This window comes from Ammospiza caudacuta, chromosome 16, assembly GCF_027887145.1.
Source record: "Ammospiza caudacuta isolate bAmmCau1 chromosome 16, bAmmCau1.pri, whole genome shotgun sequence".
NCBI lineage: Eukaryota > Metazoa > Chordata > Aves > Passeriformes > Passerellidae > Ammospiza > Ammospiza caudacuta.
The window spans coordinates 11,258,327-11,329,302 of record NC_080608.1 but is presented as its reverse complement, the minus strand read 5'-3'; the positions used below and the strand labels follow the sequence as shown (position 1 = coordinate 11,329,302).

General features: G+C 40.7%; 2 protein-coding genes across 6 annotated transcripts; both read left to right on the top strand.

Moving 5' to 3' along the window:
• Nucleotides 1-23,827: 23,827 nt before the first annotated feature.
• Nucleotides 23,828-40,664, top strand: GFPT2 (glutamine-fructose-6-phosphate transaminase 2). Its single transcript, XM_058815130.1, has 19 exons — nt 23,828-23,869; nt 28,353-28,460; nt 29,076-29,174; nt 29,864-29,989; nt 30,560-30,618; nt 31,127-31,261; nt 32,635-32,696; nt 33,913-33,992; nt 34,273-34,390; nt 35,093-35,256; nt 35,772-35,867; nt 35,966-36,063; nt 36,406-36,526; nt 36,696-36,853; nt 36,995-37,109; nt 37,697-37,824; nt 38,462-38,629; nt 39,063-39,224; nt 39,825-40,664. The coding sequence occupies exons 1-19, from the start codon at nt 23,863-23,865 to the stop codon at nt 39,867-39,869; spliced, it is 2,049 nt and encodes a 682-aa protein (XP_058671113.1). The 5' UTR covers nt 23,828-23,862; the 3' UTR covers nt 39,870-40,664.
• Nucleotides 40,665-42,281: 1,617 nt separating this feature from the next.
• Nucleotides 42,282-66,096, top strand: MAPK9 (mitogen-activated protein kinase 9). Of its 5 annotated transcripts, none has more exons than XM_058815464.1 (12): nt 42,282-42,362; nt 46,029-46,203; nt 50,058-50,187; nt 51,311-51,369; nt 52,273-52,411; nt 52,628-52,793; nt 54,039-54,110; nt 57,901-58,083; nt 58,597-58,721; nt 59,245-59,308; nt 60,596-60,667; nt 61,410-66,096. In XM_058815464.1, the coding sequence occupies exons 2-12, from the start codon at nt 46,082-46,084 to the stop codon at nt 61,550-61,552; spliced, it is 1,275 nt and encodes a 424-aa protein (XP_058671447.1). In that variant the 5' UTR covers nt 42,282-42,362; nt 46,029-46,081; the 3' UTR covers nt 61,553-66,096. The 5 variants fall into 5 exon arrangements, with proteins under 5 accessions (XP_058671447.1, XP_058671451.1, XP_058671448.1 ...); XM_058815468.1 differs by having other exon boundaries at nt 61,405-66,096; XM_058815465.1 differs by lacking the exon at nt 54,039-54,110 and adding an exon at nt 53,740-53,811.
• Nucleotides 66,097-70,976: the final 4,880 nt, after the last annotated feature.

The following is a 70,976-nucleotide window of genomic DNA, read 5'->3' as shown; positions in this document are numbered from 1 at the left end:
AAAAATCAATCTTTTCTCTTTAACTGAGGGAATTATTTTATCAACAGTTCTTTATTAATGCCCCTTTCTCCCAGTTTCTTTGATTTTCCTGGTAAGAACTAACCAAAGCCTTTACTGAAATCTTGGTGAGATCTACCACATTGCTATTCTTTAGGAAATGAGATATCAAGGAAAGATGCTGATAGTGTAACTGGTGTTACCTCTGATAACTTGCAATAGAGGTTTATCCTGTTTTTCTACATCTGAATGTGAAATGAGACTTCAGGCACATTCAGGTGCTATAATGGTTATTCCATGTACTGAATGATAAAAGGTAGAAATTTGAAGCAGATAGATGTGGGCATCTTTCAGAAGATGGATAAAGCATCAATGAAGTTTGAAGCAAAATGAAAATGCTTTTATTGTTGAATTTAAGAAAATCCTCCATTCTGTTGTGTTGTAAGCAAAAAGAAGATCTGTTTCTTCTTTTGGGTTTTCTTTTGATGTGTGGCACATGTCAAGACATGTGAGTCTTGACAGGGCGCATGAAACTGTAGATCAGATAAAGGAGACCCTCCCCTAAAATCCTTTATTTCTGCCTTTCTGATACTTTCTGGTCAGGTTTCCTTCCCCTCTCCAGTGAGCTGCCAAGCTGAGGGGTTTGGTGCCAGCTGCTGGAGAGCAGGGAGGACTGCTGCAATGGAAAACATGAATGCTCTCACTTCTGAGCTGCAAAATAAGCAGCAGGAGCCTCTGCCCATGTCTGAGGAGCCTCTGGGGGTGGAAGGGATGTGATCTGCCCATCGCTGCTCACAGCTGCCAAAGAGATGGGAGAGATTCAGACTCAAAACCCCAGGAACTGTGTCGGGTTCAATGTGGGACTCAGAGAGCTCAGCCCATTTTCCAGCCTGCTGTCAGTGCCATGGGGATGTCTTCTGTGTCTCTTGCACTCTGCTCTCTGTGCTGGCCACTGTGGACATCCTCTACAGCAAATCACTGCTGTGGAGCCTGACAGCCCCACACAGCCCAAACAGCCCCTTCTCTGCAGCTACAAACCAAGGCTGGCTCCTCTGTCCTCTTGTGAACGTTTTAAGTGTCATAAGAAACCAAACAGAATCCTTTTACAATGTTGTACTTTATTGCCTTAAAACCCCACAGCTGTAGGAATAAAAGTCCCCCCTCCACCCTCAATACCCCAAACTTAGTGGTTCAAATATTCCTGAGCTATCAGCTCCCTTGATCCTGGCACAGAATTTATGCCAAACTCCAGCCAGGCAAGTGATCACTGAGGGAGGCTTGAACTGAGAAAACAAATAAACCCTGGTGCATTCTGAGGCAGTACAGATTTTCACTGTGTATGAGCCTTGACAACATACATTATGTCTGCATTCAGCAACAAATCTGTTATCTCCTGGCCTCAGAAATATGCCACAGATGCAAGTTACAGAAAAACAGCTGCTACAGAAAGGGGATGTGTAAGTAGTTACCATCAAAAAAATCCACAAACCTAAACAAATGTGAACTACTATAATGTCTCACTGCTTACCACAACAGAGAAAGCAAGTCTGGTTTAGAGGGGAAATGATGCAAAACACTGCTCTCCAAATCAGAAACATCCCAGCAAGACCTCCCATAGCAACAAAGGATTAAAAATAACTGAGGAAAAACAGGACAGGGCAGCCAGCATTACCTGGGCTGCATATTCAATTCAGAACCCCTCACTGCCAAGCTGAAAAGCTTCACTGTTGTGCTGAAAATATTTATTGATGCAATGATCTCCACCCAGGCACTGTCAGGGGTGGCACTGCAGCTGTGGGGCTGCAGCATCACTGCTGTGCTCAGCACGGGCTGGTCACATCGCACACTGAGGTCTCCCAGGCTGAGTCTGCAGTGCACAACCCCAACTACTAAAACCCCCCAATTCTAATCAACCATGGAGCTATGGTTTAGGAGAAGGAGCTAGATCTGAAACAGAAAAGCTGTGGATTTTGATTTGGCCCCCAGGAACATTGCCTGTGGCAGGGTCAGGCAGGGGTTATTGGGTTATGGGAGCTGCCATGTGAATATGGGGATGGAAATGAAGTGAGCCCTCAAGCACGCAGAAATTGGCCATTTCTGAATTACAGGCTCACTCTTTGAGCAGCTTCAATGGACGTGGTCAACTCTTGATCATGAATTGTTGATGGAAAACAACTGCAGGTAATGAGCTTTTTTACTCTACCTGGTAAATGATAGATCTTCAAAGAGGGATGAGAACTGAACTGTAAAGAAATTCATTAAAAATCAACATACAACAGATGGTGTATTCTGAGTATTGGGTCTTAAAATGTAGCCAGCTACTTGTACTCTTGGCTTCTATATTTTCTTTAATTACTTCAAACCTTGTCTCTCAATAGTCATTTCTGTTACCAGCTAGTACAGGGATTTCCCAGCTCCATTCCTGGTGTGGCAGTAGGGTCTCAGACTATATTTGGATATTGGAATTTCAGGGTGGAAACTATTCACTAATTGTTTTTTTAGCCTCTGCAGTAGCATATCAGACTCCAGCATCTTGGTTTCTTCCACTTCAGAAATCAGAGAGTGTCTGCCTCCCAGCCATGTCATGGTTTTGTGCCAAGGAGCTTTCTGCCCAAGACTTTGTGGGCACATGAAGTTTAAAAAATGTAAAGAATAAAATTCCATTTAGCATTTTCTTCTGCCTGTCTACCACACTGTGACTCTGTAATTGGTGAGCTCTTTGCCATATGAAAAGATGAGCTTATGAAAATTCAGAGGAAAAGTTCCCCAATTCCCTAAAGAACCAAAAATGGGAACAACATATTCTGAAAGCTCATCCTCAGCAGCCAAACTCTGATCCAACACAGATGTAGCTGAATATTGTAGATGGAGAAGATTATAATTTTATATATTGTTTCTCTTGCTTTATCATTCTCTGCATTTTTATGGGCTGGCCACATCTTGCTTCATGTACAAACATAAATTCACATCATGTATGTGAATAAACACTGTTGAGCAAAGTCTTTTTCTGATACCAGTAATGGGAATTTTTCATCCTGGGCTTAGCTGTACAGCACACAAACCTGCACATTTCTGATTCCTGGGTATTATGCTATTTCCTGATAATAAAAGTGTGCAACCCCAATTTATTGCTCTCCATTTAACATAGGAAATCAATGTTTATTTTGTATGTCTGAAAAGTACAAACTCAATTAAAGGAATGACCGATGAAATACTGACTCAGGAGCTTGTGCACACATTTAATCACATGTGGGGGAGAATCCCCCATGGAAGACTGATTGTGCTGCCCATTGAGAATGGTGTCAGAATCCATTACCTTCAACGGGAACAAGACCTGGCCAAATCTCCAGTGCCTCTCTAGGATTGTAGTTGGCACAAAAATTCCAGCATCTGCTGCAGGATCCTGGCTTGTGCCGTGCACACAGAAATGTGTGACCAGAAGAGCCCACATCTACAAGGGCCCCCTGCTGCAAAGGGCAGCTGGCTGGATCTGGGTACCCAGCAGAGCATAGCTTGGATCCCACAAGGAATTCACCCATCCCTGTGGTGTTCATTTTACTGTCCTTGAGCAATGCACCAGCGTGGGCAAAGCTCACAGCTGGAAATGGCCAGCCCTGCCTGGTAACGCTCAAGGGGGATGGCAACTGGGTTGTGCATTTCCCATGCATAAATATGGCAAGTTACAAAACTCCCTGGTGTCAGTTATTTAAAATATTACTGACAAATTTTAACCAGGCCTCGTTCTAGCAGCTCTATGCCTGGTTTTTAACACATGGAAAACAGAAGTCTTTTTTGCTGGGACAGTCTGCATCTTCAGCATTATCATTGGTACAGCTGAAGTCACTGATGAAATGTTTCAGTTGTGTCATTTTCAGTGTGACTTAGGCACAGCCACTTTCAGCTGAAAAAGACATTAGGAAAGGGAAAAAAGCCACCCTGGGCGTTGTAAGCATGAGAGTGACCTGTTCACTTCCCTACTATGGAAGGATGACTTGCGTAATTTGATGGCCAAACCTATTGAAACTACACCACATATTCTGTTTTTCAATTTCATGGACAGTGATGTAACTCCAAAACAAGCAATGATTAATGAAATATCATTCGTCCCACCCAAAGTGAGAAATGTCACACTGCTCCAAGCTTTGCTGTTACACTGGAAATGTCTAATAAAATGTCTCTAGGAGAGTTTCAGCAGTGCTGTTTCTGTCCCAGGCCTGGCAGCTGGTCTTCTCTGCCACAGAAAATTCCATGCATATGATATGGTGGGGATGCTCTAGGTACATCTGGAGAATGGCTCAAGTATTGGGTAAATGGTTCCTTGCTCAATATCCTCAGTGAATATATCTGCTAGCCTTTGTGTTTTCTTTACAAACCAGCAGAATTGGGTTATGTCATGCAAGGCCACAGCTGAAAAGGAAGTATCAGAGGAGAAAATATATTAATTTGGAAATGTCTCGTTTTGTGGAGAGGTGACTGAGTCGTGTCTCATGCATCAAAGGCTTGTCATGCCTGATGCTGTGGGAGGGGTGCATGAACCCCACACCAGGAATTCACATGGAAACCTCAGAATTTCAGATAGACTTGTTCACTGCTCAGCTTCATCATCTCTCATCCTCATTAAAGTAAAAATATCATATAAGCCAGGAAATCACTCAGTAAAACATCCTCCACACTAACCCACACTGATGGAGTGAGAGATGAAAAAGAAAAAGAGAAGGCAAAAGAAATTTTGGTTTGCCTCTGCACACCAAATGCAGAGGCAGAGTTGCAGTGTGAAATGTGTGTCTGCCTCCAGAGTCAGGCAAATCAACAGCAGATGTTTGAGATAACCTCTTGTGGCTGGAACTTGACATGTCAAAGAGCAGTTCTGCCCTACAAACCTTCCCTTCTTCCCCCCTCAGGAGAGTAACAGGAGATCTTTCTGTCATCCAGTGGAATTTCTCTTCTACCAAGATGCTAACTCTGGTAATTCAATACATATCAGCCTCTGAAACTGATATATATGAGGGGCTGCAGAGGCAGGAATCCCTCCAAGCTCTGATACTATTTTGGGGATTTATTAGGACACTTCCATGGGACAAGAAACTGCTGAAATGTTCACAGCAACCCACACTCCCTGGGGTCTGCAGCTATTCCTGTTGTGCAGGAATTGGGAGCTGGGGTGAGTGGGGTTCACATGCCCAAGATTGATCTCCCTGCTGGTGTCCCAGCTCTTCTTGCAGGTAACATAACTACAAAAGTGGTTTTTTTGAGCAGGCAGTTGGGCTCTAATCCCTCACAGCACAGCAAATGTGATGTGAATGAAGCTGGCAAAAAAGCTTTGCAAAAGCTCAGTCACTCAGCAAGTTACTGGGATGAATACTTTTGTCACCAAAAAGTGGCAATTAATTCTTCACCCAGGGGATCTCTGTCCTCTCCTCCTCCAGGCAAAAAAGTTTCTGTTCTGGTATTCCTGCAGAGCTCATTGTGGGGACATGGAAGAAACGAGAGATATCTTGGATTTGATCAACACACAGATAATGAAGGCATGGGAAAAATAAAGCCCAAATAAAAGTGAAACTGAAGAGGAATTTCATCAACACTTTAATCTTTCTAGAAACAATCAGTTTCATTTATCAATTTCACTCAGCTACAAGGGGCTGGTGGGCTGGCAAGCAGAAATGTTCCCTTGGTAAAATCACCACTGGAAGAAACCAAATCAAATCAATTCACCTGAACTTCAGCAATAACCTGGGCACACCAAAGATCCAAACTGAGTCTTGAGGTCCGTTCTAAACCAATCCTTACTTTATCACATTGCTGCACTGTAGACACAGGATAAGGCTTCCAACACCTTCCATCATCACATCTTTAACACCACTGCACACATATGAGTCTAAAAGACCTTTATTGCCCTCTCCCAGTAATTTTAATCTTTTTTTTTCCTTCAGAGGTTGAGTTTCCTAGTTATTCTCCTCCCTGCATAATGAAAAATACTGTAGTAAGGAAGAAAATGCTCCTGCTTATAATGAAAACCACATTATGGCCGAGCCCTGGGGACTGCTGGGGGAGGTGGAGGCAAGGGGGCTCCCTGGCTCTGCTCAAAGTATGATCCAATAAGTCATTTCCAGGGTAAACACATAAATCTGCCTATGTTGAACAGAATCCAAACAATCAGAAGTATTCCCCTTGCCTTATTCAAAACATCTCTGCTGCTACTGAGGAAATAAAAGGAGTGGATAAAAACAAACAGCCTTTGGTGGGAGCTGAAAAGGAAAACAACCAGTGTAAATGTTCAGATGGCCACTGAGTAACTTTGCTCAGAGGTAAAGTTCTGGCTGCTGCTGGTGTTCCCTGCCTCTCTGGTGGTGTCATGCATGCCCTGGTGTTGTTCAGAGGATGAGATGTTAGGATGGATGCCCCAGAGAAAAGAAAAAATGGGATGGGAAAGAAAAAAAAATCAACAGTTCTTCCCCTGCAGCAAATATGGTTTAGCTAATGTGCAAGCCTGGATTTGTACAGAAAGCAGAATCTCCAACAGCAGCCTGTTTTCATCAGGCTGCCCTGCTGGAGAACTGTAAGACTGGCTGAGTTGAATGTAAAGATCAAGGAAAAAATTCTTTTTATGAGGGTCAAAACTGCTTGTAATCTGCAGTGTCAAATTAAAACCCCAAATCTGATAGACTTTGCAGTGCAAATGAAAGCTACTGAGCTGTCCTAATCCCAGCTCTCCCACCCCCAACATCCAGCTCTGTGTGTAATGTGACTGAAGGAGTCACGATCTGCTACAATTAGTGTCAGGTATGGCTCACCCTGCTCTAAACCAGAGTCTCTGAGGAGCTTTTCAAACCCAGTGCCATTTTCTGCTATCTTGTTTAAAGCATTGTCCTCGTTGATATCTTAAACACCTTTCTCTGCAAAGGCAGTGATGTTCTCAGAGAACTGGAGTCACAATGAAGTACCAGGTGTTACAGAGGCGTTTTCATCAGAGTGACTCCAAGTGAGCATCTAAAAATGGTGAAACTTGAAATCACCTCTCTAGCTGTCTTCTAGGATTCATTTCTGCTGCAGAATCCTAAAACTACCCAGTTTCCTGCTGAGGTGATACAAACAATTCTAAGTTTTCTACTTTAGATCTTCATTAGGAGCACTGGGAACAAAACACAATGTTCAGCTTTAGCTCTTTGCCAAATTGTGCTATTCAGTTTTTTTCCTTGGAGGCCCTGTCTTTAACCTCTGCTGTTATTTTAGCCCAGTTACACTTTGAGTTTGTTTGTTTAGACAGGTCTACAACCCAGTAAAAGGTGAGCCAGGTTCCCTGAATTATGGCTGTAGATAGCACAAAGGCAATCAAGTCATGGCCCGTACAAGTCAGGAAGATGCCACCAGTCAGTTCATCCTTTCTGTGTAACCAGCAGGATTCTGCCCTGAGATTCTACAGGCAGTTCAGCAACACAACTACAGGCAATTTTTCAGCAAACACACACAAGAGACTGAATATCTCCGTGGATCTTTTACAATTCTTTGGTAGCTACATGCTTGTATCTTGTCTTTCTACTCATTCTATAATTCTACTCATCAGCCCAAACCTGTCAATTTTAATTTGAATTGGTTAGCTAGAAGATTATTTGTACTTTCTCTAGGTTGTATTTTCCCTGCCTCTTGCTCAGCTGACGCCACTCTTGAGCTTCTCTTTCTTGCAGGAAATTCTGAAATGTGGTTCCCAGGAGTGCGGGTCTGACGCCGCAGCGCGGACGCGTCATTCGTGCCCTGGGCCAGCTCCTTCCTGCATCAGCTCAGGGGATGTGGCACATCAGCTCAGGCCATGTGTCACTGAGACACACATGATCCCCCCCTCGACTGTTTCTACACCCAGGGCAGACAGCAGAGTGAGTAGTAAGGAAGGAATTAAAATTTTTATGTCACTCCCTTCACTGGAGAGAGCGTTTGGAGACGTTATTGGCATGGTCATGTGGAGTGGTTTCCAGACTAGATTTCACCAAAAGACTTCAAAGCAGTTTAAGGAAATAACTTTAATATTTAGATGGTTTTGAAAGAAACAGATTAATTCAGCTTTGCATTGGAGCTGAAGAAACTCCTAGCAAGAGTAGAATAAAGCCCATTTTGTGCAGATGGATCCTCATCATCTGAACTCCTGCAGAGGGTGTCAGGGAAATGGTCACTGGTGGGGACCAAAAAAAAGAATCTGTTCTCCTACATCAAGAAGGAAAGAGACAGAGCACCCACAAAAGGAAGAGCTGGAGAGCAACTGGGCTCTTGAGGAGGGCATGGGGTGGGTTTGGCTGGTAGGGGATGGAAATGTCATGCACACACATCTGGGAGAGGGCCCACAGCTATTCTGGCAGAGGGAACTCTTCCTTGTCTCAGATACACAGGTCAGAGAGATATATTGGGCACCTGCTTTATCATCTGATCATCTCCCACATCAGGTCATTCATGGGTAGATTTGATGTTTCTTTCCCAAAGGATATCTTTTCCTCCTTAACTGTGCTCTTCCCCTGTGGCACTTGAAACATGGCTACCAAGGGCTGAAAGTGCTGCTGAGGTGTTTTTAGGTGCTCAGGACTTAAATTCTCAGGTTGCCTAAACACAAGGCATTCTAAAACCAAGGAAACTGGTACTCAAGTATTTTTAATTATCTGGACTTTAGTGACTTTCCTACATTTATTAAAAAAAATCAGTGATGGAGCATGAGATTTAAGTAGGATCTGCTAAAGCCCATTTAACCCTTGAGCCATCTTCCCCTGGTCTGACTGGTGTTCAGAGCTAAAGGAAAATACCACAAGCTCATTTCTAGGGTTCACCTTGGAGACACCCCTAAGCAGAAAGCAGACTCAATGGGTATTTGATGTCCCTCAAGGGGTACATTGTGCTTTCACAGCTCCTTGTGAAGGTCAGGAAATCAGCTGCAGAGCCTGTTCTGAACATTTGCAGACTGGCAACTCCAGCATCTGGGCTAGGGGGATTGTGCTTCAAAGGAAAGTGGTGAGGAGTAGGGGGTCTCTTGTAAAATTGGGCTCCTGCTCTGCATCCATTGATAGTCCTTGTCTCAGTGAAAATTGCTGCTGTATTTCTATGAGCTGACTGCTGAAACTCTGCATGCAGCTGCTACAGTGGGATGCTGGGGGACAGAATGCATGTGCTAAGCCATTTTCTTGGAAGCTTTTTAGACATCTACATTCAGTCTGGAGAAGGAAATTGTTTCCCCTGAAGATGCCTCCCTTTGATGCCTTCTCTCCCACCAGTGCTCTTCTGATGGCTCACTTTGTGGAGGGAAGCAGAAAGGCTGGTTGGAAACAGTGAGGACACTGCTTTACCACAAAAAACCTGGCAAAATGTCTGTTGGTTTAGGTTCATTTTGAGCAGGATTAAAACCCAGATTCTTTCTTTTCCCGAATCAAAACATGGAAAGCAGAGGAACCACAACTACTGGAAATAAACATTTTCATAAAATCAGAATCTGAACTTCACCTTATAGTGTTACTATTCTAATAATTATGCCCAAATAAAACACAATCTACTGGCAAACAATCCATCAATCTAAAAGAGAGAATGTAACTAATATTGGTTGATAATTTATTTTGTATCTGACTGTTCTACCAGAACCATTAAATCCTGGTTAGTTTAGAATGGTTAATTTGCTTTTGAAAGAAATCTCCATCTGTGTAATATGTTTTGTTAAATCTAAGCCAAATTTATAGAAAAAAAATTATTTTTGCATACCGGAAAAGAACACATTTCCTGCTAATTTTGCAGCCATGCCTTTTAATTTTCCACCCAGTAAACAGTGCTCAGATCCATTAAAAGATGGACTGTGCCAGCCATTACTGAAACCTCCTCTAAGCTGCCAGCAAAAGCTGTTTGAGAGGTGGTCCTTTAATAAAAAGGGAACAAGAACTGGATGTAGCTTACCAGGGGATACTTCTTAGGTCTTCCTGTTGCCAAGAGGCCAAAGCTTTTACTGCATTTTGGCACTGTTTCAGCAGCAATGCACATTACAGCTCAGTAGAAACAGGTAAAGAAGAAATGGGTACTGGAATTGCTCCTTTACTTTTGTTGGCTGCAAAAAAAGCATTCAGCCTCCTCTTGGAAGTGTTTTCTCAAGTGTAGAATAACACACCAGCAAGAATTGCAAGGTAAGAAGAGTCTTCAAAAGCAAAATTTGTAAAGGGCAAGTCCTACCTGACTAGATGATCTCACAGAATTCTTGTATGGAAAAATGAAATATTTCACTACCTTTGGTTTCAAATGTGATCTGTGAAGTGAGAGAAGTACTCTGGTGACTGGGACAGAGACATTACAGATGCTCCATCCTCAGCATCCCACACTGGCTTTCTTTGGGACCTTGGATGAGTGCTTTATCCCACAAGAAGGAATAGGAATATCTATTTATCTCCTCAGAATATGTTTTGCCCCTTTAAAACCAAATGCAAACGTTGACTTGTAGGTGCTGTGAATAATCTGTTTTACATGCAGCTCTGCTCATTAAAAGCCACAGGCACAGATCTGAGATTGCAGCTGTAAGAGACAGCCCTTGCCCCAACCCCAAAGTGCATTCACTGCCCCCAACATTATCCCTTCTTGGGAACTTATAGCAATACAGACTTGCTTTCTTAGGAATTCTCCGAGCAGCTGGTTGCTTATCTGAGGAAAAGTGACAGATATGAGCATAAGCAGACACACAGGTACTGGTTGCAAATTATCAGGGGGAAAAGATTCCCTGAGGCCAACAGTCAGGCTTGGCTATAGCCTGGCCCAGAGCTGATAAGGAGCAGTTAAACCCAAGAATGCACCAGTCTGAATAAGAAAGGAAGAAATAGGTTTCATCTATTTATCCTCACTTATTTTAACTGGAGGGATGATCCAGAGGGTGCCCCCGTGGCCAGACCCAGGCACAGCAGGCATAACCCATGTGCAATGAGAGCTGCTCCTTTCTGAGCCCGCTTGCAGAAAGACCTGATGGGCGCAACACTCACAAATGCACTTCACGCTCCCAAAAGCTCAGATCCCGTCCTAACTCCTCGAACCATCTCTGTGGAAAACAGAACAAAGGTTCCCAAAGCACCTGTGTATTTGGGATCTCTCAGTGAAAGGCTGGCAGCCTCCACTTGTGAATTAACTCAGCTGCTGTAGATCAGGTCAATCACTGTTGTGTGGCTGAACTCTTACTCATGGGTCACCCTTAGCTATCTTTTATTTATTTATGCAGTCATCACCAATTTTACCTGACTAATTATGCCTGTGAAGGACGAATATTTCTTTTGTTGCTTGGTTTTGTGTTTTTTGTTGTTTTGGGTTTTTTTTGGTTTTGTTTTTTTTTTTTTTTTAATATTTAAACTCCATCCACTTAAAGGATAAGAAAGAAGCTTAAGTTGGTCAAGTATTAGCAGACACCACATTCAGGGCAGTGAATAAGCAGTGAATAAGCATAGAATTAACAGTAGATTTAGTATTTAGTATCTAATCATAAAAATAACCAAAATAATATTTATTTCTGTTCTTGGAAATGCATAGGAGCTGTGTCTCTAAGAGGAAAGACGTGCTTTCAGAGTTGTGCTTTTTCCCAGCCTATCTGGAAAAAATATCTTCATGTAGGCTGCGACAATTGAAGCACAAGCTATTTATGCATTGATGGGTATTTCTGACTTGAAATATTTGACAGGCTCTATGTTAAATATCTGGTTTCAGTTTCTAAATGTCTATCTCAAAGGTTCTCTTTCCCCTGTGCCTTATTAAAAAAACTCTGTAAGAAAGGAAGTGAGGAAACTTCAAAGTTAAAAACATTCCAGCAGCATGTAGGAAGCCTTCCAGTGTATTGATCCTCCCTGACCTATAATTAATGTATTGATTTTGCTGTATTAATTCTATTGATTAATTAGTTTGTGTTTCTTTTAAAATGATTAATGCTTCTAGGACTTTTTAAGGAAGAAGTTGGCATTAAGACTGGAGCTCTCAAAGATATCAGAATCAGACTTGGCTAAAACTTTATTTGCTTCACAATATTTGCCTCTGCAGCTGATGAGGATGTGTTTAATGGGCTGTTTAATGTGTTTAAACTAACAAGCAGTTGCTTTAACTGTGTCTGTCTGGAGACAATTTTGTTAGAGAGCATTTCCCAAAGGCAAAAAATAAACCCCTGGCTTATCAGGAGGAGCAGCAGTGCCTGCTGTGAATTGTGGTGGGAAGTTCTCCTGCGGGAAGGGGCCGGCTCAGGTTGGTGCCTTTGCTGTCAGTGCCAGTGATGATGCCCAGTGTGTGAGCAGGAACCCTGTGCTCCTGGAGCTTCTGGTGTCTGCAGGAGGGCTCAGAAGGTGGGACTGAACCTCTCAGAGTCACTGAAGGTCCCACAGTGCCTTCCCAAAGAGGACAGGGCTTGGTGCTAAAGCTGAATCAGGTTCCTCCCACCAAATGCCATGATGGATCTGAGGCTGAGGGCTGCTTTTGCAGGGATGCTCCAGGTGCCAGCAGCACCTTCAGGGAGCTCTCCCAGCTGTTGTCCTTACTCTGCACACAGCCACGAGCAGGCTTGGGTGTCCCTGACGGCACCAGGGACAAAACAATTAGCCTTGTTTGCAGTGTTTAATGCAATTATTTGGTTTGAGAGACACCATCAGCTCAATGGACCTTCCAGCTCACATAGTTTCTGTCTCCTTGGAGCTGCTGGGCTGCCTGGACAGCAGCAGAAACTGAGCTATTGAACACCAGCAATGTGCAGCATCCCAACCCCTGCCTCCCAGGCTGGGGGGGTGAAAGCCCTCGTTGTGTGCTTTGCTCTTCACTGGCTCTTTACTGTAAGAATTTTCTAAAACAATGAAAATTGTTCACCTATGTAACCTGTCTGTTTAATGTGATCAGGGTAATGCTGCTGATTTTGCAAAGTTAAGGGTAAAGCCTTGCATTGGACCTGGTGGGTTTCTCTGCTGTTCTTCCATAACCCTGCAAATCTGGGGGTGTAGAAACACAAGTAACTGCAATATTTTCTTACCCTTCATACAGCTGTGCTTAGTTGTTGACAACACGACTTGGGAGAAAGCAGATGGTTTTGCAGTCCAGAAGTCTGGAATTCATTAGTGGAAATTTTCAGACGTGGGTTATTTTTCTGAGTTTTTTAAAATTATTTTTTGGCTGAGCTGCAAAAAGTCAAAACAAACAGAGCTGAAAATTCATCATGAGGGGTGCTAAAGAGTTTCTTTGCTCTCTTTCACCAAAGAAGTGACTGGACAGGAAAATCACTTGAAAATTACTTTCCCCTGGTTTGCTTTATTTGTGACAGCAAACCCTTTCCTGAGAAGAGGAAGCTCCTCTTCCAGTCCCAGTGCAGAGGAGCTGCTCTGGAATTCAGGTTTATTTGTAGAACACCAACTAATGCCTGCATTTTGTACTAACCTCAGAAAGGAAAAGGGGAGGAGACAGAGAAGTGATGTTAATTTACTCACTGAAGAACTCAAACTGTGCAGTTTTTCTCCTCCAAGGAGCTTTTTCTCCTGTTCAGGAGCAGAAATTGCACAGCAAATATTAACCTGTGACATCCTGACTCGAGTCAGGAGGGGACTGGTTTGAGTTTGTTTTCCAGGCACTCAGTGAGAGCAGACTGCAGCATTTCAATGCTGCAACTGCCTGGAAGAAGATGGAGGTGGAATTTGTTTGGCAGGAGTGAGAAATTCTTTGCCTGAGCAAAAGCACAGGAGCGCTGAGCCCTCCCGAGGCAGCACCAGCCTGGCTGCTGCTCTGGCACTGCTCTTAGTTCTGCCTTGAGCTCTCCCTTCTCAGAGTCTCAAACCTGTTTCTTCCACTTTGTAGGTTTTTCCTCCATTCCCACCATGTAAGTTTGTTGCTCTGGACTCCCCCTCTTCAGGGGGACTATGGCATTGACTCAGCTCCTGGCAGCTTCTTTCTGGAGTGTTTTCCAAGAGATCCTGTGCTCCAAGGCTGCTCCAGCATCCACCCTTCCCTGCTATTCTACTTCCCATTATCCTTCAGACAGCAAATATTTCCTATCTTGTTACACTCCTCTGATGCTGAGCCCTGGGAGAGCCTGGGCTCCGGTCCAGGGCCAGCAGCTTTCTGACAAGTACAAGCAACAGGGTAACAAATAATGGGGCTTTGGAGAGTCTTTCCATAAGGAAAGGGAGGTGGAGAGAGCAAACAGGCAGGGGAACCTCTCCTGCTCCAATCTTTCAGCACACTCTGGGGATCTGCTGCAAAGGATGTTTCAACAGCAGCTTCTGGAAGCTGTGCTGCTGGTGAATCACGAGGTGGTTTGCACACACCTTGGTCTGGGAAAGCCTTTAAGCCTTAGGTAAACACAGGTTAACAAACGTGTGTTGCCTGGGACTTCAGAAGTGTTAGGTAAACTTCTCTGTATCTGGGGGAATTGCTTGTTTAAAAAAAAATAAAATTAAAAATCCTGTTTCTGCTTCTCATTTTTGAGCCTCTTGGATTTCCAAGCTGGTTTAGGTGTTACCCTCCCATGCAGACAGGGAAGCAGATTTGGTGTGACACAGCAGCCTCGAAGCACAAGTGATGTCACAAGAAAGTTTTGCCCCAGCCCAGACAGGATGATGACTCTCTCTGCTTGGACTAAGGACCAGCTAAGCCCCTGGCAGCCCTCCTCTCACATCTAATCATAGAGAAGGTGCTGCAGCTGGTTATTGAACATCTGGGCTCCTCGCACTCAGCCAGTAAACAATGTGACTAAGACACAACGAAATTGAAATTTTTTTTCTGTAAACTGTAATGTGTAATTAGACAGATGATAATCCCCCATTTCTTGGAAAAGGAAAAGGTTCCTAATTGGGATTTTCCTAGCATGACACAGTTCAGGAAGTAAACGACCTTCCACAGAATTCCCTGCAAACCTAAAGTGGCAAATTTCCGGTCCTTGGTGCCAAGGATGCTGGTTCTTGTGAAGTGACATGCTTCCTGCTGCTTTCCAACTTGGAAAATCTTCTTGTAACTCCAGTGGCAGATGCAGGACAGACTGTGAAGCTGTTTCGTCCGCCTTTTTTTATTGCTGCTTTTGGTAAATGAACTCAGAAGATATGTGATATAAAACAAAATATTTCCTTATTTGAAATTTTTTCATGAACTTATTTTTAGCACATCCAAGTTAAAACTGCCTTCATTTAAGTTGCTTAGGAGTAATTTCAATTTTTCATGATAGGTGGATTCATAAATGTGCAGGCTAATGTTAAATGTTGGCCATTTCATTCAACACCTATCTGTGTTTGAGTTAATTTAAAATATAATCAAGCTGTATTGTAACAACACACCCAAGCTTTGAGCCAGAATTGACTGGACTGCATTCAGATCTCCCTTGGGCGGCAGCAGGGCTGTGCCTGTAGCTGTACCAGCACCAGTTTAAACATTGCTATGGTTAGAAAACTTTATCAATACTTCCCTCCAAAAAGGGACAGAACTGCTGTGGGCTGTGAGGACAGAGGGGGTCTGTGACCATTCCAGGTCCTGCTGCAGGACCCCGAGGCTGCAGAGTTGATGTCCTGCAACTCGATCATCTGAGGGGGGTGGAGGAGAGCCCAGGGCCTGCAGCTGTACAAATAAGGGATTTAGCTGCTTGGGTTTCAAATTTGCCAGCCAGTTTTGGTCAACTGAGTTGAAAACTGACTGTCTTTGCTGTCAAAATGTACAGCACAAAAAATGTTTCAGACTTGAATTGAAATGAGACATTTTGACGAAGGCAGAATATTTTTTAAGAGTAAAAATCCCTCCATTTTAAGATGTAACTCAAATACAGAAAACAGAAACATCTATTCCTCTTTGTTTATCCAGAAAATTTCTCTTACTTATTCCTCTAGCTCAAGTTACCATAAGTTAGTATTTTTTCTCTTTAAATTGCAGAAACAATAGGAAACATTTAAGAAGTACAGGCTCAGTTTCAGCACACAACTCACAGAAGCACAGTTAAAAGTGGAGAATCAAAACCATCATCTTGTCTCCCACTTGCCCAGATAAAATGGTGAGCAAACTGTAGGTTTACTAAAAGCAGAAAACTCAGTTTTGAAGCAAAACATCGTCCTCAACTTACCCCATCTGGTATGTTCAGACCAAAGTAGCCAGAGCCCAATGACAATACCACAGGAACTTCATTTGCCAAAGGCAACTTTGCAGTGCAAGAGCATAAACACCCCCACAGGGATGCCATCCTTTCATGTATCTCATGGGATACTCTAAACACAAAGTTCTAAATCCATTTAGTAACTGGAGCTGTTAGGACTAGATAGAGTGCATCTGAGGAAGAGAAACCCAAAGAGGATTTCTAATTTTACTGTAACACAAAAATCCTGTGCTTAATAGAAGAAAACTATATTTAAAACCTAAAAGGGAGAAAAACAAACAAACAAACAAAAAACAAAAACAAAAACAAAAACCAAAACCAAAAAAGGAGAAAATACATGGAATTTTTACTGGCAGTAAACCAGTGCAGTTCATAGCTTGGTTATGAGAGCTGTTTCACTGTGTGGCTGGCAGAAGCTGCCAGGGGCAGATTTGCTCTGCAGCCCGAGGGGCAGTGGCAGCAGAGGAGGTGCTGTGGGATGGGCACTCGAGGTGACACCGTGGGGCAGCTGCCATTTCACTGCACAGCTTCTCCTCCATTCCAGGCTCACTTAAGGACAACATGCTGCCCACTTTCACAGGTTGTAGAGCACTGTTTCTGTTAATTACCAACTTCTACTCAGTGGTCTCTGTCACCCTGTTCTGCAGCAATGCTGTGTGTGTAGTAAACAAACAGATGCTCTGCAGTTTTTTTAGGTGCTTCCTAATCTCTAGTACAGAGGAACTGCACAAAAACTGAACTGGTTTTGCATATGGTTGGGGATAGGAAAGTTATCTTGGAATCCCCTGTGTGCAATATCTATATTTCTACCAATGTTGATGAGCCCAAAGCTGATTTTGACAACAGGTAGATTATGGCAGATCTAATAACCCCAAACCCCTGGAAACTGAGATGTAGATGAGTCACTAATTGTCAGTGGAAGAAAATGACTGCTTCTATTTAAGCAGAGTTAATGCCATTTTTCTTTGAATAAGCTGCCAAAAGAACAAGATCACAAGCTGTTAGAAAAACAACTTGAAGAAGCTGTAGCTGTGATTTGTGTCAAGCTCAGAAGGAGAAATATAGAATCTGTAGGCAAGAGCAGACATCATCAGAATAGCTGTGACTCTGGTACAGAAAATAACCCACCTGTGAGAAGAGTTGTGTTCAATATTGTACCAGCTGCTAAACAACAGCATCACATATCTATCATAATTGGGTTTTATTTATTAAAGCTGGGGAATGTCTGGTTACCTGTGTTTGGACTTAAGGTACTTTACTTTCATCCTCCTCTAAAATAAATAGTATCACTGAAGCGGCATTGTTAATACACCAGTCCTAAAAAATATTACTGTTGTAGCTTAATCTGGCTCCCCCATTTATTCATTTTAATCACAAACGAGAGAAAAGGGAGAAGAGGTGGTGTTTTAGTTCCCAGTGTGTAGTCCTTTGATGCCTATCTCAACTAGAAGGAAGTGATAGGGACAGATTATGGTTTGGGGATAGGGACAGATTAGGATTTGGGGATAGGGATAGATAAAACAAATAGATTTGAATGTGTGAGGTAAAGCCAGATGCATCTTGTTTTATGGGCTGCTTTTAGAAACTTGGATTTGTTTTCTTTCAGCCTGGAGCTGCTGATAACTGGAGCTGTTTGGAGGTGCCTCCCATTGCCAGCACCTCGCCTCCCTCCAGCTCGTTCCAGCTGCTGCTGCTGCAGCTTTTGCTGGCCACTGGTGACAGAAACAATGTTAGGGGTGAGACAGGGGAGAAAATTGGACTGTTACTCAGCTTGGCTTGGGGGAGAGTGTAGATATGTGTGCTGCAAAACAACTGGGTTTTGTTCACAAAATCAGAAGCTTCTTGCCAGAGAACTCTTCAAAGGGCAACCCAGAAGGCAGCCAGCAGCAAAACCATTTTCTAGCTTCAGAGGTGTTGTTCTCAAGGGCCAGCATAAATCCTTGAAGCATTAAAGCTGTGAAAACAAATTGAGAGAAGAATGGAACGAAATTGTTCTTACCAAAATAGCAAGGCAGGTTCATATGCTTAGAAATAAAATTCCCCAGAGCAATGCAGGAGTTGCACCTCACCCTGCTCTGCTCCCTGGTGCTGGGTGAGCCAGAGCAGCTGGGGGAGAGCAGAATTATTGCACACAGGGGTGGCTGCTGCCAGGGGGATCTGCAGGAACTGGGGAAGGAGAGTGAGGCAGTGGAGGACAGAGGAGATGCTGTGGCCTGTGTAGGGTATGATGGAGGAGCTGCATCAGCTTTTTGTTTCTCTGACCAGTTCCTTGCTCAAACACTTTCAGCCAAGCCATGTTTTGGGGCATCGCTGGAGAGAATTCTCTTCTTGCAATGCTTTTTTCCTCTTTGGATTTTGAGCTTCCTGACTTCTCACATGGGCATGCTTTCTGCAACTATTGTAAGCAGCTGGCTTTGCTCCCTCCAACCCCATGTAAGCTGAGAGAATCCCAAATTTATGAAAAATAATGAGTAGATGGACCTGGTCCCCACAAATGGGACAGGGGAGGGAAGGTATAAAGATATCTGTTTTAGTCTGTCAGCATTTCTCACTTTTGACCTGAAGGACCACACAATATGCTGAGAAAACGAATCCAGCACTGAAAGCTGGCTTGCTTGAAAAATCTACAGACTTTTCCAAGAATTTATTTTTCTCTCTGACACCATTGATTTATTTGCAGCTCTTGTTACGAGGAATTGACATCAAAACCTCAGGAAACCAATTTTGATTTTTAAAACAAAGCTTTAGATGAATTATTACTAAATGTGCCTTCATGTTTTTTAAAGTGTTTAAGATCCAGTTAGCTGGGTTGGTTTTACATTACACATGCTCCTCATGACATTCAGCTGAAAAGCCACCACAGAATTAAAACATGGTTACTTAATCCTCAGTCATAGGTAGGATGTTGATTCACATTTATCAATGTGAATCACTGATTGTGTATCTCCTCCTACCACACATTATTTTTATAATTTCAAAGTCAACTGTTCGACAGTGACAAATGACAATTAACTCTCCGCATTCTCAAATGAAAAGATGTTAATTACTATTTCATACTTTTAAGCTGAAAGTACCAATGCCTTAGCCCTACACAGATCCTAGGTGAGCAGCCAGCTGACACCTCCACTGAGAGAACCATCAAAATTACAAACATTTTTTTCTTCTCTTTTGAACCTCTCAGCACAAGAAAGGTGTTGCTGTTTTCACTTCATTGCTGATTGCTTTCCAAACTCACTGTGGAGCTGAGATGGATGCAGAAAGTGTCCTGAAGCTCAGCCTGGCCTTCTTCATATGCCAGCAAGGTCAGCACTTCCTTTTTATATTTTCTGTGGGTGAAATTCAGCTCCACTGGAGTGAGTCCTGGTTAACAGCAGTCATTGTTATCAGATTGGGAAGAAATCAGAGAGATCCAGACCAAGCTGTCAGCCCAAATATTCTTGAGAGCCTTGGTAGGGAATAACACTGTCCCACTTTGTTAAAATGAAAGTGATGGTGATAAGAATGTTCAGAATTTGTCCATGTTTTAAATATTATTTATTTGGAGTAATACATAAAAATGGCAGAACTGCAGAAGCCTAGTTGTGGGGGATGATGATTTGTAATGTACAATTGCTGCATTTAGGCTCTCAAATTCCACATTTTGAAGCAAGAAATCTCTAAATAAATAATAGATAATGATATGTAATATATAAATACATGAGTAATAAAAATATATATGTAATATATATTATATTCAAAAGAAATGTTAAATATATGTATGTTAAATATATAATATATAAATATATAATATAAACAAAAATAACATATAAATTAAAATAATGGATTTCATTGTTAATATAAGAACTTGTGCTGTGCATTCTAGTATGAATCTAGAGACAGGCTACTAGTTCTCAGAAAATGTTGTAGCCACTCAAACAGCAGTTCAAAAAGGCAATTTAAAAGGAGTTTTATAACCTAGTCATAATCATGGAAGTGCTGCAGTTGGAAGGGACTGCCATTTGGTCACCCCTTGTCCTTCACACCACACACAGGTCACTCAGTGGTGACCCACAGGACAGGGTCTCTGTTCCAGTGGTGTCACCAGGGAAAGGGCCATAAGCGACCCTCTGGGGGCTGTTCCATTGCATAACTGCTTCTCCTAATTTTTTTCTTGATATTTATCACAGTTCTTCCCTTTTGCACTTCACATCCATTACTTTTTTCCTGCCCCTGCTTACTAATTAGAGGGATTTGGTCCTTTCACTCTCTGGGACAAGGGAACCTACTGGAACTCCTCACTAGGAAATTTGGTCCCCATAGGTGTCAAGGACCAGAACAAGATATTCAGAGATGTATCTGGGCCTCTTGAGTATGGAAATGCAGTTTGAAATAGCTGTCCTTTAAATGCTGATGGCTGCTTTTCAGGGCAGATCATAAATGCTGTGAGAACTAGTACCTGCATTAGGCTCAGAGGGAGCCTAAACATAAATCCCTTCTCTTTCCAGCCACATGATTTTCATTGCCCCTTGCCTTTGCCTATTGGTGCCCCAGGCAAATTCCTCATTACCTGACCCTTAAACAGTGATACAGTGATCCCCATCCTGTACCCCACTGTTTCCTACTTCCATTTTTGATCACTTGTGTAAAGACAGAAAAAAAAAAAAGAGAAATATGTAGCTGGGCAAAAATTCCTGATCCTTTGGGTGCCCCTTCAGGTTTGTCTTCAGACCTTAGTGGGAAGTTGCACCCCTTGACCTCCTTATTGCTCATCAGTTGCCTGTGTCTTGTGACAGGAAAATTGCAACCTTCAATTTGCAAACTCTCTGTCAAAACTGCTCCCTTTTGTTTTGGGGTTTTTTAATGGTCTCATGAGAAGAGCATTTTTCCAGAGCATGGCAGAATTTCTGGATCCTTATTGTGTTGAATACAGTAGGTGATACTTCAAAATATTTTGGCTTTTAGAGTTTAAGATGTTGTGAGATGAGAACAGTTTGATCATCTCATCTGAGTGCCATAAAATGTGTCCTTCAAGCCAAACAAACCCACTAGTAAAAAAGAATTAGTGTACTCTCTAATGCACTTCCAAAAAGTGATGAAAAAGACAAATGGCATCAGACAGATGTGTATGAGAAGTGTTGACTGATAAGTTATCAAGGTGATGCATTAACCACTAATTAATGCAGTTCTTCCTAGCAGTTGAATCTCATTTTGTTTAGTTTTCTCCCTGGGAATGTCACATGGAAACATGAAATGTCTTGCATGAGTGGAATTTTGGGCTCCAACTCGTGATCTTTGGCAATTAGTATTGCAGTGATGTTAAAAAAAAATGTTTTCCTACTGCATCACTCATTAGTTAAAATGCCCCACAAGGAGCAAATAAGTTTTCCTTTATTGTATATAATTTAATATAAATAGCAATGCTACTTTACACAGAGAGCTGTGATTAGGAATGTTCCTCTTCACTCAGGCTGGGCTGAGGAAACAAGATCAGAGGTTATTTTAGAGGAGGAGCAGTTACCTAAACAGAGAAGAAAAACTGGAATGGAGTGTCAAAACGCCTGATGTCACGTGGCAGGTCAGTGACACAGCTGGGATTGCAATGGTGACAAATCATGGGCCTGTTTGGTCTGATTCTGGGAGACTGTGGGAAGGAAAACAATATTGGTTTTTAAGGAGCACGGTGTGCATGGCTGTCCACACATTAAGTGGAAAATACACTTAATTTATCCCTTTTAATAAAATAATTTAAAAGAGAATTTAAACACTTTTAATTTTATGACCTGAAAATATTTTAATTCTAGTATTTAACTTTAAAATTGAGACAAAGTTTCTTTTTCTTAAAGTGGCACATAAATGTTTTTTTTGTAAACTGAAATGTTAATGTTCCAATCTTTATCCTTCATTCAGCTTCTCCATCAAGCAAAATGCGACAAAGTTTGAGGGAATCACTGCTTTAGGTAAAAAATGACCTGCAAAATAAATGCAAGAGAGAAAGAGTCTTTAAATTCTAACTTAAATAAGACACTTCACACTTGAATTTCAGGAACTCTATGAGATAACTGGGATCACGTCTATAAAATATTTTGGTACTTTTTAATAAGGAAGAAGAAACTATTTAATGAAACTTTGTGTATTTTTAAAGTCATGTTTCTTTGAATAACGGCCTCAGCTGTTCTGTGTACACTGTTAAAGCAAGGCACTTGCTTTAAAAGCCATCATTCCCTCCTTTGGTTTGGAGGAGCTCTCTGAAATGAGTTCCTTTTTAGGTGGAAAATCAGAATCAGTGCACAAAAACTGCTCCTTGTGCTGCCCATGGTCACACAGGCAGATCTCTCTGGGGTTTCTGTCACTCTGAAAATCCCTGAGTAGGCCTGAGGTGGACATAGGATTCATCCTTGACATGACTAGACGATGTAGCCTAGAGCTGTGCCAGAGAAAGTTGAAGTTGGACTCCAGGTAGAATTTCTTCAAGGAAAGGATTGCCAAGCATTGGAACGGGCTACCTGGGAGGTGGTGGAGTCCCCATCCCTGGAGGTGTTGAAGAAATGATTAGACATGTCATTTAGTGCTGTGTTTGACCAGGTGTGATCGGCCAAAGGCTGGACTTTGTGATCTGGGAGGTCTTTCCCGAGCTTAATGCCTCTGTGACTGACTCCCCGTGCGCGGAGCTCGGCAGGGCCGGCCAGGGCGGGATCCGCCGCGGTCCCGCCGGGCTCTGCCCCTTCCCTGGGCTCTGCCCCTTCCCTGGGCTCTGCCCCTGCCAGGCTCTGCCCCCTCCATGGGCTCTGCCCCCTCCATGGGCTCTGTCCCCTCCATGGGCTCTGCCCCTTCCCTGGGCTCTGTCCCCTTCCCTGGGCTCTGCCCCTGCCAGGCTCTGCCCCTGCCAGGCTCTGCCCCCTCCATGGGCTCTGCCCCCTCCATGGGCTCTGTCCCCTCCATGGGCTCTGCCCCTTCCCTGGGCTCTGTCCCCTTCCCTGGGCTCTGCCCCTTCCCTGGGCTCTGCCCCTTCCCTGGGCTCTGTCCCCTCCATGGGCTCTGCCCCTTCCCTGGGCTCTGCCCCTGCCAGGCTCTGCCCCTTCCCTGGGCTCTGCCCCTTCCCTGGGCTCTGCCCCTGCCAGGCTCTGCCCCCTCCATGGGCTCTGCCCCCTCCATGGGCTCTGTCCCCTTCCCTGGGCTCTGCCCCTTCCCTGGGCTCTGTCCCCTTCCCTGGGCTCTGCCCCTTCCCTGGGCTCTGTCCCTGCCAGGCTCTGCCCCTTCCCTGGGCTCTGTCACCCCTGGGCTCTGTCCCCTCCATGGGCTCTGCCCACTCTCTGGGCTCTGTCGCCTTCCCTGGGCTCCGAACCCCCTGGGTTCTGTCTCCGCCGGATTCTGCCCCTTCCCTGGGCTCTGCCCCTTCCCTGGCTTCTGTCCCCTTCCCTGGGCTCTGTCCCCGCCACGGGCCCGTCCCCGCCGGGCTCTGTGCCCTCCCCGGGCTCTGTCTCTTCCCTGGGCTCTGTCACCCCTGGGCTCTGTCCCTTCCCTGGGCTCTGCCCTTTCCCTGGGCTCTGTCCCTTCCCCGGGCTCCGTCCCCGCCGGGCTCTGTCGCCTCTCCGGTCTCTGTCCCCTCCCCGAGCTCTGTCCCCTCCCTGGGCCGTGTCCCCTCTCCGGTCTCTGTCCCCTCCCCGGGCTCTGCCCCCGCGGGGCCCCGGGCAGGGGCGGGCGCAGGCAGGGCCGGCCCGGCCCCGTAACCGGAGCATAAGAGCCGCAGGCGGCGGGGCCGGCCCGGCGTCAGCCGCGTTCGCCGGGAGCGGGAGGGACCGTGCGCTGCCACCATGTGCGGTGAGTGACGGGCTGAGCCCGGCCAGCAAGGGACAAGGGCGGCTTTGTGCCCGAGCCCAGCGGTGCCGCTGGGGACCGGCCCCGCTGCATCCTTCTGGGGGTGGGAAGGACGGGGAGCGCCCGGCAGGTGAAGGTGCAGCCCCCCGGCCCGGCCCTTCTCCGAGGAGACGCGATCCCCGTTCCGTTCATCCCTGCCCGAGCCCCCCGTGCCTGGTGGCGTGTCCCCGGTTTTGGGATGGTCCCTGGGTCTTGGGATGGAAATGGTCCCGTTCCTACCGCCCGGCTGCCCGGGGTGCCCGGTTAACCTCTGCTCCTGGTCCCGCTGCGCTGATGCACGGGATGCGCTGGGCTCTGTCTTTCCTAATTCGGGACTAGGGATTGATTAATCGTGACTCACTGCCGAGCTGCAGCGATAAGGGAGAGTTTGTGGCTTTCAGACAAAGGCAGTGAAGGAGCTTCATTCCTAGCTGTTGTGAGTTTATTCACCTCGTTTTTTTCTAATAAAGATAAGATGGCAAGATAATTCCTATAGCGTGTACACAATTGCTTCGACACGCTTCGGATCAGATGGAAATCAAAGTGTGGGTTCGGAAGCTGCTAACGCGATTTTATTTGGTTATGGGGGAAAGTTTGGTGAAACTTTGCCAATCTGTCCCTGACATCTCCTCTCAGGTCTGATGAAAGTAGAAAAATTTGCACTGGTACTTCTTAGTCGTCATCAACAAAACCTCTTTTTTGGGATACATACTGAAAGTGAGTTGGGTTACTTCTCCCAAAATTGTACTTTCTGAGTTAGGTATCTTTTCCTTGCCTCCTCATCCTTTTTAACTGTAACCTCGGGAGGAGCAAGGAGCTCTGGGATCCTCTTTCACTTGAATGGAAACACGAGGTGATACAGTTTCAGCTGCTATTGTGTGAGCTCCTACGTGACAGATGTCTATCAATGAGACAAACTCGGCGCCTCCCAAACAAAACCCCTCAGGTGAGAGGCCTGGCCCAGTGCCTGGGGTAGCCACGGCAAGCCCTGAGACACATGATGGTAATATCAAAAACTCTGCATGTCTGAGCCGTGTATTGATTGGGAAGTGAGGGTGTTAACAGTGTTCGAGGAGTTTGGTAGAACATCCAGCTTGGGGTGGAGCAAGTGACTCAGTATGAAATGGCAAAGAGCAGCAGTTCAAGAAGGGTAAGTGAGAGTGGAGCAAGGGTTTTTCCCATCAGCATTTAGAAACCTTTTATATTACATTTGTTTCCATGAGTGGTATTCCCCAGCCCACTATGCTGATCTCTGTAGGAGTTCTAGAGACTGCAACCAGCAGTTTTGAAATTACTTTTTTTGTTGTTGTTTTTATTTTTTTCATATCTTTCCAGGTTTAAGTGCTGATAATGGACCCTATTGTGTTTTCTTTGGCTTCAGGTAGCACGTGAAGATTTATAGCCCTTGGTTTATGTTTTGAAAATACACGGGTCATAAATTCTGCTATAAACATGCTCATAAGGAAGCAAAGTCAAGATGTTATCATTCTCTCATGTAAAACGCTATAGCCAAAGCATTCAAGCAAAAGTATTCAGGGTTTAGAAAAAAGTCAAGATGCACTTAAACTGATGACCTCTTTTAGATCAAAGTTAGTTTCATCAGGATATGAAGTAGAGACCTTTTCAAAGCTAAGTTTCTGGCATCAACAATGTGCTTAGGGGTATCCTTTTATTTTTCAAAAAGTAAATAATTTTGTTCAAATTTCAAGTATAGGCTGCCCCCTTGTTGATTTTGGTGAAGTCTTGCAATTGCAAGAGTTCTTGTGGAATTTTCCCACAAAAAAATACTCAATTTACTTTTTCTTCTTCTGATGCTCTGCTTGTAATCCTGAAAAGGGAAGCTCTAAAATCTTGATACACATGTAAAGGGAGAGCCTTGCTTTCAGTGTCTGCATGTGATTGAAGCTGGTTTTAATTATGTTTTAGCAACATTTTTCTTTCTGTTTTTAGCTTCTATAGGTAAGCCATACACTATTGACCTAGTTCATCTTTCTAAGCAAACTGTGATTATGGAAAGTTACAAACTAGATTTAGCATTCAGATCAACAGGACAATGCCCTAGTAAAACACTTCTTGGGTGCTTTTCCTGAATTTTATGTTTTTGAGTCTTCTTAAGTGAGATCTAGTAATGGCATCTAATACCTTGGGGAGGCCATCATAAAGGAACTTGTTTGCATCACAAAACTCTTATCATAAGATGATTCAACTGAGATTCAGTCATACTGGTGTGCTTCCAGAAAGAATTAAGATACAAGGAATCTTTATCACAAGTTGTTTCTACATGAGTTGAGTAATGTGCTTTAAATCTGGCCAAAATGATGACTGAGGAGGGAAAAAATATGTGAGTGAATAAATCATTAAACAGAAACGTACTAGAGAAAGTGTTACTCTCAGTGCTTAGAGCAAGATTTATTTGCCTTAACTGGAAGAGTTTATAACATGTTCTTTGAAGTCAGACTGCAGCTATTGTTTTCATTTTAAATGGCCTCTGGGGACTTCTGCATCTTCTAATGCACGTGTGTGGAAGTGCAGCTCCAATTCCCTGGGAACAAGGATCTATTTAACAACTGCAGCACACTGGTAGCATTGTAGGGATGGTCCCAGAGGAAGGTTCTTCCTGGAGTTCCGTGTAGTGAAAGATGCCACATGGAACATACAAGGATGTTGAGGCTTAAATTCATTGTGAAATCTGGCCTAGAAAGTAGAGCTGGATCTGAACTGAGGTGTGGCAATGTTTTGGAATGATGTTGAGAAATTCGTATTGAAGAAATTGAATGCTGCTTTTGAGGTTCGTGGTTAGTGCCAGAGAACGGTAAATATCTGTCTGGAAAAATGATCAACAGGCTCTCAGTCTGAAGTGACTGCTTATAACCAGAGGCATTATTTCTCAAAGCATCCATGAAGAACAGTAGTAAGCAGTTCAAATTCCCGAATACCTCCTTAAATGCAACTATTGTCTTAATGTCTCCGTTAATGTCAGATGCGCTAGAAATAATTAGGCTGAGCTCCTCAAATCTCACTTCTGAAGCAGAAAAGTATTATCCACCCTTTAATCTTTCCTAAATAAATTCAGAGGCACATGTAATACTGCCTTTGTCTCACTGTCAAATCAACAGTATTAATGTCTTATAAACCAGCAGAGTAACCAAATTCACAGTAATATTTGTAAGGGCGATTTACTGGTGTATCATTATAACAGCTTCTTCACTATGGCCATTTACAGTTCAAAAGCCTTAATTGAAGGGGAAGAGGGTGTTAAATTTCAAACAAAGGCCTTCTCTATCTAAAACACTTGCCTGAACTGCTTATCTGTAGAGCTCTTAAAGTCTGGGGTGTTTTCTTACTGTAGTCTCCAGTCCTGACTTGATGCTTGGAGAAACTGCTGAAACAGCGAAATTAGTTGTTTTTGTTTTATTGGGGTACAGATTCGGAAGAGTTAATAAAAAGGCCTAATGTATCCATATAAATACCAGAGTCTCAGGAAAGTAGGCAGAGAAAAGGAATGGCTGTGTTTTATTTTGCAGGTGACTCTTTCATTACACCTTTTCCAAAGATAAAACAACATTCCCAACACCCTTCTAATAAAAAAATGCCTGTGTACTTAAAAAAAAAAAGAAACATTAAAAAAAAAATAGCGTGGGGTAACCAAGCCCCAAATTAAAAAAAAAAAAAAGCCACTTTTTGGTGGCTGACTGGTCTGTTCAAGAGGAGAGGGATCAGGGAGGGAGGTCAGGGCTCCCCGAGGAGCTGGCAGGGGCACGCCCGGGGCTCCTGTGCCCGCCTGGCTTTGGGACTGTGCTGAGGCAGCACAGGGGAGTGCTCGTGTTGTGGGTGACCCTGTTTTGTACCTTCTGTTTCTTTCCTTTGTTGTCCTACCCCATTGACTTCTGCCCTTTCCTCGTGTTTGCCTCTCCATTCTCTTTCTGCTGAAGTGGCTGTTGCATACAGGATTAAGCTGGAGCCTTTCAGAAATAGATGTTGTGCCTCGTACCTACCCATGGGTATTTAAGGCCATGACTTGGATTACAAAAGTCTCCTTGTGTTAGTACTGGTGAATATATTCCCTCCTTGAATGCCTGGATATGAAATAGATCACAATGTTCCCATTTTCAGCTGTGGTTTTCGTGAAAAGTAGAAGTTTTTTTTACCTCTCCCAACTGTTTAACTCTTGGTGGGTAACATGAGGAGAGTGAAACTCGCCAGTGAAGTTTGTGTCACGTGTTGAAATTCGGCTTCTGAGTCCTTTATTGTACTTGAATTCTTTCCATTTCAAAATGCATTAGAAGGAATTGTACTAAATGGGAGGTTGGGTGCCCCTAGGACTTCTCCCTGATGCTAGTTTTAAAGAGTTTTAAATCGAGTCTGAAGTGATGCAAATTTTTTAAATAACCTCTTTGCTTCTTCCCCCCCCCCCCCCTCCCCTCCTTCCCCATTTCTCTTTAAACAGGAATTTTTGCTTATCTAAACTACAGAGTGCCCCGCACTAGGAAGGAAATATATGAAACCCTGATAAAAGGATTACAGAGACTGGAATACAGAGGCTATGACTCTGCAGGTATGTTAACCAACTCAACAAATTAATTTTAGCAACCAATAGCTCATTCCATTTTGGATTTTTTGGGTTCTTTCAGTGTCTGGCCTCTTGGATTTTTCTTTCTTTATTCTACAGATTAACAGATCAGAACTAATTAGCTTGATTCTTGGAGGGCTACAGCTTTCCTCAGGACTTAGAATTGGGTGTTTAGCTCTGTAATTAGATGGTTGAGGTTAGTACACGTAAGCAAAACAAACAGGGTGTGGAAAAAGATCTCTATACAGGGCCATGTAGCTTGTGCCTCAGCCTTTTTTGTATGTGAATCACAGTGAAGGATGGGGAAGATTAAACTTGTCTTAAATTTGAGTTGGCTCATTTCATCTGGCAAAATATTTCAGTTTGTTGTCAAATACAATTTGAGATGGCTCATGTATGTTTTAATCTGTGCAGTCGATATAGAGTTGATGTGGTTTCATTTGAACATGCACAGGTCTTGCAACAGACTGCAACTATATCCCTTTAAAGGGTAATTAAAAATACTAATTTCAGTGGTGTGTGCCTATTTTCTCAGCCTTTTCCTCATTCTAGTGTATTTCGTGCTTTAAATAACACTTATGACTGTGTCCTGTACTGTAGGAGTGGCAATTGATGGAAATAACAATGAAGATAAAGAAAGATTCATCAAACTGGTTAAGAAAAGAGGAAAAGTAAAGGCCCTGGAAGAAGAGTTGTACAGTAAGTGTTAAAAATGACCCCTTTGCTTTGGCCTCCCAGTCAGATACTATCTGCATCTCAGCAGAAAGTCAGACCATAAAATTGCAGTTATGATTTTGCATCAGCAATACATGCATTGGGAAATCCAAGCAGCTATTTTTTTTTTGTGTCCCTCAAATCTGCACTTAAGAAACAAGCTGATCTTCAGATCTAGCACTGAGGAATTGTCAGTCTATGTTCCCTTCTTTTGGTTGCTCCTTTGTTCGAAACCTGGGCTCCTTTGGCTCTTTGCTCAGGTGATTTCTGTGCTGCATGGCTGAAATGCTGAAACATGCACTCTGACAGAATTTATGACCATTTAAGCAGCTGGCTGTCATCACAATCTGCTTTATGCAGTGCTTCCATCTGTGAAAGCCTCAAGCTGTATTTTAGTACGTTTACATTATAATTTGTAGTAATGGGGTCTGTTAGCCTGTCTGTGGCTAAAAATGCTCGTGGCTTGGCAATCAAGGTTTTAATCACAGTAGCTTGAATTTTCTAAAGTGTAATGTCAAAAAAGCAAATGGTTAAAAAAACCCCCAAAAAACAGAAGATAGCTTTTAGAATTTTGCCTGTAGGAATTGTCTTTGTGTTTTACTAATTGTGTGTGTGTGAGAGGGAGGGAGAGAGGCAATATTAATTATTCAGTAAACTGAATTTCTCCTGTCTAGAACAAGATGACCTGGATTCAAAAACAGATTTTGAAACACATTTTGGAATTGCTCATACTCGCTGGGCGACCCATGGAGTACCAAGTGCAATAAACAGTCACCCTCAGAGATCAGATAAAAGGAATGGTATGTAATCTCTGCAGCACTTGAACCACACAAATCTGAAATGATTCAATCCACAGAACACAAATGTTCTTATAATTGCTATGGTATCTATTTTTGATAGTAGGGCTAAGCTGTTGCCATCCTATTTAGCTCAGACATGTTTGAAATGAAATAGCCTCTTCTCAGACTGAAGCAACACCAAAAATTAATGAGATCTGTTTTCTGAAAATTGCAAGTTAATTGAAGTAAAACATTCTTGTTTTGAAAGGTAAGACTGAAAATATGAATGTGTCAATATTGCCTGGTCCAGAAAAGAGAGATTTCATAGCATTCTTCACTTGAGAATGGCTTAATGCTCTACTAGGTGTAGTTTAGAACTCTCTCAATAACTTGGAACTGCCTTTGTATACTTTCAGAATTTGTAAGCTTCTGCTTGCAGTTGTCCATGTTGTGATAAACTGTAGGTCTGAAAGCTATAGCAGGTGGTTTCAAGTGTACTTCTAAGCTTTTTTCCCCCTTGTAATTTTGTGTTCTGAATTAAATATCTTAAGTTTTTGTTGCTCATGAATATATGTATTTTTTTTCTCTTAGAATTTGTTGTCATCCATAATGGAATCATCACAAACTATAAGGACCTGAGAAAATTTCTGGTGAGTCTGTGGCAACTCAATTCTAAAACTAGAAAGTTAATACTCCCCCAAACTACCATCAGGTCATTCATGACTTCAGTGAAACATGAATTCAAGTTTCTTGATATCATCTATAAAAAAGCTGTGTGAAAGGGTCTGCCTGATAAAGATACTAAGGAGCTGGTGAAGTGCAATATGTTCCTGTAATCCTAAATGCAAAGTATTTATGAGCAGAGTAGCAGTTTGTGCTGAGACTCTGAGAGGGTGTGTGGAGTGGGCTCCCTCCTGTCTCTTACTGCTTCACAGATGCCAAACAAGTAAAGTCTTACTATGGGTCTTATTCCAGCATTTCCCAAAGAGTATCTATGACATAAGTCCTTGTATTTTATCTACAGTGATTTATATGCACTGGTCCAATGTAGTGCTCTGAGCTCTGGCTGCAGTTTCTGGTGGGAGGCAGCTGAAAAGCTCTTCAGTGTTTGCTGCCTGAGGATGCACACAATTCTTACTCTTCTATATGATATTTCAGGAGAGCAAAGGATATGAATTTGAATCTGAAACAGATACAGAAACAATCCCCAAATTGATCAAGTACATGTATGACAACAGAGAGAGTGAAGACACCAGTTTTTCAGCCTTGGTAGAGAGAGTTATTCAACAGTTGGTAAGTAGAACATTACTTTTTTTTTCCCCTGTACAACAGTATAAGCTATTTGTGGGGTTCCTTAGCATTCTGCCTTATGCATTTAGATCCTGTGCAGGAGCTCTTAGAAGGAGCTGCAAATAACACTTTTAGGCTTCTAAATAATGCTTAATAGACCAAGAAATGAGATTAAAATTTTGGAGACTTCAAAGGCTTTTCACTGTTAAATCTTTAAATTGCAGTAGCAACAGGTTTTGTTTGTTGAGTTTTTTGTCTTGTTTTGTTTTTAGCAAGAAGTTAACACAGCTTTTTAATGAAGCAGTTTAATTTAAAAAAAGTAATAGGAGCCTCTGGGGGTTAAAATCTCTCATAAATGGCAGTGTGTTCCTAAAGGTTATTCTAATCGTGTTGAAACACTGCCGTGATTCAAGTTTGGCCAATGCCTTGGCTCTCCTATTTGGAAATAGATCTAACAAGCTGGACTGGTTTCCAAACCGTGAAGTGGGAATCTACTGTTACTCAGTATGTGAATGCTTAAAAACTTTGATAGATGCATTGCAAACTTGGAGAAAGCTGGCTTTGTTTCCTCCCCCAGTCTCCGGGCAGATGTTTTCCCTCCCCTTCCTGCAGTTTCTGAGTCTCCTCTTTAAGGCAGCTCTGTAGGATTCCTTGCAGCGGGGCTGGAATCCACACCAAGGCAGGGCCTGTGTGGGTCGAGAGGGAGCAGCCCCACAGTGTGGGGAAGGGAAGATTCCTTCCAGAACAGGGGCAGAGTGCTCTGAGTGCAGCCCTGGGAGAGGAGGGAATGTCACCAGCTCTGTCCTGCTGGCAGGGTGGGGCCTTGGCTCCTGCTTTGGGAATCTTCCTCCAGGAGTCTGCCAGCTGTGTTAGTACTGTAGAGTTGTTTCTGGGGTTTTTTCTGGTGTTGTGGATTTTTTGTGGTTTTTTTTTGAAATACATTAATGAGAATTTGCTGCTTGAACTAGGAACAGTAACGCCAGGTTTTTAGTTGAAACTGCATAGTAATGCACTACAAGTAAAATTCTGATTGAAGGTCTTACTCAAAGTAAATGTCTAACAATCTTCATGTTGATTATGAGCAGCATCTCTGACATTTTCATAACCTTTGCATTCAAGTTTATTGCTTTTATTTATAAAGAGAGGCTAAGTGCTCACTTCCTGAGGTTTTAGCTGTTGCACTGTCAATGTGGATGTCAGCTTGTTCTGCTCCATGGCCAATTCCTTTAAAGGTGCAGTCTGCCCTCCAGGAAGAGACTCCTGATAGCAGCTCCTTCAGTGCCTCTTCAGAGAGGGGCCCCAGTTTAATGAGATGCAACTATTTGAGATAAGTTCTTTAGAATCTTTTTTTTCTCCTTTGTATTCATGGTTTCCAGGAAGGTGCTTTTGCATTGGTTTTCAAGAGCATCCATTACCCAGGTGAAGCTGTTGCTACCAGGTTAGTAAAAGTCTATTTTATACATAATGCATGCTTTTTATTAGGTTAAAAAAGGCCAGCCTCTGAAAGATACTAAAATATTGATATTTAAAGTGCTTAATTAACCAAAATCAGTGAGTCAATAAAGAATCTCAGTGCATCTTGTGTTTCTAAATTTGTATTAAGAGCATGCTAACATTTTTCCTCTATCAAAAAGGGGAGAGGGAAGGGATATTGTTCAGTTTTAGCTCCCATTGAGTAAAGACAGATAAGTATATTCATGTGGGCTGAAAGACCATCATAGTAACAGGTTATACAAATAGAGTTCTATAGCTGTCATAGCATTTATGGCATCTTTCTGTGTTAAGTTCTACTTTTATTTATGACTTGAAAAACAACTTTCAGGAAATGTAAAGATATTAAAATAGCAAGTGACATAGCAAGTGATTAAAATAGCAAGTGATGGGAATAAAGACTGTTTTATATTACAACCCAAAAGCCCATTGCTTCAGTGGTCTAAAATAAGACTACATTAAAATTTTGAAAAAGCCAGCTGTACCATCACTCTAACTAGAGAACATCTTCTCAAATGAACTATTCTATATGTGGTTCAGATTTGGGTTTTTAGGGTTGAGGGATTTAAGAGAAGCTAATCTTGTAATCTGAGTGTGACTTGTTCTTTTATTCCTGTGATTTTTTTTTTAATAAGGTCTTCAGTGACACGTAACCCATATAATTAAAAAATTATCTTAATATTCCACAGTTTCAGAGGTGCAGTAGGGATGATTGATGTTTCTGAGTTTGAAAGGCTAAAGAGTGTAACAGTACTTCAATTCTAAAGAGCACAGGAGCTTACTGTTGTCTCACTTTAGAGGCAAAGTAAGCTTTGGTTCAAATTGGTCCCTGTACTAAGATGTTTTCTGATAACTGCAAAGAAAACAGCAGGTTCATATTCACATTTATTCACATATATTCACATTTTCCTCCACCTGGATGTAGTTTACAGGTAAAGAATCACCAAGGCACATGGTAATTACTTATATAATAATATTTGGCGAATCTTACAGAAGAACCAAGTTTCTAGAATTCCTGCCATGTAATGGCCTTAGGATCATGAAGGAGGCTCTTCCTGTTTAGGAAGCTAGATGGGATATTGTCTTTTCAGCTTCACTGATGTCTGGTAACTTCTTTGTATGCACATTTCTCTTTACAAACTTGAGTGTTTTCCTTTCTCTAGGAGAGGGAGTCCTTTGCTCATTGGGGTTAGGAGCAAGTACAAACTCTCAACTGAACAGATTCCAGTTTTGTATAGAACATGTAAGTTGATGAATCAAAATATATTATTTTTAAAAACTAAAATTACTGTTATTTTATGATTAGAAATTAGGTTAATTGGTTTTTGTACCATAAAACTACCAGCTGATGCCCCAAATAGCTTTTTGGCTGGGGATATTTTTATACTTCTGAATGTGTAGTTTATGTAAAAGTCCCATGCCCCAACCTATTTCTGTAACTGTGATACCCTAAACATGTATAGTCTGTAATCTCTACTGAACAGAACTGGGTTTGCATTTAGAATGTCTCATTTCTTTAATAGGCAACATTGAGAATGTGAAGAACATCTGCAACTCCCAAATGAAAAGACTGGACAGCTCAACCTGCCTTCATGCTGTTGGGGATAAGGCAGTGGAATTCTTCTTTGCTTCAGATGCAAGGTAGTAAAAGTACTTCAACTCTGCTGAAAATACTGGGGTTTTTTGTTTAAAAGTGAGATAGTTCTGGAAATTTAAGCTGCCTTGCTCTTGTACAATGGCTTTCTGAAAGAAGAGCTTTTAATCCAGGTAACATCAGAAAGCCCCCAGGCTCACGTGCTTGAAAAATGTGAAGGTTTGTCAGCAGCATTTGAACTGCAAACAAGTGCAATATCTGCCATTTGCTGACCTCTCTGTGAAATACATCCAGTGGAAAGTAATTTGGGTGCAAATGGACACTCATCAGCCGAGCATTTGGGCAGAATATGGGTTAATTGGGGTTGTGATGTTTTCAATTCAGATATTGGAGGAGGAAAATAGTGGTGTGGTTCCAAGCTGGGCAGGAACCTGGACATCAGGCACACATTTATCTTGGAATAGAGAGACCAAGAGTGGGACCTTAGCAGGATCCATCAAGGACACTGGGAAGCATCTTCAGACCAGCAGGAATGGCCGCAGTGGTTGCAGAGCCTCCTGCTGTGGGTTGTTGTGAGAGTGCAGGAGGAGCAGCAGATGGAGCCATTGCCTTTAGGATGGCTCTGTCTGCAGTTCTGTCCTAAAGGAAGAGAGAAGCAGTGCTGGAAGTGCTCTTGTGGCATATTTAATTGCTTTGCTATTGCCAATTCTGACGTGTCAGGTTTGTCTTGCTTGTTTTTTTCTCTGTAGTGCCATCATTGAGCACACCAACAGAGTGATTTTCTTAGAAGATGATGACATTGCAGCTGTAACTGACGGGAAGCTCTCGATTCACCGCCTGGAGCGCTCAGCTAGTGATGATCCTTCCCGGGCCATCCAGACCTTGCAGATGGAATTGCAGCAAATCATGAAGGGTGGGTAGAAACATCTGTCAATGAGTATCATCAAAAGTGGATAGTTACTGTTTGTGTAGTAGATGAGGCAGCAAACTGCTAATTTGATGTGACAATTGCCTTTTATTCAGGCTGTACTGGGAGCTGACAATTTTAGTTTTGAGACCAAGAAAGAATGGGCAGCCTGGGACCCTATCCATTTTATGCTTGGAAAAGTCATAGATACTTCTATTCATTTCAGTATCTAGTGAAAATGTAACTAATGCTAACATGTAGTTGTTGGCAAAGTTTGACTATAAATTAAGAATTGAAGTGGAGCATGGATGTTTCCTAATGAAGGAATTTATTTACCTTGTCAATATGGGGAAGTGGAACCAACCAAATAAAGTGACCTATCCATCCTTCCTTTCTTCTTGCCTATTCTAAGCTTTTATTTAGGCTAACACAGTCAAGTTAGTCTTAAAAGTTCTCTTTGTAACTGAAATAGACTTCAAATAACAAACCTAAGCATTGCCATGTCATGTTTTTATAAACAGGTAATTTCAGTGCCTTCATGCAAAAGGAAATTTTTGAACAACCAGAATCAGTTGTCAACACAATGAGAGGCAGGGTGAATTTTGAGAGCAGCACAGGTAATGGAGAACAGTCCTTCAAACTGCACTAAGTTTGAAATTTGTAAATGTGCTATCTAGAAAATGAAAACCACCATTGTGTATTTATTTGTTTGCAGTTCTGCTGGGGGGGCTGAAGGATCATTTGAAAGAAATCAGAAGGTGCCGAAGACTGATCATTATTGGCTGTGGGACCAGTTACCACGCTGCAGTGGCTGTATGTTCCCAGCCTTGGCTGAAATGCATTTATAACTTACTTGCTGGGCTTTCAGACAACAGCTTTTCATCTGCTTTTTCTTCTATCTCAGACTTTGTCCTTCATTGAGGGATCTCACCCTTTTATTTAGCTTTCCTTATTGCCACATTCTTTATTAATGCTCCAATGCCATTAATCACCATGCTAGAAGTTAACTTTTTCCACCTTGGCTTTTAAAGCTTTGGTGAGTTGTAATTACCAGCTTTTCTAATAAGAATTCATTTAGATTTTCTCTGATTTGTAAAATGTCCAAATGTTAGTGGGTGGCAATGCTGACAAATACTGTGTTCTGCTTGAATACAGACTCGACAAGTCCTGGAAGAATTAACTGAATTACCAGTGATGGTGGAACTTGCCAGTGACTTCCTGGATAGGAACACACCTGTATTCAGGGATGATGTGTGCTTTTTTATAAGCCAGTCAGGTGAGCTGCATTTGCTGTTGAGTGAGTGCTCTAAGATTGCTTTCCATTGCACTTTGCATCATCTAAGTGTGGGTACAGTTATTTAGAACACACTTATGTAGACTTTGATGCTTTTCAGGAATCATTATTATCTCTTTCATCCTGAAGTGAAGGTGTGAATGTTTTCCAGGTGAAACTGCAGATACACTGATGGCCTTGAGGTACTGTAAAGAACGCCGTGCTCTGACAGTTGGCATCACAAACACAGTTGGAAGTTCAATATCCAGGGAGACTGACTGTGGTGTACACATCAATGCAGGGCCTGAGATTGGTGTGGCAAGCACAAAGGTAATTCCTGTTTGGGGTTTGACTTTCACCCTTCAGCCCTGTGGAACACAACTCAAATTTCAATTGCAGCACTTCAAACTGAGATCATATTCACTCTCTGCAGAATTAGCTGTTAAATGTTTTGGTTTTTTTTTTCTGCAGGCCTATACCAGCCAATTCGTGTCTCTTGTAATGTTTGGCCTAATGATGTCTGAAGACAGAATTTCCTTGCAGAAAAGGAGACAGGAAATCATAAGTGGACTAAAATCATTGCCAGGTATATTGGTATTTTGGGTTTGAGGAGGTGTAGAGGATGTTGGCAGTGTAAAATACTACTCAGGGATATTTCTTTCTCATTTAAGTTTCACTCTCCCCCTCATCCTGAAAGGCAGACAACATGAGAAAAATGGACTGTTCACTTCTGCAGTGTTTGCCAATTTTACAAGTGCTCTTCCAAGAAACTTGGCAGGAGGATCGGAATTTTCATGGGTTGGGTTTTCTAATTACAATAAGGTAGTTTTGTATGAAAAATATTACTTGATCTCCTAAATTCATGGTTTGAAATTTTTAAAACCTCCCACTTTAATCAGGATAAAATGAAACTAATTCAAGGTGATTTTTACATGGATATTTCACAACTTCCTTTAGAAATTCAAGTGGGATGTATGAGCACTGCTTAAACCAATAGTTATTTTAAATTTATTACTGTAAATAAGGCTGGAGAAAATATCCTTAAACTGCAGTCAAAGTTGCTAAGTTAATGGTTGAATTGCATTAAGTGTATCTGCTCTAATAGATAATTAGAACATTCTCGTACAAGTGAACTAATTTTTCCAGTTAATTTTTTTTTCTGTGCCTCAATAGAAATGATTAAAGAAGTCTTGTCCTTGGATGAGAAGATCCATGATTTGGCTCTTGAACTGTACAAACAGAGATCGTTGCTGGTTATGGGCCGTGGGTATAATTACGCTACATGTCTGGAAGGAGCTTTGGTAGGAACATGTCAATATTCTTTGCTATTTTTTAAAATGAGATTTTGTGCCTTCTGCAACATAGTTTTTCTAATATTTCATTACAATTTAATTCTACTGCAATAAAACTATTCATAACTAGAAGCATTTAAACACATACATAAGGTGAACCTGGATGTGATGCCACTTTCTTGTTTCTTTCACATCATAAACATAGAGTTGAATTAGTCTATTTAAAAACAAGAAACTAACAAGTTGCTGACCCATTTGAAAACAACATCAGAAACATGCAATGTGCTGATGTTGAGAAGAGATGCTCATGCATGGAAGTCATTAATTATGTTATGAACATCCTGATGAAATGGACACGTGCCCATTGCTCAGAGGAGTTTGGTGTGTTAAAGGCAGATTGCAGTAGCCAAGGTTGTGCTGGGTGTTTGGTTCCTAAAATTCCTCTGATTAATCCATGTGCATGGGTGAGCTCTGCTGCTGCACACAGCCTGCTAGAAATCCCAGCAGCTACCCGTGTGCTTTTGCTAATACTTAATACTGGGTATGTGTATTTAAATGGCAGAGGCACAGCCTTGGTGCTTTGATTCTTGTGGCTGTTGCTTCTCAGCTGATTTAGTAATAACTTGAGGCATTTCCTTTTTTTTAGAAAATAAAAGAAATCACCTATATGCACTCAGAAGGTATCCTGGCTGGTGAGCTGAAACATGGGCCCTTGGCCCTAATAGATAAACAAATGCCTGTTATCATGGTGATCATGAAGGATCCTTGCTTCACCAAGTGCCAGAATGCCCTGCAACAGGTCACTGCTCGGCAGGTACAGTGCTCAACTGATTCACTTCTCCTGTGTCATGGGAAAAGAGATTGTGCACACTGCACTGCTGCTGCCTGTGCACCTGGAAAGGGATGTACTGCTGATTATTGTTAATTATTAAGTTATAAATAAGATGCTACATCTGCATTGCAGGTTGTTATTACAGGTTAATATCAGCAGTGAAAACTGCTTTCATATGGCTTGTTTGTTTTGGGGTCTTTCTGTTTTGAAGCAAATGGAATAATGTTAAAACTCTACAGGGTGAAAACATTCAAACCTTACAATATAGTGAAAGTCAAGAGCCATTATGCAAGGACTGGCATTGCCTTTGTTAGCTACTTGAGCGTGTTCAAATACACACAGACATACTGTAAACAATATTTCAAAGCAGTTCTAGGCTACTTCTTCACTTAACAATGTAAAAATTTATTTTCAGGGTCGTCCAATCATTCTGTGTTCTAAAGAAGACACTGAAAGCTCAAAATTTGCCTACAAAACCATTGAGCTGCCTCATACAGTTGACTGCCTTCAAGGAGTGTTGAGTGTCATTCCTCTCCAGTTACTTTCATTTCACCTGGCTGTTCTCAGAGGATATGATGTAAGTATCTTCTATATTTAACACTCCTTTTAGTGCAGTTTTGAACTTCCTCCTACTAGTGTAAAGTGAGAGACCCAGTTATATGGCATCTCTAAGACTCACTAGCTATGAAAATAGTTAGTGAGTCTCATAGTGAGTGTGGTTATAGAGGTGACATTTCAGTGCCAGTTCTTCAGTTTTGTATTTTTTAATTAGTATCCTTCTAAAAAATTAGAAAGCCCTTTTGCTTAGTTTGGTTATTTAAGAGTGCAAATGGGACTTTTCCAGGGAACCTAATCTTGAAATGTGATATTGTACTTCAACTTAAAATAGGGCAGTGCTTTGTACACCTTGGTTTGTTGATGTGTCAGTTTGACAATGATGATGGCTTTGGAAAGGTACCCTGTGAAGAACAAATATGTATTTGTTGGGAGGGCTTTGGAAGCACAGATAAATTCAGCTGCAAGTCTTTATTGCAGATCTATAGCCTGTTGTGTGTGTTAATGTGTCTAGAATCAAGCAGAACTCATTAGGAAGTCAGAAAAAGCACACTAAATGAACTGTCAAATGTAGAATGCCAGTATTACTCTGCCATACTGAAAGCCTGTCTCTTCATTCTAGGTGGACTTCCCAAGAAATTTGGCCAAATCTGTGACTGTAGAGTAACAGCCAAGAACAGCTGATGTCTTTGTCACCAGACCTCTGAGTTATACTTGTAGAATGTGTTGTTCTGAATTGATAAGTAAATGTTTTATCTAAAAAGAATGATAGTGCTAACCGGAAAGTGTCAGAAGGATTTATCTTGCAGCTTTAAAAGCTTTTGATGTGCCTTGTACCCAAGTGCTTTTGCTCACAGTAAATACTTCTCTAAGTCCTGAAATTACCAAAGAAGATAAAAATTGTTTACACATGGTATACTGAATGAACATTTTTACTGTGCAATATATATATATATATATATATATATACAGCTCTCTCCAGAGTAACTGTGAACATTTTTTTAGCCTACACTACATAACTAGTTTCAAAGATATAGTATTTATAAGTACAATTTGTATAGCTTTTTTTAAGTTATTTTTTTAGTACATTGCTTATCTGTAACATTGGTAATGCTCAGAATGTAAATACTGAGCGTGTTGATACTTCTGTACAGTTGTTAGGGATTTTCCTCCTTCAGCCTCAAACTGGAAAATTGTTGTCCCCTCTTCTTTCCCAGCTTCCCTTCCCCCGTTGCATCTGTGTTTCATATTTAAACAGTCATTTGCAAAGTTCTTCCCTGGCTGTAAATTCCCAGCTATGTTTTCAATTTCTGCTTCTTTTAATTGTTTTGAAAAGCCAGAATGACATTTGTTTTGTATGCCACCCCAGCTCTTATTTGCATAACATGTATAGTGCAACAGAATAAAGGAACTGGATGTCTTTCAAGTCATATTTTTGTTTGAAGAGGGTACAATGAAATGACAATGCAATTAAAAGATTATATAATTCTTCTTATTTTGTGGTTTGGTTTTTTGTGTGTGTATGTGTGTTTGGGTTTTTATTTGTTTCATTTTTGTTGTTTTGATTTTTTTTTAACCTGATGACTTCTATGTCAGATCTGAAGAAAGTCCTATTTTAGTACCATATATATTTGCAAAAGCACACTTTGATAGTTGTGAACCAACTTGCAGCAGGGGAGAACCTATAAACCTGCAAAAAAATAAGGTAGATACACACAAGAAGTTTGATTTTTATTTCCAAATGGCCAGAAAGCATAGGATTTATTTTTTCTGCATTTTATTATCTAACTCACTAGTGAAGTGTCTGATATTCCTCTGCAGGCTTGGTTCTAAATGGAGGTGTTTGAATGTTTACTTAGGTTAAGAGCTTGAAAAGTGTTACACCAGCTTGTTATAATAGCAGCTACGTACTGGAAACCACCCTAGTACTTTTTATTACCACATAATAAAACCAAAATCATAACAAAAAATATCATAATAATCTGACCTAAATGCCAAGAATGTGTAACTCTGTCTCTAACGTGTTTTGGTAAGTGATGAAAAGGCCCCTTTTACTCTTGATCTAGAATTAATATTCCCTACATATTAAAAAGTGGAACTACCAAAGCATATTAAGGTAATCTAGTCTATATGCGACATTAAATTGATTTATTAAAAAAATTACAGGTGCATTTTTCTAAATTAATCTGTGAGAACAGAAATCACAGAAATGAAAGCTCTTATCAGTCCTCGGAGAGGTGGCAAAATTGAGTTTATTTTTAGGCAGCACCTGTTTTAAAAACAAGCAGTCCTCGTGTCAGGGCCGGGGGTGTGTAATGGAGAGAAGGCTTATGATTTTTGCGTGGGGTTGAAAATAGCTTGGGGAGGGAATAAATCCCTTCCCTCCTGAGCCATTGCTCTGGAAGAGCTGAGGAAAGCCAGGCTGAGGGGCTGTGCAGGGACCGGCGGGTCGGGGCCTGCTGTAGTCTGTGGTGTTGTGCTGTGCCCTGCTGTGCTGTGCCCTCATGTGCTGTGCTGCCCCGTTGTGCCTTCATGTGCTGTGCTGTGTTGTGCCCTGCTGTGGTGTGTGGTGTTGCGCTGTGCCCTGCTGTGCTGTCCCGGGCTGTGCTGTGCTGTCCCGTTGTGCCCTCAAGTGCTGTGCCGTGGTGCCAGGCTGCCCCCGTGTGATGTCACCGTGCCCCTGTGGTGCCTCCTGCCCAGACCGGGCCTTTGCCTCACCGAGGGCTTCTCCCGCCTGCCGGAACTGTGAGGAGCCGGCAGCAGGACTGGCGCCACAACCGGTAGTGACATGGTACTGCTGAGAGGTGATATCACGACTATCGTGACATGCTGACGTCAGACAATGACATAACAACTCAAATGACGTCACGACATCGCGCGATGACGTCATCAATACCATGACATGCTAACGCCACAAAATAAGTCCACGCGGGGGGCGGGGGCCGAACCGCCCCGTCACTGCGGGCCTTCAGCGCCCTCCCTTATATAGCGGCCAGCAAGTCCCACCCCCTATCCGATTGGCCGAGCTCCTCCGGCGGGGGCTGCGATTGGCCGCGGTGGCTGTCAGTCAGGGGCGGCGCCGTGCGGAGCACCGGGAGGCCATTGTGGCTGGGGCAGCGGGAGGCGGCGGCCGGGGCCGGTCCCGCCGCGTCCGACCCAGGTGAGGGGGCGGCCGCGAGGGGCGTGCTGGGGCGGCGGGGCTGGAGCCGGGGCGGGACGAGTCCTGAGCCGGACGGAGTGCTCGGCTCGTCCCGCGGCGCGGGCAGAGCCGGGGCGCCCCGCCGGCCGCTGCCCGGGCCCGGCCGCGCCGGAGGGACGCGGGGGAGCGGCGGGGCCGGGCCCTTCCTGCTCCGGCCGAGCCCCCCGCCCCGCACGTGCCGCAGTGCCGGCCCCGCGGAGCCGCCTCTGCCCGTCCCGCTCCCCTGTCGCTCCGTGCCGGTGCCCGTGTGCGGCCGGCCCGCGCTCGGCGGCCCCGGAGCCCCGTCCCGGGAGGGCAGCGGCACCGAGCGCTGCGGCCGCGGCCAGCCCGGGCTCGCCGGAGCCGGAGCGATTGCTTAGCAGAAGTTTTAGGAAAGATGTAAGAAGACTCTTCTTGCTCGCTTCCTCCATGAGCGGCGAAATTGCTTACAGCACAAGCATGTTTAAACTTTTTCTCTCTTTACACCAGCTTGCCCTGGCAGAGTTCTGAGATCCTTTCAGTGTTTGCTTCTGTGTGTAGTAGCTGAATGAGACTGTAACAGGTAGTGGGGAAATCTTTGTTTGGTCAGTAGTAGTGTGGGTTGCTTAAAGAAAAAATATCTGCTTTCCAAGAGTTTCCAGTTGTAAACTACCTTTAAACTGCTGTAATCCTTTGGTGTTACTCAGCTAGTGCTTTGCTACACTTTCGTTCTAAAGGTTGGCAGTAGAGGAGTGAGGTGTAACTCACTGTGACTTTGTAGCTGGACTCTTCCCTTTTGATATATACTGCTGTAAAGATTTAAAAAAACCCCTTGATACTATTGGGTGATAGTCCTTAAAAGGGCACACCTGAGTTAGAAATGGTTTTGCAGAAGTGAATAAGAGAATAGGGGGAGATTTACTGCATGGATTTCCCATATGTTTTCATAAATACGTGTGTGTGTGTGTATATTCACTGCTAATATTGTCAGCAGTAGAATTTTAGCTTAAGACTTAAAAAACAAGCCAAGCTTCGTGCTGTTCTTGTGTTTCGTTTTCAGTAATGACATTTCTGTAACCAAAACAACCCTGGGAATGTGTTCCCAATCTGTTTCATAAGCTTTTGACTTGAAGATATCCAGAGTACAAATCTGGTTATTAATAAGTTGCCATTTTAATAAGTATATTTTAGGTAAGTGACTGTTTAATGCAGGATGTATTCTCTAGTGCAGTTGCTTTCAGCTTCTAAAGATTTCTCACTGGAATTGTGTATAAGCAGGTTTGGGGGTTTGGTTATTTTTCTAGTAGGAGAAAAACAGGTAAGTACTAAGAAACTCATTTCACAGATATACTTCTTACTTGCACAACAGGAAATCTATTTTTATTTGGGGGCTCTTGAAGCCCTAGTGAAAGTCAAGGCTCGAAAGCTGCTTTGCACAAAGAATTGCCAATGGGTTGAAGTACATAAAACTTGTGTGTTCTGATAACCCATTTCTCTTTCTGGGGCTTTTCTAAGGAGCTTATGCTCATCTCCAAGTGATTTTTGAAAAGTGGCTTTGTGCAGACCATGATTCTTAAAGGGAGGGTTTTTCAGCATCAGGATTATTTTGTTTTCCCATATTTCTTTATCTCTGTTACAGAAAAGTGTTTCATTAACTCCTGAAGAGGTACAGCATTGTTCTTGTGCAGCTAACAAGTTGATATCCTGCAGCTTGATATCCAGTTCATGCAAAATCTGTACTTTTTTTGGTTTTGTCTCTAAGTCCTTGCAGAGGGAGCATCTTGACCTTCCAGCTGTACTTTTCTTAAAATATTGAAGATTCAGTGAAAACACCATAGGTGCTCAGGAGCTGTTCATCAGAACACCTGGTACCTCAGAGTGCCTAGCTTTGGGGTAATGAACAGGGCTGGAAAGAAGAGTGGGATGTACTGGGAAAGTCTGGAGCTGCCCTTGAGGAATCCTGTGGTCTCATGTTAGTGCTAGCTGGCTGTGCAGCTGCAGCTGACTGCCTCCAATATTATTGTGTAGGAGATACAATTTTCTTCCTTTTTCTCCCTGTGACAGAGCAGAAAGTTGGTAGCCACATTTTCCCTTTGCTGATCCTTTTTCCTCTGCTTTTTTTCTAAAGCTTCTAAAAGGAAATGTCAAATAAACTGACAGTCTAAATTGCTGCTGGAGATGACCCAGTTCAATGTCTGCCTCTTAAAATGCTGCATGGATTTTGAGGAACTAGAAGGTAAAAGGGACTCTAGACATTTCTTGAGAGTCTCTTAAGGCTATTACAGTTTGATTTTAAACTCAGTCTTTACTAGGATTTGGAGGTCTTCCATTTATTTTATTGCAGATTCCTTGAGTCTGTCAGCTGACTTAAAACATGGAAAAGATGCTGCTCCCTCCTACATGCACTGAGGAGGACAGAAATCCAAATTCTAATTCTTAAAGCAACCAAAAGTTATTTGTGTGGCTTTGTGCCCTTCTAGGGTGGGTGTCTGGGTTGCCCTTGAGGCTTTTGTATTTTGCATTGGCTCACAGATACTCGGTGGGGCCAGTGAGGAGAGACAAACTGTGCTTTCAGTAACCAAAGCAGGCTGCTCGGGGGAAGGGGCTGCTTGCATTTCCTGTTTTAAGGAACAACTTTGAAGAGATTTGCCTGTGCAAATCACCCTGGGCTCTAATGGCACTATCTGTCATAGTAAATGTGAAATTATGAGGGGAAAATTTGTTTGAGAGCTCTTCAGTAATTACTGAGGTAATTTACTTGTAAGGTTTGGAAGAGGGATGGACACCCAGGAAAACTGCTGGTCTGTGCTCTTGTTACTGTAGCACTTCCGAGCTAAAGAGGTTGGGTCCATTACTCTGCTCTCTGATGTAATTACTTATCTCTTATTCATTCTTGACAGATGAATTTAGCTTACTCTCTATTGTGTCAGGAAAGTCTCTTCTAAACTGTAGCACAAAAGTCTCATTCTGTAGTACTGCAAGGACAGTGGCTGATAGTGCAGGGTGTTGTGGTGTGTATAAAACGGGAAGGAGAATGTGTTGTTGTAGGTCTGGATCAGGGAAGGGTTGCCTGGCAGAGCCCTCCTTGGAATTTCCTACTGAACAAGGCTGAAGGGAAATGTTGGAGAAATTGCAGCAGCCACAGGGATTTGGGGGTAGTTTTGTTTTAAACTTGTTTTGCTGTTTTAGTTAAGTCTTTTATTAAAACCCTGTTTCCTTCTGTCCATGGGCTCCATGGGTATATGTTGTAACTTTTATCTTTGTTCCCAGTGTTTGAATAATATTATTTTTGATTTTTTTTTCTGTAATACAGTCCTAACACATAACAGTAGTTCTAAGTTATGGAGTAACCTTCAAGGAGTAGAGAGTTGTATTTGGGTGGTTTTGTTTTTAGAGTTGTTTACTTAGATGCTTTAATTTTTTGAGGGATTGGAGTAGGAACACGCATTCCCTTAAAGCTGTAAAAGCTGTAATTGCTGTCTGTCTGCAAGTATATTTCATTAGCAGTGGTAATGCACAAAACTGAAAGAATGTTTGTTTATGAATGAATGTTTAATGGTGTGCTGTTGAAAAATTCATATGTTTTAAAATATGTATAATATTTCTCATCTTGTCTACTGGAAATTAGTGAGATATTGAACATTTGTTTTTTTTTTCTTTTTCTTCAAGATCTTGAAAACTTTGCCAGGTCCCTGAGAGAGAAAACTACATGACACTACACCATGACTGACAGTAAATGTGATAGTCAGTTTTACAGTGTTCAAGTTGCAGATTCAACATTCACTGTGCTAAAACGTTACCAGCAATTGAAGCCCATAGGATCAGGGGCACAGGGCATTGTTTGGTGAGTAACAAATACTTCATTTAAATATTAAAAGCTATAAATATGAAGCAAAGTTTGCATGTATTTCTGATAGAAGTACCAGAATATAAAACACTGATAATACATTCTCTTGTTACAGGATTATGGACTAAATAAATTCTAAACCAATTGCTTGCTATAGTTCATGTGCAATTGTATTTTTTTTGTTCTGTTTTTAGGGAAAAATAATATTTACGTAAGTGCATAAATTAGAATGGTCAACAAATTTCTTCCTTTGTCATTAATCACTGTATTTCTGTTTCTAGTTCTCCCATTGCCCTTGTAGTTGTGATATTGCAGTGTGAGGTATGACAGTGGTGAGAGATTCTGGGTTTTATTCGTTTCTTCATCATGGCCCCCTTTCTTCCCCCTCTTTTATTCCCAATCACTCCTGTCCATTTCTAGGAGCCATCAATGCAGTGCCTTGCCATTAACTGGCAGGATGAGGCAAATCAGTGTCATTGTCACTCCATGGATTAACCAGAAAGGGATGCTGTGTGAGGGGCTGGGCTGGCCGGCTCTCGCTTGGTGTGGCACCCCAGCTTTGTGTCCAGCCTCCACTGGCCCAGGACGTGGGAGTCTTTAGGCTGATCCTGAACCTTAGTCTCTTGTATGGCACCACACCTCTGGGCCAGCTAAAGGTAAACACTTTCAAATGTTTTTTAGACTGCAGCAATCCATTCTGCACAATGTAGTGCCAGCCCATATTTTGTTGGGTGAAACTTACTTGGTAACAGCAGAAATGTTTATTGATGTGGGTTTTCATTCCATAATCAGGGGAGCAAACAGATGTACCCAGGAACTCTGTGATATTGACTTCATCACAACACATGGTGGGCTGTTTGTGCTCTGAATCCAGCCTGCAGTTTATCTTCATCTATAAAATCTGCAGAATAAGTGTGATGACTCATGTACTGTGAATAACTCCTTAACAGCACCTGCCCATGTCTTCTTGGCCTTTCCATAACCACAATAAGTTATATAAGTAGGAAAAGAGTGCATTTCTCTGAGAGCAGGCCTTAATTTTAAATTTTTTTAGCTACCCCTCTTGCCCTGCTGATAGGTAACAAACAATCAACATGAAAACACCATATTTCATTCTTCTTCAGTGGGTTGAGTGATGAGGGGGTCCTAGATCTTGCTCATTAGGATTTGGGAAAGATTTAGTATAGTACTGACATTTTCCAGGTGTCTGTGTTCTCAGAGTTATGCTTGGTTGAGATGGTGTGCAGGAATTTGGGCTGCTTGGAAGTGTTTCTCCTTCATTAGAAGCAGAGCATTTTGAAGCTAAATTACTTTGGATCTCTGCTTCAGAATGAAATGCAGATCATGTTAAGGTCATTGTGTTGGGAGGAAGAGGAAATTATTTGATTTATTCGCTTGTTTTGAAACTACTTGATTTATGAAACAGCAGAGTGAAACATTGCATGAATTTTCATCTTGCTGTGAAAGACCTCAAGTTGAACAAGGTACAATGTCTTAGTTTCTCCTAAAATTTTTATGCAAGGGAAAGATGCATTTTACTTCCTAGTTTTTTGTAGAAAACTCAGTGTAAGATGAGTGCTATCCTGCTATGTTTGGCTGAAAAAATTGTCAAGACATTAGGGTAACACACAGATGTGATGGCTTTTTAATCATCCTGTGTTTAATATAAAAAATAGGAGAAGTTTTTCTGGAGTTTTCTGTCTGGATTTAAATTATTCTGTGAGGAATTTTTAATACCACCTGTGTCACTTTAGCTAGGAGAGGCCTACATCTGTGCTTTTTTTTCCTCAGTATGTTAATGAGAAACTCCATTGGTATTGCTCTATGTAGTTTTAACTTTGATATTAAAATGTAGGATAATAAGTAATTTTAAAAATATATACTTAGGAAAAATAGTAAATGAGAGCTCGAGGAAGGTGAAAAAGTAACTCAGTTTTTATGTACAGGATATTTCTAGGTCACAAGGCCAGAAGAGAAACTGGATATATTATTTGTAATTTATGTACAAAGTAAACATATTTACCTTACTGCACTTCTTTGTTCCTGAGTATTAATACATCTGGAGTCTGCTAATCTATTTTGGACTGAATCAAAATAACTTTTGTCTTTAACTTCCTGACATCTTTTTGTTTTTCCTTTCTTTTCCTTGATTTCCTAAATTTTCTAGTCAATCTCCAAAATAAGAGGTTCAGGTGGAGTTCTTCATATGTCTTTAAACTAAGGCTTGTCATACATCTGATTTGTCACATCACACAGGGACACTTCCCCTAAAATTGTTCCTCTGTCTGCTGCTGCCCTGTGATTTACAGCTAATTCATGCAGACCCTCTTGGTTACTGATTTGATACTAATTCACAGGTGTAGTCATCAACATATGGAAGTCATTAAACATTAAAGGCATTAACATATAAAAATTAATTTCCATGTAACATCTGTTGGGTGAATACTGAAATATCAGTGCTTTTGTATTTATGTTTAGGAGGAAAATAATTTCTCCAACTGTCTGGCCAGTTGCTTTCCTCCCACTCTGTGTTTCCTTTTGCACAGGCATAAAGGGTTTAAATCAGAGACTTACTGTAACATTCAGTAATGACTTGTGCACTTCACAGAAGTCAGCTGAAATAAATGCTAGCAAGTCTTTAGTTAAGTGGCACATGTTTCAAATTGAGAAGCATATCCCAGGAAATCACATCTCCTGGGTGAGCCCTGCTTTGTGGTGGTGTTGCTTTTTTCTAGGAGAGAAAGCAGTGAGTTTATGCAGGGAAACTTGATAGATTTTGAGTATTGTTGTACTTACAGGGAAGCTGTACTTTTTGTTAGGGTACTGTAGTGTGATGGCCCTTTTAAGTCTGATGTCACATAGAGCTTGATGAGATAGGAAAGGAGCTCACAAAGAGCTTAAATGTGCTTGGAAAAAATGTGAATGAGAATTCTTTCCTACCTTATGAAAGTTAACATCAAATAGAAATAGGGTAATGTGGGAATCCTTATTTAAAACTGAAACTGTTTAAAGACTGGAACTCCTGAGTAGCATGTGCTGGGAATTTGCATATATTTTTGCCAAATAGTCTCTGTTACTGATGAAGACTATTCCCACTTTAGTCTTGTTTTGTTTATACAGATACTTTAGCTTTAGATGTCTTTCAAAGTGTAACTTTGACCTCAAACTGCATATGGAAGGAAGAAACACAAGTGAAAACCAGGGTAAATTTAATGGTCATGGTCACTTTTAAACTCTTGTATTCCTCCCTTCAGTCTGTTTTCCTTATTTCTCAATTCAATGCATTTTTTTCCATTCAGAAGCAGATGATGAATGTAATTTTCTGCTAGGCACTACATTTTTTTATCATTACAAACTATCCATGTAAAGGAGAATATTGATCCCTGCAGAAGGGATCATAGAGACAAGTTGTGGCTCTCCTTTAGCTAAGAGACATTTCTGTTGCAAATACTAAATGATTGTCAGTCAGCAAAAGTGTCCAAAAATATTCCAAATATACAGATTAGGCAGCTGCAATGCTTCTTGATTTTAAACAAGCCTAAAATATTTTTAGATCTTGCAATTTTGGGTGTGAGTCTTGAGTCAGCAGTTTCAAGTGTAAAGACAAAAAGGAGAGCAGGAAGACCTCTGATGAATGTCAGTGCTTCTGTTTGACTTACTTGTATTAATTAAAGGTTGTGAAGTTTTTAAAGGATGTTTCTTTTCTGAATTAAAATTAGGTGTAGTACCAACAGGCTAGCGGATATACTTAGTCTTAAATCTTGATTTCTTTCCTTCCTCACTTCTGCCTCCCTTTGCCCCCTCCTCTCCCTCAAACAGACTTCAACTTGTTTGTCTTTGAACACTTCTAGTGCTGCATTTGATACAGTGCTTGGAATCAATGTTGCTGTGAAGAAGCTGAGTCGTCCTTTTCAGAACCAAACCCACGCCAAGAGGGCCTACAGAGAGCTCGTTCTTCTGAAGTGCGTCAATCACAAAAATGTGAGTCGGCCTTTGTGTTGCCCTCCTCACTCTGCCTTATCTCAAAAGCTCAGCATTTGCTCCCTCACTTGCTGTTAGTAACCCTAGGAATGGAAATAGTGATGGGCTGGGAAGATTTGCTGTGGGCAGTGCAGTTCTCCACAATGTATGGCTCAGTTTTTGGGTGAGCTGCTTGGGGTCTGAAGTACCGAGGGGAGGGGAGGAGGTTTCTGCTGCCATCAGTGTCAGTGTTAGAGACCAGGCCTTGCTCTGTTGCATTTGCCCTTTTTCAGCCATGTCCAGCACAGCTTGTTTGGCACTGGGGTGGTTTGTGAATTTGACCATTGTAACTTCACTGTATTTAAATCTTCTGAGCTTAGGCAAGATTTTTATTAAACACACCGTTTAACTGCTGGGGTTTTTTGAGGTGCAGCACTGTCTACGAAATTGAAATGCTATGGACAATACTTGGTGAATTTTGAAATCTTTAAACTCTCTAAAGTGAGCCATACTTCATTGCTCAAATACAAGAATATCAGATTTATGTGACTGCTGTGTGCTGGTACTAACATGAACTAGAAACATTGCTGGTCAAATCTCAAACTTCCTGCAGTCAATTAGCCTTTCAGGGCTGCTTTTTAGGTAAGCTTCTGGTGAGGCCCAGATGTAGCAGAATAAAAGCAAGGTGGTTATTAAAGATGGCAGTAGAGCAATTTTAGCAGTTCTGGAAATAGTACATCATAATCTAAGTTTAATGGGATGGTGTGGGGCACCTCTGTGCACGTGGTGTTGGACAGCCTTGCTTAGAATTCCTTGCACAGCCTGTGATTTAAAATAAGAGATTATTATTTATGGGGGAAAATGGGATATATTTCAGACACTGGGGAGGGAGCTAGAAGGTGTCATATAACTTCAAAAAAGATTTTGTCCTGTCTTGGTTCCCTTGGCATACATGCTGCAGTTTGGAACTATTTCTGAATTGGCAGTTTTTCAGCATATGTGAATTAAGTGCAGCCAAGTAACATTCAAATTGTGTATATAGTAACAGTGTGCACTTTATTTTGCATAGTAACTTCTGCAATAGTGGAGTTTTGTGTGAATTAAAGCAGAAGTTTCTTCTAATGTTTTGTTTTTTGTTTTATAGATTATTAGTTTATTAAATGTATTTACACCACAGAAGTCACTAGAAGAATTTCAGGATGTGTAAGTACTAGATGTTTTTTAATTTTCTATGACAAATACTGGCCTAAGCTTTAGAGCTGGATTTCCAGTATACTACAAACTTCATGCTTTGAAAATCAAGAGTAGCTAAAAGCTGAAGTGGGCAGTGAAAAAGGGATATTTATCTTTTATCATCAGTCTGCCACATTTTGCTTGCCCATTCCTCTGGTTTGTGTGCATGGTCCTTCAGCAGCTCCATGGCTCACCTCAGGATAATAACTTGGTCTGGATAGCATGAGAACAGTTTTTTACTGTACCAGTCACATCAGCACAACAGTATTTTGGCCTCAATTCAGAACTGAATATATTTCTTTTTTATTCAAGCATTATCAGTTGGTCTAGAAAGGATTCATGGCTATTTGATTGGTGGGATTCCCTAGGTTCCAGTGAATGTGCTGTTGTGGTTTGTGAATTTGCTTGGGCAAATGAGGGAGTGTTTGTGTCTGAAGAGGGTAAGTAGATGATAACTGCAAATTATTTTATGATCCTTAGTTTTCAATGTTGTTATTCTAATTTTCTTTTTTAGAGTAAAATACAATGAAAGAGAGCATTTATGTTGCATTATCTGCAATCTCTACATCAACTTCACTCAGTCTTACTTTTCATAATGCATAAAGATGGAATTATTCTCTGTATTACTATTTATAAAACCAGTGGAATTTTAATATTTTGTGATGGAATATTGAGCACTTAATTTTTAATAGTAAGACTTTTTTAATAGATAATTTAACTTTGTAACTGTGATTGTGCATGGGTTTTTTCTCATTGGTTTTTTTGACACTTAGATTAGCAAAGGTGATTTTTCTTAAAAATCTCATATGTTCAATTTAAACCTATGAAAAATAAGACTTGAGTTTTTTTAATACTTTCTTTTTTGTGCTTTAGATATTTGGTTATGGAGCTGATGGATGCAAATCTATGCCAGGTTATTCATATGGAATTGGATCATGAAAGAATGTCTTATCTTCTTTACCAAATGCTATGTGGGATCAAGCATCTCCACTCAGCTGGTATCATCCACAGAGTAGGTAGTAGTAGATCATTAACAATATTCTTTGTGAACACAGTTTTTATGAAACAGGGAGGAAGGGAGGGGGTTGTATAAATAAGCACATACACCAGGGCAGGAAAATGCAGTTGTTAATAAAGTTACTTTTTGGCTTATCCTGATTGTGGAGGGGGATGTGTGGGTATTATTCTGTATGTTAATCCTTCCTTAACTGAAGTAATTTCTTGTTAGGATTTGAAACCCAGCAACATAGTAGTAAAATCAGATTGCACACTAAAAATCCTTGATTTTGGACTGGCAAGAACAGCATGTACTAACTTCATGATGACTCCATATGTGGTAACTCGATATTACAGAGCACCAGAGGTTATCCTGGGGATGGGATACAAGGAGAATGGTAAGCTGCTGGAGTAATGTTTAAATCTCCTGTCTAAAGTATGTCTCTCTTGGAACATAACTACTGTAAAATGAGGAGGGAGGGCTGCTTTCCCCCTGTCAAGGTTGTTAAAGTATTCTAATCATGGTACTGGAAATGAAAATTATTACAGTGTAATTTTTTTGTTGAAAATATGATCGTTTTCTGTATGCTTTTCTTCATTTAACATTAACTGCTCCCTCTCCTCTGCTCTAGTTATATATTGTCATATATTCACCATTATGTTTTTGCCATGTTTTTATTCTCAGAAAAACTGTTGAGACACTGATAGTGGCTAGTATTAAAAAAAATCCAAGCAACAAAATCAATATATGAATAATAAACCCTTTAATCAATGTAATTTTATTCTGAAACGTCTTTTAACAGTGTGTCCCCTTTTGCCTCTCTGATTATTAAAATACATTGCAGATCCCTACCATAAACCATGTCTAATATTCTCTTAAGTCTGCTTGGTGCTCAACGAGGCTGGGTTTTACATTGTTAAAACCAACACAGCTGTAATGTACTGAACATTCAGCCAACAAAATTGCTCCCAAGGAATTGTCCTTGCTTTATTGGGGGTTTTACCTGCTGATTTTTATTAGCACTGGACTTGTATGTTCTTTATCACAAGGGCTTGTGGATGGTTTTGAATATCTGTAATTTTGGGTGTGTAAAACAAGGGACTTGTGGGACCTTGCTGGGCCCTTGATAATGATAAAAACACTTTATTTAGTGCAGAAGGCAGCTTGTGGTACAGCAAGTGCTGATGTGAATCAGAACTTCAGCAAAAATTGTTCTAGTTGGGACAAAAATAAATTATCTGCAGGACTGTAGGAATACAGTGTGAGCTTTCAAATAAATAATTGTGGTATTTAAAAAAAAATCTCTTTAATCTTTTGTCCTTGTTGCACCTAACATATGATAGTGGATATCTGGTCTGTTGGGTGCATTATGGCAGAAATGGTCCTCCATAAAGTCCTGTTCCCAGGAAGAGATTGTATCCTTCTTCATGGCATGGTGGTTTCACAAGTGTAAACACTGATTATGTTCTACAAAATACAAAATTCAGGAACACTCACTTGGTGTTGATATGATTGAAAATTCATGTGAGCAGTTTGGTTTTCCACGTCGTTGTGTTTTACTGTAGATGCAGATGGTTTTGTTTGTTTTCCTCACATTTGTTCATGATACTCCATAATTTGATCATTTCACTTTTGTTTTCAGTTGATATCTGGTCAGTTGGGTGCATCATGGGAGAATTGGTGAAAGGTTGTGTGATATTCCAAGGCACTGATCGTATCCTTCCCTAGTCATCCTTGAGTCCCATTCCACTTCAGCAGAAACACAATTCTGTAGATCTGTATAAAAACATAAATAGTTAATAATGTTAGCAAAACATTTAATAATGTTTTACTAGATCCACTGTACTCTTTAAAATTAGTGTCATTGACCAAGTTGTTGAGCTTTCCATTCTATTTTCTTAGTAGATTATATTTCATGTAATTTATAGTGGTTGAATCCAATGTGTTATGAGCTCCAGCTTTTGTAATTTGACAGATACTGCTAGGTTTGAAAAATAGAAAATAACTTATTTTTTACTCTTGTTCTTTGTAGATAAGTGTTTAAGCAAAAGCCTACAAAGTTGCTTCTTAACTATGCATGGATTTTGCTGATTATTTGTTTGAACAGTAGACTAATTTTTTTTATTGCACAGTTTTTTGAGTTTTAATCAGATTTTTTTCTTGTTTATTAGGGCTTGCTGGGCAAAGGTGACCTAATGGCCAGCACACTGCATGAGATCTTTTTTTATTATTATTTAACATAAAAAGAAAAACTTTCTGGAGGTTCTTTTTTTTCCCATTTTATGAAAATTTAATTTTGGACTGACTTCTTTTATAAGACAGTTGTTTTTCCATTTCTCCTTCTAATATTTTTAACCAAGATTTCATAGAATCATAATCTGAGAACCATTTGGGTTGGAAGGGGCCTTAAAAACCATCTCATTCCAACTCCCCTACACCTTCCACTATCCCAGGTTGCTTCAAACCCCATCCAGCCTGGCCTTGAACCCTTGCAGGGAATGGGGCACCCTGTCTTCACAATTGTGCTCCAAGCTTTTGAAGCCAATATAAAATTTTTGCTCATCAGCAAGGAGCAACCACCACTAAAAGATCAGGTGCCTGTTCACAGATACTTGTGTATCTTATAGAGGAGGATTTCCAATTTTATTGCTAAATTTCATGACACTAATCTTCAACAGTTGATCATACATTATTTAGTAGTAAATTGATTCAATGTTAAATAAGTATCTTTTTTTTCTACCTTTCTTCCTTTCTATATTTATTATTTTACCTTTTGAAGCCTTCAGACCAACCTAACACAATTCTTCATGGATGTTATGTGTGTTTCACCTGCATGTTGTTAGCATGAGCTATTTTGATTTATTCATGAATAAATGAAGGAAATTTTGTTCATGCTTGTTGAATATACAAGTTATCATTTGTGATTCTCTCAGGGCCACTGAAGCTCTACCAGTCTATGTTTCAAGGAGTCTCCTCCCTGATAGGGAAGTGCAGAGTTTTGCTTACAGGGATTTTTGCTTCTTGTAAGAGTTTCAGTTCTCTTTAATGTGAGATACTGACAACTGTTTGTGTTCTTGGGGTCTTTCCTGGGTGGGTCAGGTTGTCACCTTCAGCTGCAGGATTGTCTTGGCAGGATGGTTTCTGGGAATGCCAGGAAACATTCCTTTTGTTGATTGTGTTTGGGTTTCTTTTGTTTAGTTGCCTTTTTTAAGTTAAATTTTAAAATGTCTTGGTATTTGGGCATTTAGAGGAGGGAGCAAGTTTGACATATTGCCCAGTGCTTGCCCTTGACTCTCTTCAGGAAAATCTGCTCTTAGATTCAGTAATTTGTATTTTCCCAGATGGTGGATGGGAATTTCTGGGATACTTGCAGCAGTGTCTGGGTGGAATGAGATGCTCTGTGTTGCCAGGGTGATGGATGCACAGACCCTGCTCCTGATTGTGCTGGGGAGCCCTGAGTTACTGCCAGCTGCTGTTGGAAATGACAAATGGAGAAAAACCAGGGAATGCAGGTACCTAAGGTGACATGGTGGAAAAGCCTGGCAGCAGCCCTGTGTTTTTGGGGCAGAAAGAAACTCATGGCCTGACCAATGCAAAAAGCACGAGGGGTATTTGTGCTTTCTTGGGAAAAGTCATTCTTTGTTGTGATTTTAGGAAGGATTCTGTTTTCAACTTTCCTTCCAGAGGCCCTAAAGGCAAATAGACTTGGCATGGATTAAATGCCTGGTCCCTTCTGACCCTGAAGTCTCAGGACTGGGGAGAGTGGCTTTGTGTGAAGGCTGCCAGGTCAGTCACAGAGCTTTCTCTGCCTGCTTTATACTGAAATCCCACTTGGATTTCTGATAAGAGGCTTATTTTAAGTCCATCCTATATTGAGAATTTTTTCAACTTTGACCATCTGTAAAGCACTTTGAAACTGAGATTCAGTAAAAAACTGAATTGTTTTTTACTTGTTTTTACCTCTAAAGTGGGATGGGTCATTAAGTTTTCTGCCCTTCCCTGCAGTCTTCTGAGGCCTCAATAAACTGGACTCTACTTTGATTATCTGACTAACCAGGCTGCTGTTACTCAAAGGAAAAGCATCTTCTTGAATCTGGATTGGTGGAGCTCTCACACAAATCAGTTTCTCAGCTAGGAACAAAATTTCCTGATGTATGTTAATTTTCTCTTTGTCTGTGCTTTGTTTTAGCATGACAGTTAACAATATAAACAGTTCTGAATTTTGGTTTTAATATAGCTTTTCCATTGGAATGCATTCAATAAACAAATAAAATTTTCAATCTTTGTATCAGAAGTCTAAAGTCTTAGCATGGAGCAGTGACTATACATATATTCATAATTGTATTCTTGACACACTAACTGAAATAGAAGCACCTCAGTGTTTTTTGATTACATCTTAATTCAAAGTACAGCATATTTGTTGTTTAGTTGCATAGTGTGTCCATGAGAATGGATAGGTTGAAGTGCTAGATGGTGAATTTAGCTGTGAATTTTTTTGCAAGGTCAATGGATAGGCTCTGCTGGAATTGCACATTCTTTTTATCATGAAAAGCTGGCAAGTGTAGATCTGAGTTGACTTAGATGTTAGGAATATTAATGCAGTGTCTCCTAAGTGTGATAAATGAGCTTTGTTTGCCCAGCTGGGCTGGTTCAGAGCAGGCTCTGGTATCTCTGTAACAATTGTCACCATGGCTGGGGAAAATGCCTTCACTTGAGAGGGGGAGAAGGGACAGTCCTGAGGAAACATGAGGCCCAATTTCAATTTGTGACTTGTAAATGCTCTTCTTACCAAATATTTAAATTCTGAATTATACGGACAGAGTTATCTGTGAGTATGATGGTTGGTACACTTAAACAAAAGAACCTGCTATAGAACTTTCTGGAATGTGGATTTCCTGTTCTGAACTCCTCTGGACCTTTCCTGAAGTTGAAAAAGAGAAAGAAATCAACCCCATCCAAACACCAGCCAAAAAAGCCCCCAGCCATCCAACTACAGCCCTGCAAAATGCTCCAACTCAAAGTTTCATTTCCTTAGGAGTCAGGTACAAAGCTCCTTACTTTGGTTGGGATGCATTTGTGCTTTTGGGTTTTTGTGTATTTTTATCTAGCTTCAAGAATTCTCAGTGTTCCTGATGTTACATTGCACTTCAGAAGATTCCACAGCAGCCTTTCTTTTCTGACCTTAGAGTTGTTTTGCTATGGATACAACCGCCAAATAAAGCTTCTTTTGGATTCTAGAAAAATATTATAATTAGAAAAAGATACTTAAGCATAATGCATTGTGCAGCACTTCCAGCCTGTCCTTCAGAATACACTGACACAAAAATAAGGCTCAGATTTTGTAGCTTTTTGCATGGCAGCTCAGAATACTGCTGATGCTGCAGTCAAGTTCATCTTTGTGTCCTCTGTTCAAGTTCCTGTTAACTTCTCAGATTTTTAAGTGGTGTTTTTTTAGAGTGCAGACTTCAAATTCTTCAGCTGATTTTCCTAAAGATGTGGTGCAGATATTGATCAATGGAATAAAGTTATTGAACAATTAGGAACACCATCAGCAGACTTCATGAAGAAACTGCAGCCTACAGTGAGGAATTATGTAGAAAACAGGCCAAAATATCCTGGTATTAAATTTGAAGAGCTCTTCCCAGACTGGATATTTCCATCAGAATCTGATCGGGACAAGTTAAAAAGTAAGGCGAGTTTTTCCTCTCTGTTTCCCTATGAAGTTAATTTAAAATGTCTGCAGCACACTTAATTTAAAGTCTAATAAAAATATTTATTGTAGTAAATGTCAACATTAAAAGCTGCTTACTTTCTGTTTCTTTTATTTATGATAAGTTTTCAGATCTTAGTAGTAGTTACTAAATATTCTTTCTCTGTCCCAGGATTCTGTTTAATTCTCTTAATTTTAATTCATTGAATAATGTCTTAAATTTAGTGTTCTCCAAAAGTAATACTTTTTATTACTAATCATCTTATTCTAAGTGCATAAAGCTCATGTGGGTTATATTTTATCTTTAGATAATCACTGAGAAAATTAAAAAAAAAAAAAAACATAACCAACAATCCACCTTACTATATTCTGTAGAACAGAAGTGAAATTTTGCAGCGCATGTCCTGTGTTTCCAGAATTTATTTCCTGTGTCAGACATTAAACTCTACAGCTCTTTTACATTTGTGTTCTTTTCACCTTTACTTTCTAGCCAGCCAAGCTAGAGATTTATTGTCAAAAATGCTTGTAGTAGATCCAGACAAGAGAATTTCTGTAGATGAAGCCTTACGTCATCCTTATATTACTGTCTGGTATGATCCAGCTGAAGCAGAAGCTGTAAGTGTGCAATTAAAATCAATTTTCTAAGATTCCAATTCAAGAACTTTAGAAATACCTGTAATTTTAGTCAAGAGCATGCTTTGAACTCATTGGCTAGCAGGAGTCACACAGGAAGCCTTCAGATGAGCATTAGGGGCAGAATCACCTGAAGGACAGCTGCTGGTGGGGAGCTGATAAAATTCTGAAAGTGGCTGTTAATATTTCATTTTACTTACAGAAAGAGGTGCCTGTTTGGTGGCAATCCTGGGCTTTTTGAAACAGGGCCTTGCTCTAAGGCCCTGTAAAGCTTTACAATTAATTTAATTTTGGTAGATGCTTTTAAACAGCCTTTCAGTGTGAGACAGGACTTAAAAGCAGATTCTGGAGTTGTAAAATTAATGTGCCTGATGTATAGGGAATAACCTGCCAAAAGTGAAGGTAAAAAATGATTAAAAAGTTGTCATTTTTAGATTTTTTTTCATTGAGATTGGGTGTGTTAGCCTGATATAATAGGCACTATAGACTTTTCTTTTCTCTGTAGCCTCCACCTCAAATCTATGATGCACAATTGGAAGAAAGAGAACATGCAATTGAGGAATGGAAAGGTAAGGAGTGAGCATGACAAATTACATTTATTGTAGTATCTTGTGTTATTACTGAGTGGCTGCAGCATGTGCTGGATTGTGTAACAGGCTATTCCAAATAATTCCTACTGTTCCAGAGAAGCAGTACTGCCTGTGGCAACAGGAAAATCAATCAGTGATGAAAACAGGTTGTGTGTGAATACATACCTAGGTGTGTGAATGCTCATATATACATGGAACATTCTGAAGTCTGTTCAACAAAATGCTGCAGTTTCCTTTTTTTCCTTGCCTTTTTGTTCTTAAGTGCTTGTAATCTATAGAGCTTTTTCCTTGATAGAGAGTTCTCTGAAAAAGAAACATGCCTCTTCTCAGTGTACCTTGTTTAAGCCATATCTCTTGACAATATTTACTAGTTCATTTGTTTTAGAAACCTAAATAGCAGGAGAGTCCTTTGGTGTAGTTTTTCTTCTAATCTCATTGCTTATTTATTGACCAAATAGATTAAACTGTTGACTTAAACAAAAGAATAAACAGCACTGTAGCATTAAAATCAATTTCACCTTACAGTTTGAGTCAAAACCATTAAATGGTGAGGCAGTTAAAATTTTAACATCTGCCATCACAAGACCAAGGGTAATAGGCATCTTTTATGACTACTTTGAAAGCTGCTTGCTTTTGTAAAACAGCATTATAAATTTCAGATATTGATTCTGGCTGATCTATATATGTTATCCTTAGGGCATGCCTGCACAGGTAGGTAAGCTTCAAATCATCTTTGATTACTGCAAGGTGGAAAAATAAAATGGATCCACTAAATGTAATTGAATGCGTTTGTAAACATTATTACAGAATTAAAGAGTCCCTAATCTAGTTGGATATTGTTATCTTAGTTACATGAAGACTGTGGGTACACACACGAGGTTCTGTGATTTAAATTACAGCTCTGGATTTTCTGGGTGTTGTTCAGGTGGCTGTATCCTAAGTTGTCTTTGACTAGTAAATGGGGGTCTTCATACAATATTTTAACTGTTTAACCTTCTTCAAAATAGCCAGACTTTCCTCAGTTCACCCTTGGAGATGGTTCTTCAAGAATAAGTATTTGTATATAATTTTTGTTATCAAAGTAAAATTTCCAGGGAGGTTTACATAAAATCAGATTTTGAATCCAAATCCAAATGGCAAATAAATACCTCTGCAGTTTTCAGACTGACCCTTAACCATTTCCTTGTACCTTGATAAAAATGTGAATTGTTTACAAATCCTCTGTGATCTTACAGTGCTTTTCCTGTCTCTTTTTTCTCTTGTAAGAATTAATATACAAAGAAGTTATGGATTGGGAAGAAAGGAGCAAGAATGGTGTGGTAAAAGATCAGCCCTCAGGTTAGTCATTGTTTCAGTAGTTCTGTAACTGTCACACATAGCTCTGTGAATGAAGAAATCTGCTCAGAAATCCAGGTAGGCAAAGCTTTTGTTGTTTGGGACTCATGAGACTGATCTGCCTTTGGAGATCCTTTGGTGCTCTGCTTTTTAATTGTTCTGAACTTGTAGAAAAACTTCACTGGTCTTGCATGTCCCACACCCTGAGCTGCCTTGTCCCTAAAGGGCTCAGTCATCAAATGAAATTATCAGCAGCAGTGAGCTCACCTGGAGCTCAGGTAAATGTGCTGAGTGCTGCTCCCAGGCTCAGCACGAACCCCTTTCCTCAGGGTTAAACAGCTTTAGAGCTCCCTCAGGATACTTAACAGTGCTGTGTTTGTGCCCATGATTGAATCCTTGTGTTTGCTGCTGTTCTCACAGCTCAGTAATCAGAATATTGTACTGTCTTTTATTAACTGTATCTGTTAGGTTTCTTGACACTCAAGTCACTATTCACACTATGCATTGTTAGTCTTTTCTTCCTTCCCTCCACAGAGGGAGAGAAAAATAAAAATCTTTTAAAAGGTCATCTTGGCTTTTGAGTGCTAGGGCCCTTACTGCTTGCTTTTCTCCTTTTTTTATTAATTCCTTGATTTTCTAAGGATTTCTGTGGGGAAAGTGCTGCTCACAGCCCAGAAACGTGGTTATTTGTGACTGTAATATTGTCTTGCCTCAGATTTTATTATGTTTGGTTTTCTTAGCACAGATGCAGCAGTGAATAGCAACACCAGTCCTTCCCAGTCATCATCTATCAATGACATTTCATCCATGTCAACAGAGCAAACATTGGCCTCAGACACAGACAGCAGCCTGGATGCCTTGACAGGACCCCTGGAAGGATGTCGATGATCAGCTGTGATTGCAGACCTGACTTTGGAAAAGAACTCTAATTTCCATTGGGCCTGAATTGCTTGTAAGTTAATGGAACTAAGTAGAAAAACTCCATGTTCTGCATGTTCTGCTAAAGTAATGCCTGTTGTTTTTTTTACTCAGTTGTTATGAAATTGCCTGCTTAATGTTGTAGAATGGAAGCAAATCAATGTCTAAAGAACAAAAAAAAAATTAAATTTAGAGACTATTACAGGCTTTTCTTTGTTTCAGCCTATTTCAGGTGAGCAGTTATAATAGACTTCTAGCCAATAACTCCTCTTAAGTGGCTTCAACAATCTCCAGTCCCAGCTGGCAGGCTTCTGTGACACAGTGGTTGTTTACATTTAGTACAGTATTGCTCATCAGTGGGTTTTGAATGTATAGTCCCTATGAAGTTTGTTTTACCGTGTGACTGTGGCAGTTTGCTTTATTTAACAACCAGAGTGTTGTGTGTAAGTGTGAGCTCACATGTGGAATGCTCTCAGTACTGTCTTTAAAGGGCAGTTTTTCTTCCACATTGCACTTTTTTTTCTTTTAATCAAACTCTCTTTCTATCTTCACTTTTCAGTAATTTTCTCTTCTTGTAGAAGAGATAAACGTGAAGTTTAAAGCATAAAGCCATTACTTTGTATTTCACCTGAGTGTCTTTTTCAGTCTTTTAAATGTGGACAGAAGATACAGTGGCTTAAATAAATCTTGAGGAAGGATGAGTGACTTTTCTGTGAAGCAGTGCCTGTTTAGAAGAGGAGAGTGTGCTAAAATGTTCTATATTTTTTAGCTTGTGATACTCATCCTTTAACAAAGATAAAAAGAAGTTTTATCTGTGATGCTCTTCATTCACTGCAAGCTCTGATAAAAGGAGAGATGACTTGGAGATACTTGCAGCCTCAAAAAGCTGCATAAATGTTTTCCATTTTTTTAATGGGTCCATTCTATCTAGTGAGTAATTAAAGAAATAAAAGTACAGTAGTTCTGAGTCACTTGTAAATTAAGCATTTAAGTAACAGAGCTTAGCTCTATTCTCACCTTAGTAAAGTCTATTTGTAGTGAGACATGTTTAATAAAAATTTTCTAAATGCAGTGTCAGACAAGAGGAGGAGGTTATTTGCTGTTTCCATACAGATTTATCAATAAAGTTTTCAGAATCAGATAATACAAAATTGCCTGTTACATTGCACAATCTGTTGAATTAGAAAATACATTTGCAGTAGGATAAGGCTTAAATTGTTTTGTAACACACTTGTGACTTTGTGCACATTCACTTTGGGGTGCACAGGTGTGAAATTTGCTAAAGGATCTCGTGTGTGCATGTGTGTGACTGAACTATAGAACTGTAAGAGTAATAGATGTGTACAAGTTGAGGTGAAACACCACTTTCATAAAAGCACTATATTTAGCTGTTGATCAGATACTCTTGCCTTGAATATATAAATAGAACCTGTAAAATACACTGGCCCAGAGAGGCACTGCATTACTGGCATACTTCTCATGTAAAACACAATTGTCCATTGTTCCAGGCCTTATGACTCGAATAGCAGCACTTTCTCCTTATGCAAATGTTCTTTTTATATTAAAATTTTGCCCCTTTTTAATAGCTTAATTTGCTGTAGTAAAAATATCAATATTTTAGTGTCCCAGAAGGTTAAAAAAAATTAACAAGGTAGTTAATGTTAACTTAACTTCAGAATTGTATTCTGGCATATCTGATTTTTAAAATTCTCTTAAATTGAATTGCAAGATATATGGGGCTTGTGTTTTTTCTTATTGTTTGATTTTCAACCTATGGATAACTTTTTATCTTTGGATACTGACAGTATATGTGAAATATTTTTAGTGCATTCTTGTCACTGGAAAAACATTTTAAAATACCTATTTATCATATAGCAGAGCAGTACACTTGGCTGTTCTTTTGCTTTTTTTAGTCCATGTTATTTGTAGAAGTGAAAATAGCTGAAGACACCTATTCATAATGAACAATTAGTGATTCATCTGCTGAATTTCATTTTTCAGGACTTAAATTTTTCAGCTGAAGTTGCACTGTGCTATGTTCATTTTAACAGTTTCTACTTTAGAAGACAAAGATTTATTGCTTTTTCCCCGTGTGATTTGAGTATTCACAGAGTTGAATTTTTCCTGTTGGACTTGAGCTGCTCAGCACAACAGAGGGTTGGACCAGATGACTTCCAGGTCTATTCCAACCTAAATTTTTCTGTGATTCAAATTGTCTTTAAATGTTTTTAACAATACTGTTCTGTCTTCATGACTTGAACTGCTATCTGTCCTTCTCCTAGTACATAGTGTTAGCTTGAAAATATACTCTTGGAACAAGAAAAGAAACCCCAGCCTTGAGATTAAATGAGTTTATTTGTAAATCTTGTAGGAAAAGCTGTCTCATACCTAAATTTTTTTGATGTCTTCTTGCTATGGCATACATTGAAGCTCAATTACAGAATGCCTTCAGAGCATGCATGAAATATCTGTGAATATTGTGGATTTTGACTCCAGTTTAATCCAAAACCATAGTGCAAATGCAGGTGGATTTCCAGAGGACACAAATGCAGACAATCCCCAGCAGAGCCAGGCAGGTGCATGCTGCAGTGCCCAGGCTGTCCCAGTGTGCTCACTGCAGGGGACAGTCAGAGCCAGGTTGGTGACATGGTGGTCAGTGCCACGAGAGCCTCCTCACTGATGGAAAACAAAATCCAGTGTCACTTGACAGGGGTTTAAAAATTAGGAGAGTTTGGTGTGCAATATAATCACTTTTATTCCTAATACTAAAATTATGTATGTAAAGTGATGCAATTGACCGTGGTTTTGCACTTTGGCATTTATAAATATTTATATGTATTTAAAAATTAAGAATATGTGTGTGTATACATATATATTAAGAAAACAGCTCAGTTTTGTAAACATGAATGTTACTTTCCTTTGAGAGACTTTGTATAGTGTTAACACTACTGCAGCATACATAGACAATTTATGAACTATGACTAAAATAAATGTTGGTCAGCATAGATACAATCTGTAATCTTAACTGCTCACCTGAAAAAGAAAGGGATCTTTGGCTGTCAATAGATGCTTTACCAGAAACTTGTTAAACATCTGAACACTGAGTAGCTGAATGGCATTGCAGAAATGGAGTATGTTTTAAACAGTTCATTTCATCTGTGATTTTTCCTCATATCATTTTTCCTCAGAAAAGCCTTTAGAAAGAGAAGCTTGGCATTTTGCAATCTGGGTCAGCAGCCTGTACTTTGAGGAAATCCTGTGATATGACAAGTCTAGGTCTTTATGGAAAAAGACAAGAAATGAATGTCAAAATTAAGGCTTTGTCTGCATGGATCATACAAACTAAACTAGTCTTAAGACTGGAAACTGCAGTTTGCAAACAGCCTTTGAAGTTTTGTCATGTTTCCAGCAAGGGCTTGCATTTTCTTGTCAAAATAATGAAAAACCCAACCTTGACTAGAAATTAACTAGTTGGTTGGAGAGTTTCAAAAGCTGTTAGGAACCAGAGGGCTCTTGAAAGAGGTTTTGTCTTTTTTTACATCCTAACAGAGCATATGTGTTTATTCCAAATTAATGAAAAGAAAAAAAAATTATTCCATATGTTTAATTTTTCTTTCTTAAAGGAAGGACCTTAAATGCTAAATCACTTTGCTTAAAGTTATAATTTTATGAATGAAGTAGGATTTAGCTATTCCAAACACAGCTGACATGGAGTCTCCAAGGACAGGGTGGGTGAGCCTTGTGTTGTCACAAGGGCCACCCTCCAGCTGGGAGGTCACAGCTCCAGGTGCAGACAGACAGACAGACAGACAGACCTTTGTGGTCCTTGGGGAGCGTGGGTTCAGCCTTGCAGCAGCACAGAGTGTTTGGGGTGAGTGCTGAACTGCATTTGTTTGCCTGTTCTACGTGTGTCACATGGATTCTAGCAGGGCTTGATGCTAAACCCAGTGAGACCATATTCTGGGAAGCAGATTCTTTCTGGGATGTGTGTTGTGTCATTCCTGCTCAAAACTGGCTTTGATCCAGGGACACCTGCATCCAGATGCAGAATTTGGACTTGAGTTCTATAATGAATATAGTAATTTCTTTGCTTTTCCAGAGTGTCTTGAATTATTTTTTTTTAACATGTTGAAATATGATTTAAAAAGTATTCTGGTTCATTATTTTACATATTTTATTGTCTTTTACATGAGTGGTGTTCTAAAAGCTTCTTACACAAGTTGTCAAATCAGTTGTGGTTTTTGCCCACTCTGCATGCTAAAATAATGTCTGGGGCTAAAATCATGTTTTAAGTAAACCATCTTTTCTCATGTTAGCTTTGGAGGAAATTGGAGAGACAACCATTCTTTTTTGTTTGTGTTTTATAAAATGATTATTTTTGCAGCTAAAATTTCAGTTGTTGGATTTCAATCCCACAGTGTTGCTTTGTGGATATAAATTTCCTGGGTCCTCTATTTCAAATATGTATAAGATGTCCAGTATAAAATTAACTAATAAAATGCACTCTTCTGCAATTTGTTATTGAAAATGTGGCAAATCATTTTGGTCCAAGAATTCAATACAAAACAGAGAAAATACATTTAACTATTTAAGTTTATTCAGTGATGCTGCTGCTTATTTTTTTAAAAGGTGCTTGCAGTTTTGCACAGAAGAAATCAACTTTATTAATTGCTGGGTTTGAAGCACTTTAGGATTCTTCTAAATACAACCATATAGTGTGAAAAGGAATGACATAACGTGCTTAATGTGTTCAAATTTTGTTTGTAGCCTTTGCTATTCTGACAGAATTGATCAGCATGTTTCTTTAAACCTGTTTTCAGGGATCAGAAATCAGAAACTTTTTGGGGGCTAAAATTTAACATGTAGTAAGAGATCATTTGAGAAATACCTTCTGAGTGGGTGACTTGATTGGCAGTGTGACTACCTGGCCATCTATTAAATAAACACACAGCAATGTCTGTTCCTGCAGCAAGGGCAGCTGGCTGTGAGCACTGGGATTCTTTTTTTAAACAAAAAAAACCCCTTTTCTTTACTCTTGGCTATGCATCGTGAAGTTGTGTGTGCTGTGCTGAGGCCAGGCCAGCCTTGTGGGACTCCCCTGAAGCAGATCTGTGTCCCTGCTCTGCGGTGCTCAGACACCAGAGCCCTGGGATGTGTGGGGTATGCTTGAGCCTGTCCTGTGTTCCTTCCCCTGCTGGGCAGTGCCTCAGCTCTCCTCAGGCTCCTTGGGATAATAACAAAAGCAGGGCAGGAAGGAGTCAGGTGCAGAGAGCATTTGGTGCTGGCTGCCTGAAGCAGAGATTGTGTCTGTTGCTGATCACAGAGCTCCTCATGCCCCTGAGCATGTGCTGTTGTCTTGTCTTCTAATGGGGAAAACCTTTTTTTGAAAACCCAAGTGTGTCACGTTTTCTATGAATTCAGATGCTTAAATTGGTGCTAATTTTTTAAAAGAAAATGTAACAGATGGTTAGCACTGTATTTGTCTGTTTTTGATACCTATATTTTCTTAACTGGTAGCAAGCCAAACTTTATAAAATGACTAATGTGCATTTTCAGCTCCATCAGATTCCCAGATTTTCCTAAAGTAAAATGTTTAATCTTCCATGGTAGCTACTGCTTCTTTGGAGCCATTGCTTTCAGGTGTTTTATACACTAATCAAATGAACACAATTAGAGCAGACAGCAATACCTAACTATCCCTTTCTTAAATCACAACGTGGTTCCCCAGGTGGTGTTAGCAGTTTAAGATGCCTAATTAAGAGCAAATTAGAGATACCTGTGTGCAGTTAACTCAGTACATTGAAGCCTTACCTGGTTGTTAAGATAATTTATAAAGATTTTACAAATCTTCATCTATTTTAAAGAGGGAATAACAAGAAGAAATAATGAACTGTTTTCATATAAATGAAGTGTAAATTCCAGAAAATATATTATTTAATGTATACAGAACACAAGCTATTAAAGAGTGTAATAGGCTCATTGAGTGATTAGTTATGAAATCCAGTTTTATCCAATGACTCAAACCCCCTCCAAAATGTAGTTCTTTGAGAATTTCTTTTGAATGCCTTCAAGTTTAACTCCCCTCAGAATCAGCTGTTGGTTTGGTGTCCTCTTTTGCACCTTGTGTTTACCAAATGTCACCAAAAGTAGCATCAAGCCCTATCATTGTTACAGTGTTCTGGTTTTATGGCCTTAACATTAGTTGTAGTCTGGTATATAATTTCAGAAGAAAGATGTGCTTTGAAGTCTGACTATAGATACATGTGGCCTCTTCTGCCTATGGAATTAGGCTGTGATTGTCATATCTCATTCTCAGTGCTTGTGCAATAGGAACATATTCCTCTCAATGCAGTGGCTATTTTGTCTGATGCTGGACTTTGGTTTCAGGATGACTAGAAAGTTTTTTTGGGTTTGTTTGTTTAGATTTATTTTATGGACAGCAGTCATGCATCATTGTTTTTTTGGACTGTTGCTCTTTAGGAAACTAGAATTTCATAAGGAAAACTGTCAATAACTAGTTCTGTAGTTCTAGTTAAAGCCTTGTTCTGGAGCTTTTTGGTTGTTTGTTTTTTTTTTCTTTCCAAAAATGTTATTGTAAAGTACAGTACTAAAGCCACTGTAAAATTACAAATAAATATGTATACATAAAAGATTTGAGCAGTCTGTCTTATTTACGATATTTTTTATACTTATATTTTACTTACTTACTTGGTTCTTCCTATGTTGAAGTAGAATGTTTTATGTAACCAATGATGTATGTTTGATGTATGAAGTTTCAGTTACCACTTTAGCTTCCAGTTAATGGAATTGTAGGTGTTGACATGAAAAATGAATGAAAAAAAACTTAAAGAAATTGATTGAAGCATCTTTTTCCTGAACAACTGGAATGTTTGGGCATATTAACAGCACTTGGTTTTACTACAACTGTGTTTTGAAACTTATTTGGGGGGTTTTGTTGTTGTTGTTTAAATGGCAGAAGCTTGTAAAAATAGTTTCACTGTGCTTCTTTAGAGGATGATGTATTTTTGCAAAGACAGTGATGAGGTTTCCACCTTGCAGAGCTGTCTGCTCTGACTCCAGGGAATGGGACTAAAACTGCGCTGCTGCTTTGATCTGCTGGATTTAATGAAGGGTTTCTGGTATTAAAGGGAGGATTAACAGCTGCCTTCCCAGATCCAGGGCCAGGGCTCTCAGGCAGCTTTTGGTGTTCTGAAAGCCTCACCTGGGACAGTCAGAAATTACTTTACAGCAATGTTTCTTTCTTGTGTGAGAACATGGAAGTTTTAGCTCTTCTCTATAAGGCTTTGCAACACTGGATAAAGCAGGGATGCCCAGAATATCCCAAAACATCCCTGGATTAGATGATGGGATGCTTTTCAGGTTGCTGTTTAAGCTACAAGGAGGATCTAATCCATTAAATACACACCAACAGCAACAAAAAAAAATCAAGCAGGGTGATGATGTGTGAGCAGGGAAGTGCCTTGCAAAGCATTACCCAAGAACATTCCTCACTTATGCAGTACCTTATTTTACATTTCCTGCAAATTCTTGATGCTGGCAGGACAGTTTTTAAAAAGTAAGGAGGGAGTGATGTGATTAAACACAAGACTCAAATATTGTTTGAGGAAAGTGGGACTTGAGAAGCTGATTTTTCTCATAGGAATAAGGTCTAAAAAAAAGAATGCAAATGCTGGAATTCAAATGAAAAACTCATTTGTGATTGCTTGGTGTCAAAGTGGCAATGAAACAAGCTCTTGTTCAGTGATGCACACACATGAGTGCTTGGAAGGGGAAGATGCAGAACCCTCTGCATCTTCCTTTGCTCTCTCTTCATTTTCCATCCCCATCTCCCCCAGCCTGTACCACTTTAGGCTGCTGTCCCACTTTCCAAAGCATCCCCTGAAACTCCAACTGCAGTGCTCTGTTCTGCTCCAGGCTGGTAGAAACATAAATACTGTAAAGCACAAGATTAATTTCCCTCTCAGAAAAGCTCTAGTCTTTTAAAGTTAGCCTTTTTAAACATATGTTCCCATAAATACAAGTATTGGCACCCCCAATACGTTTCCAGTCTTCAGTGTTATGTATTAAAAGCTGCAATTTTTAGCTACCCTAATTTATAATAAGTATAAATAACCATATGGCCAAAGGAGTCAGTTTGTGGGTTGATTGATTTTTTTAGGGTTTTGTTTTTGTAGCAGAATACTCCAGTACTGTAACAGCAAATGGCAATGCAACATATTTTAGGAGACACTGGTGATTCTGCATAAATTGCAGTTCCCTTGTACTGCAGGGGAAAATAGAAGAAGACTACAGCAAAGATATTTTTTTTAAAAAGAGACTAAAATCCTACAGTTACTTTACTAAGAAGAAATTGAGGAATATTTCAAGAAATTAAATGGATCTTTTTCTTTACACGAGGCAAAGTGTAATTTGACATTACCCACTTGCCATCTGTTGAAATGCAGTATGTTGAGGTATTTTCTGGTTTATGTCATTTTGCATGACATACTTGTAACTTTTAACTAATTAACAATGCTATATTTAAAACATTCACTCCTTTTAACTACACAATAGCAGAGCAGCACTCTTTGGAAAGTGAAGCCTGGAAATGTTGCTGCCTCTTGGCTTTGATAACAAGCTATGGGTAAATCTCCATTCAATTTCTAATCTTAGAAATTGGGAAAATACTAATGAACACTTTCCTCAGAGTTGTTAAAATTCATGACTTGAATTTGTAAAGAATAATGACTTACTGCTAATGCTACAGAGCAGCCTGCACATTATTCCCTGGAGAAATGCTTGATATTGGATTAAGGCAAAAAGGGAAAATACACAATAGACCAGAGGCTTTTTAAGAGCTCTGTGCAGCCCTGCAAAAAATCTTTTAGATGCTCTGGAGTTCCTCAAGCACCTTAGATGAAATGAGTTTGGATGAGTGAATAATTGCCTGCCTAATCCTGTAATGCTGGATTCTGGTACAGGGAGGCATTGGCTGCAGCAGCATCCACAGACCCTGGTTGCACACAGTGGGAAGGGATGCTTTCCCTGAAGCCTCAGAGTGTTTAAAATCCTTTACCTTGCAGTTACAGATTTGTACCCAGCCTTCTGTGTGCCCATCAGCATCCTCAGAGCTGGGAGGGTTTGCTGGCAAGTCCCCAGGGCAAGCAAACCTGTCACTGCCATTCCCTGGGACCTGTCCTGTCTTCTTCTGATCCCACAAAACATGACTTAGAGCTGTCTTGGTTTCTTGGGAGTCTTCTGGCCAGGCAAGTTGTGTCAGATACCTTGAGAGTTTTCCTCAGTTGTGGTTCCTCAGGAGGAGCCTGTGAGCTGCTGTCCCCAGCCTGCTGTCCCCAGGCCCTCCAGTGCTGTCACCAGCTTGGTGCCTCTTCTG

Coding starts and splice junctions, on each gene's coding strand:
- GFPT2 (XM_058815130.1), top strand. Junction 36,527..36,695: donor CTTTTTTATAAGCCAGTCAG/GTGAGCTGCATT, acceptor AATGTTTTCCAG/GTGAAACTGCAGATACACTG. Junction 39,225..39,824: donor CTGTTCTCAGAGGATATGAT/GTAAGTATCTTC, acceptor TCTTCATTCTAG/GTGGACTTCCCAAGAAATTT.
- MAPK9 (XM_058815464.1), top strand. CDS start 46,082: ATGACTGACAGTAAATGTGATAGTCAGTTTTACAGTGTTCAAGTTGCA. Junction 46,204..50,057: donor GGGGCACAGGGCATTGTTTG/GTGAGTAACAAA, acceptor GAACACTTCTAG/TGCTGCATTTGATACAGTGC. Junction 58,722..59,244: donor ATCCAGCTGAAGCAGAAGCT/GTAAGTGTGCAA, acceptor TTTTCTCTGTAG/CCTCCACCTCAAATCTATGA.